Source organism: Schistocerca nitens, chromosome 5, assembly GCF_023898315.1.
Source record: "Schistocerca nitens isolate TAMUIC-IGC-003100 chromosome 5, iqSchNite1.1, whole genome shotgun sequence".
NCBI lineage: Eukaryota > Metazoa > Arthropoda > Insecta > Orthoptera > Acrididae > Schistocerca > Schistocerca nitens.
Genome location: NC_064618.1, coordinates 350,633,638 through 350,705,726, shown reverse-complemented (window position 1 = coordinate 350,705,726; position 72,089 = coordinate 350,633,638).

Genomic DNA, 72,089 nt, shown 5'->3' with positions numbered 1-72,089 from the left:
CCAACAATAAATACTGCAAAATGCATTGCAAGGCACATTAAGAAAAATGGCCTCTGCTCGTCTTTGAAATCATCGTTGAAACAAGAGGTCTGCATGCACTGGAACAGCTTGTACACTACGCTGGAATACTTACGCACTCAGTATAACGAAGTTGCTGCTTTGGTGACGGAAAAGGACTCCGCTTACAGATGGCAAGGAGACGATAACGAGCTTGCAGGAAAAACTGCGCATTTTTTGAGACCATTTAAAGAGTCCGCAGATGAATTAGAGGGCCAAAAAGAACCAACAATCCAGTTAGTTCTTCTTTGGTTTCTCAAACTGCAACAAATTTGCAGTGCCTATAGTACTGACTGTCAGTTGAGTAATTACTCCAGTTAAAAGCACTGTTTCATTATGATACGTGATAGATTTATAATTAACTAGCGCAATTGATGTGTACTAACAGATATTTTTTAACAGGAGGTACAAAGGATTAAAAATCGAGCCTTGACTTTCATTTGTGAGAAGACTGATCACTTACAGGCATAAAATTTCTATGTTTCTTTGGCCATCTTTCCATGATCTTAATATGCTTGAAATAAATGAAAAGCAGGGAGTTCTTAGCAATGTGCGACAAATGTGTGCTACTGACGCAGGTACAACATGCAATCATTAACATAATCGTTTTTGCGTAGTTAGTGGATAGTGTATTATAGAGAAACGGGAATGTTATAATTCATATAATATTCCATTAACGTAAAACACCTCGTTTTTACGGGAACGTTACGATGATTTCCACTTCAGTTCTATATTACTTGTCTCTTTTGTTTATTACCATAGATCCTTCAAGTACTGTGTCATCACCACCTAGAAAGAGAGATCGTTTCAAAGAGTGGAGGAGCAACAGATAATTCGCAGCAGGTGAAGTAGATCTCTACATTTTAATGCACCCCGGAGATGATGATGAAATCTTAAAGTGGTGGAGCAGACATGAAACAGATCTGCCAGGCCTGGCTGCAGTTGCAAGACGTATTTCATGTATCCCAGCAAAAAGCGCACCTAGTGAAAGAAGCTTTAGTAAAGGCGGCATGTTACTAACAAATCGCCGCAGCCAATTAAATCCGGAATGCGTTAGTGATTTACTGGTGATCAACAATAACTATAATTTTGTTTCCATTGCAAACAAGTGAAAAGTATGACATGTTACATCTGTAAATGTTTAATGTTCTTTGTATGCTTTCTTTATGAAGATGGTTGTCTTCTAGATTATAGGGACAGCACTTATTTAATGTTTCCTATTAATGAAAGGAAAAATATATCTTCTGTTTGGAAATGAGACTGGTCTTCTATCCGTGATTGTATTGAAATATCATTTTACTTTCCAAGTGCTTAAAGAATTTAGCTGTGTCACATACCCGTCCTTGGAAACGTTACTGTTGTATTAAAAGAGAGGGGGACAGAGAAAAATACATTATGTGTGTGTGTGTGTGTGTGTGTGTGTGTGTGTGTGTGTGAGAGAGAGAGAGAGAGAGAGAGAGAGAGAGAGAGAGAGGCGTTGGATTCATACAGTACAGTGCAGCGAGCCGGGGCGAAGCGAGGTGAGACGTCAGCGGTGAACGGTCATGCTCGGTTATCCGCGTGTCCAGAATCCGGACAACAGACATGGGGCGAGTACATGACCGAGCCAAATCAAGTGGGGCCAGACACGAGCGGCTCGGTCCCCCCCATCAACAGGCGAGCCATGACCTGTCAAACATTGGGCGTTGCAGCACTCTAGTGGATAGCAGCTTTTATTCTTTCTTCAGGTATCACTAAATTTGTGTTTTTTATGTGGGGCATATCTTTTCAGTATATCTTGTACTTCCACAATGCTACAAAGTCAAGTATTTACTGACCTCTTCCTCCAGAGTACTTCCACATCCCCTCTAATCTTCTGCCAAATTATTTATCCTCCCTTACTCTTTATCTCCCCTATAATATTTATTAATTACTGTTTACCAGGATTGTTCAATATACATTCTAGCTGTATTTGCCTTATACTTATTTTCATTTCTTTTAAAATAGTAATACTTTTTCTGAGCTACTAAAGAAACAATAATATAATAAATAAAAGAACTACTGCAAGTGGCTTAACTCAACAGAAATAGCTATTTCAGGGGCATGTTAAAAATCAATTGCAAAAGTAACACACAAAAAGTTTCAGTATTCAGTACATTGTTGACAATGATCCCACCGAGCGAGGCGGCGAGTGGTTAGCACACTGGACTCGCATTCGGGAGGACGACGGTTCAATCCCGTCTCCAGCCATCCTGATTTAGGTTTTCCGTGATTTCCCTAAATCGTTTCAGGCAAATGCCGGGATGGTTCCTTTGAAAGGGCGCGGCCGACTTCCTTCCCAATCCTTCCCTACCCCGAGCTTGCGCTCCGTCTCTAATGACCTCGTTGTCGACGGGACGTTAAACACTAACCACCCACCCCACCCACCACCAGTGATTCTCAAGGTATAAAAAGGCATAGGAAAGAGAGCTTCACCAGTTAGATGTTTTTCATAGATGTAATCAAAGCTGCTGCCAAAAACTAAGCCAGAAAATTGAAACATCAGCAAATTAAAAATTAGTCACATGCTTATTAAGTTAGACGTAGTAGGCAAACCGCAGCTATTTAACAGCTTTCCTCAAATTTCTGACTTCTCTGTTAATTTTGCTATGTTTATTTTAGCCACACAACACACATTGTAGAATTACCCTGTGAGAATAGGCTGTCACATTTGTATTAGCCAGCTGCAACCTCACAATAGGCTTCAATTTAATTATTCACTTTCAGTTTTTCACATTTCCCCTTTTTAATTTGTAGGTGAATTTTAGTTCAGTGTGCGATTTTCTGATTTCCACATTTAGAGTGTGGATGTATGAACATGAATGTTTTTACACTTCCTAAGGTGAGGCACATAATTGTCTTAATTCATGAATGTCAGTATGCATAAAACTCAGTCTAGCTAATGCAGGTGTTCTTGGCTACATCAGTAGCCTGAGCTACTCCTGAACCAATGACAATTATGTTTTCAGGACAGACAGGAACGATGTAACACACGAGGTTTTTTAAGGACATAGAAGATCAACTATTTACTTTTCAACTCTTCAGTGAGGACTAAATGTTCTACATTCAAAAGAAGGGAGTTGGCACACAAGCGGATGTACTATACCGTGTGTTGTTTAAGTACCATCAAGCTGTAGTGTGCTACTTTCACACACCAGTGGAGCACAGTTTTTTTTTGTGTGTGTGTGTGTGTGTGTGTGTGTGTGTGTGTGTGTGTGTTTCTACATTGCAACACAGTATAATACAGCTTTAATCCATTCACAATCAAAAATTTCTACCATGAGCAAGTCTCAAAACTGAGTTTGCTGCTTTTCTGCAGATAATGTCACTATAACAATAAGAGACCATCAACATGCATGTTCAGTGTATAGGAGTAAATATCCAGTAACACAGAGAGTTTTGGTCAGGACTCAAGGTATGCATGGATAGTCTGGGGGTAAGGTGACCCATAATGAAAAGCAGGAAATATAAGTAATGAGTCCTGTCCTCCCACAAATTTTCAGATGTCACTGTAGATGATTAATACATTGCTGTATTTTTTTAAAGAAAACTATTATCATTTCCTCAAGCTAAGTACAAATTTTATTCATTTATTGTTTTCCTGCCACCTTATATTTGTAACAAGCTTTCACATCTTCTCTTCAATGTGATATGAGGAGGAAGGTTAGAGGGAAGGGCATCAAACATCTTGTTGTTGTTGTGGTCTTTAGTCCTGAGACTGGTTTGATGCAGCTCTCCATGCTACTCTATCCTGTGCAAGCTTCTTCATCTCCCAGTACCTACTGCAACCTACATCCTTCTAAATCTGCTTAGTGTATTCATCTCTTGGTCTCCCTCTACGATTCTTACCCTCCACGCTGCCCTCCAATAGTAAATTGGTGATCCCTTGATGCCTCAGAACATGTCCTACCAACCGGTCCCTTCTTCTAGTTAAGTTGTGCCACAAACTTCTCTTCTCCCCAATCCTATTCAATACTTCCTCATTAGTTATGTGATTTACCCATCTAATCTTCAGCATTCTTCTGTAGCACCACATTTCAAAAGCTTCTACTCTCTTCTTGTCCAAACTATTTATCATCCATGTTTCACTTCCATACATGGCTACACTCCATACAAATACTTTCAGAAATAACTTCCTGACACTTAAATCTATACTCGATGTTAATAAATTTCTCTTCTTCAGAAACGCTTTCCTTGCCATTGCCAGTCTACATTTTATATCCTCTCTACTTTGACCATCATCACTTATCATCAGCAATTGGATATGGTCTTCAACATAAAAAGTAAACAGACAACAACAAAACAGAATCTATCACAGTGCTCCCGTGCAATATGACAAAGAATGAGATGACAAGAGTTTCATGTCTTTTTCTCCTAGCAAGCTGCTTCTTTGGTATCTAGAAACACACAGAAGCACCGAGTTACTAAAGCTGGGTATGGTTGTTACGAGCGTTATCACATTTGAGACACATTTGATGTAGAAGGCGAAATGATGCAAACAATGGGACACAATCAAATTTCATTTCAAAACAAATTTTAAAAATCAGAATAAAAAAAAAGATAACAGATCACTGATCGGAAATACTCAATAATTTTCATAACAAAAATTATTAGTGATACTAAGTTTTTCTTCTTTTAAGAAATACAGTCAGCTTGACTTCTTGTACATTAAATGTCTGTACACAAAAATGTTTCAAGTCATGCTGCACTATTATCAAGACCTATCACCAATAAGTGCACAGCAACTTGGATGTTATGACCTCAGATTATGAAACCACAGTGTCCAGAAAATCTTTTATACCACTAATGTAATGTGCTCCAGATTTTTAAAGTCTCACTTCCCTACCTCTCTAGTTCCTTGGATCTCTTATTTATGCTAACCATTTTTATTTTAATTCCCATCCCATTATATTACCTTTATTTGTCTATCAATCTACCATATTCCATAAATCATATTCTTAGATAAACTAAATGTGAACAGCACTTACAGCATTGCACATTCCTCTAGTGTCGTCAGCTCTCTAGTCCTCACAAAGTTATAGATGGAAGGCTTTTCTTTCCACTGCTTAAACCTTTGCACATTATACTACATATGGCACATTTGAGCTTTCAGCCACAAAGCCTTCTTCCAAAGTAGAGAAAATACATACATTCACACAAGCAAAACTCTCTCAAATGACCACTGTCTCTAGCTCCTGTCATTGGACTCAATGTACAGCATTCAGTACTTCCTGTGCATTTTTATATTTGGCTCTTTCTAAAGTGCGTTTCATGATACAAGGTATTCTGTAGGGTGTATCACCATTTTCACTTTACACCTGTCTGACCCTCATAAAGCACATACTGCACTATGTGTATTGTATATTTTGAACTGTTGATTTGTACTATGTAATCTTGACAATTCTTATACCACTGAGAGATGATTCTTTGATGAATGAATGAATGAATGAATGAAGATGATGATGATTCCTTCTAGTCCTTTGAACAGATCTCACGGTCACTGCCAATCCTAAAACTGTTGAAAATATGCCATTTTTGTGCACTGCACCAGTTTTAAGTTATATTTTGGTTACTGGAACAACAGGTTAGGTATAAGATACCACAGGCTTTTTTGTTTTGTTATTATCAAAGTGTCATTACACCACACATTGCTATCCTAAAATGAAATCGTCAATGGCACAAAAATCAATATCTTAAGCATTCTGAAACACTGCTAGAGAGCAACAGAAGTCTGGCTGTGGTGACAGGCAGAAATACGGAAGCATCCGATCCCTCCCGTCTGCTTTGACCCATGACGTCACAAATATGGCAGAAATGACCATAAACCACGATTCCAATATGGCACATATAAAGTCGTTACGTACACATTATGAGGATGAAAATACATCGAAAAACACACACACACTCTCCACAAAAAGCCTAATGACACTAACGGGACAAGCGCGGGAAATGGGGTGTTTTTTGGGTGGGGGTAAACTAAATATAAACAAATTTAGACACCCACCCCCCATACAAAAAAAACGACATCACAAAACTCCCCAAATACCACTAAACACAATATCATCTGGAATCGGACACTTCCCTTGACCTATATAGCTCAACAGCAGCTCCCAATCCCATAAACTAGGATCAAGCACTTCCCTTGGCCTATAAAGCTCAAAAACATCTCCCGATACCAATACCAACATACACAGCCACACATCGGGATCGAACACTGCCCTTGACTTGCGCACTGTTAATTTTATCCGTCATATCCATTCCTGAACAAAAACAACAACCGATTAATTTTACTAAAATTACCACACAACGTATAGCGAACAACACTACATTAACCTTCACACAAAATCGTTAACTCACTGAAACTAATTCAACTACAAACACAGCCGAGACTTGAACAATTCTGGATAATGAGCATAAGCAAACTGAGCCCATTACACCACACAAATGAAAACCCTGAACATACCACCAGAGAGCACAACAAACCACAACACGACGACATCTACAAACACGCCACACTCGCAAACCAAACTCCGTGCCGTCATGATGTCACACACAACACCCTTACATCACGGGTCAAAGCCGACAAGTGGGATTGGACGCTTCTGTCGACCCTGACATGATGATAAATAGCACAGCCTAAGGTTTCATTTAGGTTATGGAGTGTCAATTTGGTTGCATGTTGGAAAAGCCAATGAATGTGAATGCAATGTAAAGGTTCTGTCAACAGACTGCACTCCAGTGTGTACAGTCATGGCATTTTTAACATAATTCTCTATATAAAAATTAAGACCTCAAGGTCAATTCAGAAAAGATGCATTAGATAAAAGGCGAATCTCTGAGTATTCTGGTGCTTATTATGTACATATATCATACGAAATGTGAAGAATGCAAAAGGATGAGCAAGTAGGGAGGGGGAATGCGGAGTAACACTACATAACTGTTGCCAGGCGTATTATAATTCTGCCATCTAAGACCAATTTTATGTTACTGTTTAATGACTGTCAACTTCTTTACTGAGTTTTAATGTCAATATAACCCACGCTACATGTTCAAATCATCAGCACAACATACAGTACAAACAAGTTGGATAGGAGAGACTCAAACAATGGAAAATCCAGGATGGAATGTAACAACACGAGAGAAGGAAAGTTGCTACTCACCATATAGCGGAGATGCTGAGCCGCGATAGGCACAATAAAAAGATTCATACAATCATACCTTTCGGCCATTAAGGCCTTTGTCAGCAGTACACACACACACACACACACACACACACACACACACACACACACACACACACACAAAAGCGCAACTTGCACACATATCTGCAGTCTCGAGCTGAAGAGTTTCAGCTCTCTCAGCTCTGAGACTGCAGACGTTTGTGCAAGTTGCGCTGCACTTGCATGAGTGAGTGAGTGTGAGTGTGTGTGTGTGTGTGTGTGTGTGTGTGTGTGTGTGTGTGTGTGTGTGCTGCTGACAAAGGCCTTAATTGTGTGAATCTTTTTATTGTGTCTATCGCAGCTCAGCATCTCCGCTATATGGTGAGTAACAACTTTTCTTCTCTCATATTGTTGGATAGGACAGAGATATTTACACTAATAACAAATGTTACTTATGTGTACCAGCATTTTTTTTCTTTATTAGTACCTATGGATATGAACATGTTTCTCAGACTTCAATACACCACCTAAAGTCACAGAACAGAATGAAGAATAACGTCCTCTAAAAACAGAATAACCAAATTAGTTTACCTTCTTCCACTAGGTCTTTCAAGTACTCGCTACTATGCATACTTCTCTTCCTGCCATTTTGTATTTTTATTATCTATCAAAACATGAATGATCCTGTCCAGACACAACATTATGTGGAAAGAGACAGCTGTTTCCTTCATTAATGTGCCACTCCTGCCACCCAACTAACACACTTTGACCAAAAAAATTGCCGACATAGCAGAATAGTGATTTGAACATACAATGTAATATCGTCATAAATAACAGCTGACATCATTCATCTGTGTCTACAAATAACAATGGCAAGTAGGTCCAAATTTATATTTTTATAACAGCTATAAATTTAAAAATAGTTATCACCATTTGAAGTTTCACCAAGATGCAATTTTATTCACATGCAATATCTATCAATATCAGAAATTGACCACATATGTTATCAGTGCTGAAAACTTCTGTGGTACTCATGTTGTTATAATATGTGATTGCATACATCAACTATACAAATTACTGTTATTAAAACATAGGCTGGTCCATGCTTGGAAATTATATATTTTATATAAATGAGGGTATAAACAGATATATTTTTTCTGCTTTATAACCAGGCATTTCGTTTATTACAGCAACAACCAATACCCACGTGAAGAAAGTTAGTATTACATGTGGTGCAGAAAAAGACAGCAGCAATGTTGTGATTTTCTAGATCAGTACAAAACCACACTATCAACAAATTCCACATATGACGTCAATTTATGTGAAAACATAATTACACTACTGTTGTTCTATAAGGTATGCCACTGACGTCTCATGCTTTCATGGTATAATATGTGTACAAAAAATTACAAGTGAAACCAGATGCATATCCGAGACTGCATTAGGTGTCAAAAGAGCTGGCAAAATAACAGCATCAACGCCATGTCCCATGTGTTATAGAAATAGTAGTTTGACACAACAACGTGATTTAGGGATGAGTGACAAGTTATAAACTAGAGCTACACCGTTTTCGCAACAATTTCTTTATCGTCAACACAATGGTTAACAATCTTACATATCAGTCATGCATTTGTCACAAGTAGTGTGCTGCATACTACGGAGCATCTCGTGAACAGAAAGGTAACCCATCGTAAATAATAGTTGTACACAAGTCACCAACAAACAGCTTTTAGATTTGTTTGTGAAACTAAATAGCTGTCAACTTCTCTGCAAAATTTCTCCGTTTACGACTATATGTGGAATCAAGTACACGGTACCCACAAGAGGGTACTATGTTTAAGTTATGTACATAGCTTATCGCGTAAAATGGCAACACTTTGCTAGTAACCTTTCCTACCGCGAAATCTGGTGCGATTATCAAGCAATGATCTTTTGCATTCAAAAAATGTTGTTCGATAAGCAAAACATTCATCTGGTACCGTTCCATCGTAGGTTCTCAGGCATTCGCGTGGAGTTTTCTTGTGTATTTTCACACAGTCACTCTTCAGGAGGCACATTTTAAGATCTGCACGTATTCCAGCACAAGGAGACTTGTCAGCCAACTGCTCTCTATCGTCGGCGTATTCAATCATTATGAAAATTTTCTGCTAGTGACAATAACAAACACCACCATAACAATTTGTCGCCAAAGATATCACTCATAGACTTGCTTTGGGCATCATCCCAAGGTATTCAACCTCTACGGTGATATATCGAGGGTGATATCTACTACGATCAACACCGCGAATCTCGCTGAACTATGTGTGATGTAAGAACGCAAATATTTTGAAGATATTCATAAAAAAACCAAATGAAATTAGGATGTCAATACAAAAAAATAACACAAGCAACAGACATGCGACTGGCAAGCCATATGCCACATTAGCAAAGGTCCACACGAGTTACAAATATTTTGATGTCACATATTTCAACAAATTACTTAAAAATGCCCACACAGTGCCCCTGAAAAAATTTAAAAGTGTAATAAAAAATTACTAAAAAGTTAAGCTTTTTATACAGAGAAGTTGTTTGAAGAAAGTGTGATAGATAACTTGTAGTTCTGATGTGGGAGCATACAAAATTATAAAATGTGAAATTTTATAAAGTTGCCAGTGTGATGCATTAATTCATTGTCGCTTACTGAATTAGATTTGCAAACAATGATCAGTTTGTATAACGATGTGCTTTTTTTAGAGTAGTAGCTCACGAAAAAACCTTCTTGAACATAATTAGGCAAGGATGGACGAATGCTTATATACATAGTACTTATAGTAATGACGTAACTATACATGTGTATAAACTTTATATGAGAGACAAATTGCATGTAAACTTTTACAAAAGTGAATACATATTCTATTTTGGTCTATTATACATTAAATGAATTAAATTAAATATGGCAAACAATTTCCATCCGAATTTTCCTACCTTGTTTGCCAAATCGCTTTAAAAGTCTGACAGATAGTCAACTAACATTTAAAAACAAGTAAAAGAATTTCCGAATGACAACTCCTCTGGCTTAATATATGAATTTAGAGAGATGAAGTTGTAACTGTAAAAGAACTCATGTAAGGAGACCTTATGTTAAACTAAAAATCGTGTAAGGAAACCCTATGTTAAACTGACACATTGCACATCATTATAAAATGTCGTATTCATGATTTATGAAACAAGTATTAATGTAACGTGATGTTTATGGAGAGTTCTGTCTTCTGATGTGGAGATCTTCAATAAGTTTTTCTTTAATAGATGACAAGAAACTGAGAGTATCAATTGAATTCAAATTCCTCCTACAAATTGTGTGATTATCTGTTCACAATGACTGGATATTTTTGTTAACCACATGAAAAGTAGCAATCTGTTCTTGCTGCATACCTATCATCGTTTCTCTACAAGAAAATACATTATAGTCACATCGACATTAAAATTAGTAATAGCAAATAAAGAGAAATATTTGACTCAAATAAGAAAGCTTTAGCATTTTTCAAAGTAGCATCATCCCTGTTAATTTTGTTATGCTAAAGTAAGCTTGACTTAAGACTAACAGTTCATCACAGTTTAATAATGATCAGTCACTTATGCCAATTCTAATACATGCTTGACATGATTCATGTGCAGCGCTTCTCCTTCATTATTGGTTGTGTTTAGCTCTCAAACTGTCATACTACTGATGAAAAATCGAAAATATCTTCTGACAATATATGTGGCAAAATAAAAGGATGTGTTGCTCAGCAAGTGAATATAAGCTCAAGAAACTAAATACCATATATATTTACTGGACAGAAAATACTAATTGAATGGAAAATGGCATTGCAGTATCCTTAACAGCGATATTGAAAAGGTACTATTAGGAAAAATATGAAAAGTGTTCCAGCTAATTCAAAAGAACATGAAGTGTACTAGCAACAACTTATGGCATTACAGCAAAGAATAATAACAAAAACAATGATAGTAAGACACAATAACAATAACAGTACAACAACAAAACCATATGTAGATGCCATCTTATTGACAGAATAGAACTTCAAAATAAAACAGAACGCTATTTAATTTCCTTTGAAGACTTCCATTGAAATGTGTCATCACATGAAGCATAAGTTACATATTAAGAATTGAATTAATAGAGTATTCTTAAACAGCGCTTCCCCAAAGTAAATATAAAACAAAAACTTAAAATAATGGTGTGCCGTTTAAATTATTCTGCCTTTTTTTATTAAATAATATTGTGTGATATTCTATGCAGACTCGACGGGGAGAGAAATATGTGGAAGACATTCATGGTACAAAGGGACAGAATGCTAGGACATGTTTTAAGACATCGAAGTATAAGATATATATCGTACTTGAAGAAAGACTAAAACTAGTAGGGGAAGACAGAGATTGTAATACATCCAACACCTCGAAGACACTGCCAAGAAGATTGGGACAGGATGATAGTAGATATTTTAAGACATCAAGGATTAACTTCCATGGCACTTGATGGAACTGAAGGGGATGAAAACAGAAGATTAAGACAGAGTTTGGAATACATCCCACAAATAATTAAAGTCCGTTGCTGAATACATTTTCCTACTGTGCCTTTGAAATTACTCACAAATAGTTTGGAAAGTCAACTAAAGAGAAGAAAACACTGTCAATATGAGAGCAACTATTGTGAACTCTGGCCAGCTTAACAAATGACTCATCTACAGTATCTCAGTTCATGATATTACCATAGCATGGAGACATTTTAAGGAAACCTTTCTGATAGTCTTCTGAATATGAACTAGGTTGCTTTAGACATATAAATAAAGGACAGTCATTATATTAAACTTTTTGAAACACTAATTACATTATTGTCATTGGAATATTTTGGAAAACCATCGAAAAGCTATTCCTGCCATTTTAAGAGCAATTTTGATCAAGTGAAATCATATCATACAAAAATATTGTAAGTTAGTTCAAAATAAAACCAGGCACGATATGCTTGATGTGATATCACAGTTTATTTAGTAGATAAATAACGTTTTAAAACCAGGTATGTACTTCATCAAAGTGACCAACTAAGCCTCTGATCAGTATAGAAACCTAGAAATTTAACTGATATACTAATCTGATTTATAATACACCCATCAAAAAAAGTTTTTCATCACCTCGGTTAAGAGAGTTTGGGAACCTGTACAGAAAACTGGAACAGAGATCAACATAAACATCATTTCTACCCTTTTTATTGCTCATGAAAACCACACATTGCATGTTGCACCACCATACAGCAAGAACTTCAGAGGTTGTGGGCCAGATTGCTGTACACACCAGTACCTGTAATACACAGTAGGACATCCTCTTTCATTGATGCATACCTGTATTCATTGCAGCGTATTATCCACAAGTTCATCAAGGCTCTGTTGGTCCAGATTGTTCCATTCCTCAACGGCGATTCGGTGTAGATCCCTCAGAGAGGTTGGTGGGTCACAACGTCCATAAACAGCCCTTTTCAATCTATCCCAGGCTTGTTTGATAGGGTTCATGTCTGGGAAACATGCTGGCCACTCTAGTCGAGCGATGTCGTTAGCCTGAAAGAAGTCATTCAAAAGATGTGCATGATGTGGGTGCAAATTGTCATCCATGAAGATGAATGCCTTGCCAATACGCTGCCAATTTGTTGCACTATAGGTCAGAGGATGGCAATCACACATTGTACAGCCATTATGGCGCCTTCCATATCCATCAGTGGCGTACGGTGACTCCACATAATTCCACTCCAAAACAGCAGGGAACCTCCACCTAGCTGCACTCGCTGGACAGTGTGTCTAAGGCATTCAGCATGACTGGATTGCCTCCAAACACGTCTCTGACGATTTTCTGGTTGAAGGCATATGCGAAAGTCATCGGTGCAGAGAACATGATGCCAGTCCTGAGCGGTCCATTCGGCACGTTGTTAGGCCCATACTTACCATGCAGCATGGTTTCGTGGTTGCAAAGATGGAACTCGCCATGGACATTGGGAGTGAAGCTGCGCATCATGCAGCCTATTGCTCACAGTTTGAGTTGTAACACGTCATGTGGCTGCATGTAAAGCATTATTAAACAGAGTGGCGTTGCTGCCAGGGTTCCTCCAGGCCATAATCCGTAGGTAGCAGTCATCCACTACAGTAGTAGCCCTTGGGCAGTCTGAGCGAGGCATGTCATCGACAGTTCCTGTCTCTCCGTATCTCCTGCATGTCCGAAAAACATCGCTTTGTTTCACTCCGAGATGCCTGGACACTTCCCTTGTTGAGAGCCCTTCCTGACACAAAGTTACAATGTGGACGCGATCGAACCGCGGTACTGACAGTGTACGCATGGTTGAACTACAGACAACACGAGCCGTGTATCGCTTTCCTGGTGGAATAACTGGAACTGATCAGCTGTCAGACCCCTCCGTCTAATAGGTGCTGCTCATGCATTGTTATTTACATTTTTGGCGGGTTTAGTGACATTTCTGAACAGCCAAAGGGACTGTGTGTGTGATACAATATCCACAGTCGACGTCTATCTTCAGGAGTTCTGGGAACTGGGGTGATGCAGATCTGTTTTTGATGTGCGTATTTAAATTAAAAACAATTTATATTATAATGAGTTTAGTGTTTTTAAAACACCTTATGAACATCAGGTGGAAAGTATGTGTGGGTGACTGATATATGTCATTTTTCATCATTTTATTATTATTTTAAGTATATTTACTGTGGGGAAAATTAGATTCAAGAAAAGTAAAGTAAATTTAAACTTTCATATTTATTTTAAAATTCATCAATGTTCAATAAAACAGATAAAACATGCTATGTCTGTCTCAAAGCTGGTGCCTTATTTAATATTGTAAATTAATTTTAAAAAGTGTTACTCAGAGGTGTTTGAATTAATATAAAACGTGATTTTCTAAGAACAGGAAACAAAGAATAGGCAACGGGATGGGATACTGCATTAAAAAAAAACACACACACACAAAGATAGTTCAAGGGTACACAGAAAGGAACTGATCCATCACCATTCCATTCTATTTAGGCAAAGAAATTCCGCTCCTAGTGTAGTATTGTTCCCAATGGATAACCACAGACTAGTATTGGAAGTTAAGACAAAGATCATGTGGTTCAATATAATCACAATAAAATAGCGAAACTGCTCGCGATAGCAATTAATTACGTTTGAATACCCGAAATATTATGCAAAAGAGAAGCTGAGGGCTAGTTTTGTTACTACCCACATGTTCCATGTGCAGAAGTACATCAGAAAACTTCCGAACTGTGTTAATAACGCCATAGTATTGACCTGATGGCTCGTTAAACAATTTTTACAAGCACATGGTACTGTTACTACAAAGCACGCACTACATGGGTTGAACACAAAGAGAAATTATAAGTTTGAAGAATTTCAATGAAAGAAAACCTTACACTCACACGTACATTCATACTTTGGGCGATGATTTTAATTAGAATTACACCTCATGACTTAACGTGCTTCCACTTTCCTTATTGAAGTGGAAACAAAGCAACTACCGCAATAAACTCTGAAACCAACACTGAAATCGCACTGCATTTAAAATAATATAAAAACATTTTCGATGTAAGTCTGTAAGAAAAGTAATTAATATTTCAGTTAGGCTGAAAATTTCATTGTCCTTTGGACTCACCAACCACATGCTTACCCAACGTTACCACCTGAGAAACTGCCCGCAGACCGACTAGCGTGGGCCCCGTTGGAGGGTATTCCACAGATACAATAGGAAGTGACCTGAGAGGTAGCTTCCTTTACCAACTCGACAGGGGACGAACCACAGTCTAACATAACAGTCGCGACACTTCGCCTCGACTTTGTTGCCTTCAGCGCCAGCAGCGCTCCAAGCGGCCGGTAGGTTGAACTGTGAGTTCGGCGCGATCGTGAAAGCGAATAGTGATTGTTCATTTTGATTTATACAATGGTTTTTACCATCGGGAGCGTTTGTAGCGCAATAAATTGCAGCAGCAATAGGAAGAAGACACCACAGCTGGCTTTTTTAGGTTTCCTAAGGATCCTGAGAGGTATATACCATCATGTTACTAAACTGTATCGTCGGGATTCGCTTGCAAATGTATGTGTATAAGTGATGAATGTTTCGTTTTAGGAGCAAAAAAATGGCTAGTTAATAGCAGACGAGAAGACCTTTTGAAGAAAGACCCGGTTTGCCTGTATAATAATATTAGGTTTGTTCGCTACATTTCGAACAAAACCAGTTCATGAACGCAGACAATAAAAACTCGTGTGGAATGCAGTACCCACACTGTTTGACATTCCAAATAAGCCACCTCAACTGACGAAGACGAAACTGCCACAAAGATTCGACAGTCAATCTAAAGGTGTAAAACAGTCCTATGACACAGAAGCAGCCAGTTCAACTCTCCATGTATTAGTGCCAGATTCGTGAGAATCATCAACACAGACCTGCTTTGACGATGAAGTGGTTAGATTAAGTGCAGCTGTTCGTGTCTTACAAAAGCGTGTGAAGTGTCAGAACGTTCAGATTGCTAGACTTCGAGCGAAACTATTATGGGACAAGGAAAGTGCCTACAGGCAGATTGTTTGAAAATTATTCAAATATTTGGTTTTTCGTGAAATGTAACGTAATCAGCTCATTATAATGTTTTCAGCATATTTCTCCCACTATTTGTCAGTTGCTTGTCCTACTTAGAATAATATAAAGATGAAGGTCGTACTTGTGGCAACAGGCGACAGTGCCAAACACAGTAGGCCTACAGAACGATAAACGAGCTGTCCATCGCTTTTGCATGTAGAGGTACACGTCCATGCTTCTTACATGTGAATCTGTGTGTTTATATTCTTTTGATATCAACGTGGTAAGCTGCAATTCTGTCCAATGTCACAAGTGTTTCTTCACGAATGTGTTGTAGCTTGCCACTCTATTCATGGTTTTTGTCCATACTTGCGCTTATTTTAGAATCATTTTTAGAAACATATATGCTTTCTGATACTACACAAACTCTTGGAGGCAAGAAACTAACTCGAATAATTCGGAAATTACGTAGGAAATGGATGCAAACACACATTGTGCTTACGACGCGTCTGACGTTCACCTTACCTGCCGCTTGAAGCGCTAGTGTCGCTCCATCTGTCAAATGGCAACAACTTTTACAGCAGTGAGTGTCGCGACTGTTATGTTAGACTGTGGGACGAACAGAACCACACCAAGGAGACAAACCTCTTTGCCTTAGGAATTGTATCTACCTACTCAGACGCTGGTACTGTTGTTTTCTAGCAGACAGAACTTCTCTGCTACCACCAAGCATGCAACTACAAACACTCATACTCATTCATCCATTCACTCCAGAAGGGAAGGAGATGACAATGTCTTAAGACATCACATACACTACGTAAAGGAGGCAGATGTGGGTATCATAGGAAACTCTGTATGATAAGAATTCCATATAAAAATGTGTTTGAAAATGCTGTATGACAAGTTGTTCTTGTTTATATGTCAATATAACATATTCCACAGATCAGTCTCCTCCCAGATAAATTTAGAAATTAATTTAGAGGCGGAAATGTATGACGTAATCAATAAATCGAACAAAATAGCATGAAATGAATCTAACAGAGACCTTTCGTCACACCAACACACTGGGAAAAAACTGTGAGGGGAGTGTCCTAGCCATGCTAGGACATTCCCAAGCAGGCTTTTACTCACAATTCAAACCAATTATAAAGTGCAAAATGGTAAAAGGGCACCAGCTGTTTGATAAAAGACAATAATTTCATATCAAATATTTTCAGAATCTACTAATTTAAAGACAAATCTGTGACACCTATTTAAAGGATAATGTAGACCAACTCCAGTCAGCAATTAAAGATAATGGTCCCTGTGTCATTAATATTGAAAACGAGTTAATGATGGCTGTCACCTTTATGGGGATCACCAGTATCTGCTCAATGCAAGAGCCAATTGATCAAAGGCAAACCTAGGATTGATTATTGACATACAAATTAGTGAAAATAGCAAAGGTGTCACAGCAATTAATAAAAATAAAAAAACAAGAGTATTATACAATGGAAGATTAAAATGCACAACCATGTGGCAAATAGAAAAGAAAAATTGTTTTGCAAAGAAGTTAACTCAATAACAATGGTGCAATATTCTATAAATAAAATAGTTTGCAGATTTAATAAATTTGTGGCACTGATTTAATGAGTTTACTATAGATCAGTCAGTCAACAAAACAAATGGTCACTGTGTCGTTAAATAGAATCCAAAAATAATGAAGTGATTGTTACCCTTATGAATTTTACTTATCAAACATAAAATCAGCAATGCCGCAGCAATGAATTTACGAAAAACAATGTGTAGTGCTACTAACCTAGTACATTTACACAAAAAGAACACCAATAGATAAAAAGACATCCTACAATACAAGGATCAATAGCAATTCCCATTAAAACAACACTGAACCAAAAATCTAATAGTTTGCAGATTTAATAAATTTGTGGTACTGATTTAATGTGTACTGTCATTCAGTCAGTCAGCAAAACAAATGGTCAGTGTGTCAAATTTAATCCAAAAATAATTAAGTGATTGTTACCCTAATGGGGTTCATCAACATAAATACGCCCCATAGAAAGGCCAATCGACCACAGTCCAGTAAGAATGAATTTTAATTATCAAACTGATAAAATCAGCAATGCCACACCAATGAATTTACAAAGAACATTTTGCAGTGCTGACCTAATACATTACACAAAAACAACATCAATAAATGAAAACACATCCTAAAATTAAAGATAATAGCAATTCACATTAAAACATCATAGAACCATAAAAGCAGTAACTGAGCAGTCTTGACAAGATATTTTTAAGTAATTTAAATGAATAACATTGGAGCTTCACATTAAAGTTTTTCTTTCAAGTGTTCCTTGAAAGAATTTTAAAAGAAAACAATAGACGAATTTCCATGCAATAGCACAATAATATGAATTCTGACAATTTAAGAAGATACTCAGTCTTGCTGAAAGAAACACACATACAGGCGTTGAAATATTACACATGCAATAGTTCCACTGTAGCAAGGTAAAATATAAGGGGAGGGGCTCATTGCCACAACTGTTAGTAGGGAATGCTGTCCATATGTTATGCTCGATCTCGCCGCCATTTGTGCATCTCATGGAAGTTTCTCGAAGTAGCCTGTGTTACCTATATCTTGAAGTGGTTCATGTTTGTGTCTCTATTGCGATCTATTCGTCGTAGGTGTCTGTTGTACCAGTGGTCGCTTGGGTGTTCCTGCGCAAGGATGGCACTTTAAGTGTTCTTCTGTGTGGACTCCTTAGCAAGCAGAGAACATCCACCAATATTTATGGTAGCTTGACAGCAAGGATGTGGCCAGAGGTGAAGACATTCCTGCATCTCACTGAGTCGAGCGATTCCTCTTCGTGTTGTCAAATCCATGATGTTTCTTCATTGGACTCGCTGGTGTTGATCATTCCTGCACAAGGATGGCACTTAAAGGCTTTTCTGTGTGGCACCTTTAGCAAGCAGAGAACATCGGCCCAGGGTTTACTGCTGCTTGACACTAGGAATCCGGCAGAAAATGTTAATAGGCACCATTGATGTCAGTAAGTTCCATAAGACGATACCTGTCAAAGGGCTCCATGCCCCTTTATCACCAGTCTTCTGTCGTTTCACTGCTGTTGTGAGTGCTCTTTGACATTTAGCCTAGGCGTGCGCATGCACTTCCCGGTCGATTTCTCACTCATTATCGGTCTGTGATGGTACCAACCATTTGCTCACCTGCCGCATGGTGCATTGCCAGCATATGGATTCCTGAGTGGCTGACCACTCTGATGTAAGAAAATATTATTATTATTATTATTATTATTATTATTATTATTATTATTATTATTATTATTAAGCATCAGGCTGAGGAGGGGAAACAACATTTACTTGTGTGGCTCCCTTTCCCATTTAGAAAGAGCTGTGTACCATTGCGGTACAGTGAGGCTTTGTGCAAGTGATGTGTGGTTGGAGAAGTAAAGTTTCCTAAGAAATTCACGGACGTCACTCGCACTGAAAATGTACCTAAGGGCCAGTTTAAAACTGAGTTTGAGGAATATTACAAGGGGGGAATATAAGTAGTATGTTAACATCGGCCTCGACTGTTCTGTCCGCACAATGACACACTGGACACAGTTGGCTCTGTAAAAAAGTTGGCACATAGAAATTAAATGAGTAAGAAAACATGAATTTAGAGTAATTGACACTATAATTACGAACTAGAACTTAACATTTGTATAACATGTTACTACTTACATAAATAACAATGACATAGCTTGAGTGGTTTGAAAAGTTTAGAAATCATGTAGATATTTCCATTCATTAATCTCTCTCCTTTTTCACACGTGCTAATACCACATGCAACAAAATGACAGTATATATCTGTAGGGTTTAACAAATTACAAGTCTAATAATGAAGTCTATGTAATGGTGTGTCCATATTATACAGGACATAAAAAGAGAGTGATATCGTCCCGCAGTAGACGATACGTTGTGGGCTTGCTTGTATTTTTTTTTAATATTCAAATGACTTCAGAGTCTGTGTTTAATATAGCTGTTTTTACTTGCATGTTGAATTGGTCTATAGTTTCTTAAGCATGTCAGTGGAGCAGGATTCATTTCTCCTTGTAAATCGTCAAAATACATCATTACAATGCGTAGTTAAATATTATACATTGACAAATAAATGTCTCTTGGCCTCTTTCCTTACTCAAACCAGTGTTTTATGTTCAAGATGTGGCGGTGTGAAAATACAACATCTCATCACCTCCCGTGTGGAGAACGAGAAGTCCTACTGGTTTCTCGTGATCCACATGTAATTCCATTGATGTTGTAGTTGCGCACAGTTCATGCATTCATGTAAATTGTCAAAATCACACTCTTAATTTAATTAACATAACATAAACATCATAATATTTATCAAATAAGTGCATAGAAGTGTTTATGCCTTGAACTTGAGGTTCGCATTGTTTACGCACTGTTATCATTGTAGTTGGTGCCACGGTCATTTGTGTTTGTCTGTCAATAGACAGGTGGTGACCTTCGTTCTTTGAAAAATAATTGTACAACAGATTGATCTAGTTTTCATATTCTCAAATTTAATAAATTCAGTCATGTTGAAAAGAGAGAAATTTATAATCTAACATGAAAATCAAAGGTAGATGGCTTATACACTAATCATTGTCTGTACATGTGTACAAAGTTCTAGTTAGTTCAGGAGTTTTGTCTCTTTTGTATAGTTTTTTATGTGCGAATTGCACAGCATTTGCTTATCGCTTAAATTTACACTAATAAACTTTCATGTTGCACAGGAACACAAAACACTTTGACATTCTTCGCTGTGGACTGTCAATGGTAGTTTGTAGTCTTATCTCACCGCATCTCGACATGGTTTGGTGGGCAAGACAAGGATGTGGCGAAGCTGGAGTCTCATTATGTTTAATGTTCGTCCATGTAGATAAATGTCCGTGATGTGTGTTCGTCTCGGTGCATTTTTTTTTATCATGAAACAATAAAGAAAACCCGAGTTAGGTTCTGCTTAATACTAAGCTTACATCACTCATAGGGTAAGGGATAAGGATGTGAACATCATATTTACAAAACTAGCCTGAGTACTCCCTCACTTCATTTATACACTGTTCAGTAATATCTTATTTTCACTCTGAAATGATAATACCACTGTTCGTGTTTTGTGTACACTTGGTACTTGACATAAGTCCTTAATTTGGATGCATCTACTGTTATATGGGTCTCTATATTCGGGAAAATGTCCATGTAGATACTTTGAATTGCCACTGAGCATGCGGCCATTAAAGTCAATCAGCACTGTCAGAGGTGACGCATGCCACTGTTGCTGTAACTTGCCTAGACATTCGCACGCAGTGCAGGTTTGGCGGTTGTCGTTGGTACGCACAGGTTAGCTAAGCTGCTTTCGTAGTATTGTCTTTTCGTTGATAACTCATTACTTGACTGCATCGTGAGTGTGTTCGACGCATCTGCAAAGCTCACTACAGAGCGAACTTCACTTTGTGGTCCTTGGATCGCTGCTGTGGTTCGTCGTCTGCAAGCTGCAAGACTCGCCTGTAAGTAAGGACATTTAAAATGTTCAGCATGCGCGCTGGAGTGAAAATCGTAGCACTGGTTATAATTCTCACTGCCTAACGTGTCTTGTGATGTTTTGTGTTAATCGATGATTATATACTTGAACTTAAGTCACTTCCGATTCACATGAGTAAATCACAAGTTTTTAATTTTGTCACTCGTTGATTCACATGAACAGTGCACATGTCCATATTTTGTGCATTTCAATTTATGAAAAAAATTTGCCACTAGTTACAACGTTTGCTTAATCACTAGTATGTACAGTTTATTTACTAGTTAGTTCCTTTGGTGTCGGTATAGCCATTCGGTTTCGCTTTCAGAGTTATTTTAATTTTGAATTCTGTCTCAAAGATACTCTTTAAAATTAATAGGGTTTTTACAGATTTCTGTTACTTTCTTGTTTATGGTTTTTAAACCATTTACTTTCATTGACTGTGCATTAGAGAGAATTGTGTGCCAACAGATAAATTGCCTACTTGTAATAGCGAGAACGTGACTTTATCCAACTGGAACTGTCACGGCATGCGAATTGTCAATTTCATGTGTTCCAGTCGATAAAAATAATAAAGAAGACAAATGACCGATAATTGACTATTTGCGGTAAAATCCTATCATAAAATACGCGATCATGGGACGAAAGTTATCGAAAGTAATTTTGAAGATGCGCGGAGTCACGAAGTGTGAGAATCCTTTGCATCCACTGTGTGTTCGAAACATGTCCTCCATTCAACTACTGATGCACACTTTTACATACATAGTGAGACGAAAATGTTAAAGTTCCTTGAAATCTTGAAGACAAAAAAATTTCGGTGACACTTCTGCCTCATCAAAAGTATCAATGAAACAAAAATTCTTCTAGATTTACCTCTAATACTATTTTCTATCTATTTACTTTTTATTTACAATGTCTATATTAGGTTGCCTCCTCGTGGGTCGTGGTGTTTACATTAGGTTTTTAATAGTAGAACAGTACAGATTTAAATGCGAGAGACGTTCAACGCATTCGAAAGTAAAGTTCTATGTACTGACTTGGCAGAAAATCCTAAGAAATTTTGGTCTTATGTCAAAGCGGTAGGTGGATCAAAAGAAAATGTCAAGACATTCTGTGACCAAAATGGTACTGAAACAGAGGATGACAGACTAAAGGCCGAAAAACTAAATGTCCTTTTCCAAAGCTGTTTCACAGAGGAAGGCTGCACTGTAGTTCCTTCTCTAGATTGTCGCACAGTTGACAAAATGGTAGGTATCGAAATAGATGACAGAGGGATAGAAGAACAATTAAAATCGCTCAAAAAAGGAAATGCCGCTGGACCTGATGGGATACCAGTTCGATTTTACACAGAGTACGCGAAAGAACTTGCCCCCTTCTTGCAGCGGTGTACTGTAGGTCACTAGAAGAGCGTAGCGTTCCAAAAGATTGGAAGAGGGCACAGGTCATCCCCGTTTTCAAGAAGGGACGTCGAACAGATGTGCAGAACTATAGACCTATATCTCTAACGTCGATCAGTTGTAGAATTTTGGAACACGTATTATGTTCGAGTATAATGTCTTTTCGGAGAGTAGAAATCTACTCTGTAAGAATCAGCATGGGCTTCGAAAAAGACAATTGTGTGAAACCCAGCTCGCGTTATTCGTCCATGAGACTCAGAGGGCTATAGACACGGGTTCCCAGGTAGATGCCGTGTTTCTTGACTTCCGTAAGCAGTTTGATACGGTTCCCCACAGTCGTTTAATGAATGAAGTAAGAGCATATGGACTATCAGATCAATTGTGTGATTGGATTGAGGGGTTCTTAGATAACAGAACGCAGCATGTCGTTCTCAATGCAGAGAAGTCTTCCAAAGTAAGAGTGATTTCTGGTGTGCCACAGGTGAGTGTCATAAGACCGTTGCTATTCACAATATATATAAATGATCTTATGGATAACATCGGAAGTTCACTGAGGCTTTTTGCGGGTGATGCTGTAGTATATCAAGACGTTGTAACAATGGAAAATTGTACTGAAATACAGGAGGATCTGCAACGAATTGACGCATGATGCAGGGAATGGCAATTAAATCTCAATGTAGACAAATGTAATGTGATATGAATACTTAGAAAGAAAGATCCCTTATCATTTAGCTACAATATAGCAGGTCAGCAACTGGAAAGAGTTAATTCCATAAATTATCTGGGAGTAGGCATTAGGAGTGATTTAAAATGGAATGACCATATAAAATTGTCGTCGCTAAAGCAGATGCCAGACTGAGATTCATTGGAACAATCCTAAGGAAATGCAGTCCGAAAACAAAGAAAGTAGGTTACAATACACTTGTTCGCCCACTGATTGAATACTGCTCACCGGTGTGGGACCCGTACCAGATAGGGTTCATAGAAGAGATAGAGAAGATCCAACGGAGAGCAGCGCGTTTCGTTACAGGATCACTTAATAATCACGAAAGCGTTGAAGAGATGATAAATAAACTCCAGTGGAAGATTCTGCAAAGGAGACGCTCAGTAGCTCGGTATGGGCTTTTGTTGAAGTTTCGAGAACATACCTTCACCGAGGAGTCAAGCAGTACATTGCTCCCTCCTACGTATATCTCGCGAAGAGACCTTGATAATAAAATCAGTGAGATTGGAGCCCACACAGAAGAATACCGACAGTCTTTCTTTCCGCGAACAATACGTGACTGGAACAGAAGGGAGAACCGATAAAGGTACTCAAGGTACCCTCCGCCACACACCGTCAGGTTGCTTGCGGAGTATGGATGTAGATGAAGATGTAGATGTAGATGTCAATTCGTAGACTCATGTATCCCTCCTTTGTATTGGTTGCACACTTATTGATAAATAGGAAAAGATTTTGGTCTTCATTCTTGTAACGCTTCAATATTCTAGTAGCGTGATCATATCTTCAAATGTGAGAACTTTCACTTTGATTAGGCATGGTCACATTATCCCGTCTTCCTGCGCTGTGTAGTATTCGCTTTGCGTGGCGATCCGTAAATATTTAAGCTGGGCATGTCAAACTTGTACTTGGTCTTCCCATAAGTCTTCTGTTGGTTTAGTAACCTTTTCTCCGATTAATTCTTCATGTATATCTGAGATCTGATCATTGCGTATGAGATTTATTGATTCCGACATGAAGTCGCCCCCTGCGCATCCTGCAGCCAACTCACGCAGGCTTGGACTAGCTGCTTCTAGTTTTCCTCTTTCCTTTGGGCTGAGCTACTACCGTTTCACGTAGCGCTCGTGCTACTGTCTTCAGTTATCGTCACAGGAGAGCTTGGATACCATGTTCCCGTTGGTACGAATTCCGGTTGGTTGGTAAAATTAAAGTTCGGCGACAGACTGACTTGGGCGTAGAACATGGGCGGATTGTATGTTCCACGCGGCTTCTGATTTTGTTTAAACTACTGTTGATTATTTGCATTCGTTGCTCACTGTGGTGGCGCATTTCGTTGGTACTGCATGACTTGGTTCTGCTGCTGAAAGCTGTTACGATTTCGCTACCTATTTTGGTAGCCTCCATCGTTTTGTCCGCCATATTGGTTCCCACTGTAGTTGTTACGTTGGCATCTGTTGCCACATCTATTTCGTTTGTAGCCATTGCCATTGGTTTTCTGACTGTCGTTATAAATGTGGTTGTGTCTGTAATTATTGTTATGTCTGTTCCGCTGGTTTCCATTCCTATAGTTACCATTATTCTTTCCGTCGCTTGGCTTCCAGTTTGCGTTTCCCTGTTCGCTACCCTGACTGTTGCCGCTAGCGCTGCCGTTAATGTCGGTGGCCGGTGCGCTTGGCGTTTGATATCCGTTATTGTGGTTGTTCTGAACACTCGCGTCTTCATGGATGAGGTCTAAACTGTCCAACACGGATAAGAACATCTCCTGGTTGTCATCTGGAACGTTTACCAATTTTTCCCTTATCGATATAGACAATTTCAACTTGAGAATCATTATTACATCTTTAGTGGTGACTGGGATATCCCAATAGCGAATCTTCCTCGAGTACTTCTCGAAATACCTCCTTAGACTCCCAAATTTGGCATGAAAAGGTTCGGCATTGTACACTTCTTTCCAAAGTCTCTGCTGTACTCCTGAGCTCGAAAACTTACGCAAAAATAGATGTTCGAATTCGGCATAGGTATGACATCTATCGAGCATCTCTGTTCCCCATAACGCATTTTCTTCTTGAATGAATCCGATAACAAACTGTATGCGTTGGCGGTCTTACCAACTTTCTGGGAATATGCCAAAAAATCCTTTTAAAAATAAGACAGGGTGAATGTTTCTTTTCTCTGGTATGAATGTTTGAAAGACTCTATGCTTCAATATGCTCTCTTCTTTCAGTAGATTCGCGAGCGATTTGTTCCTGCTGTAGAGTTTGGTAGTCCTGCTTCGGTACTGATCGTGTAGAAGCTTGTTGCTGGCGGTCGAAATATTCCGGCGAGTTGTTTACAGTTGGTAATCCGCTCTGGAATTCGCCCTGTGCGTCATTGTTTTGGAGATAATTTAAGCGGTGTTGCATTGTCTCAATTTTACCATCAAGTTTGCGTTTCCACTTTGGTAAATCTTTCATGAAGATACGGCGAATCTGCCCAACACGCTACAGATTGTGTCTCCTGAAGTTCTGGGAGCAGCTAAGACTTCTAATGTGGCTGATTTTACTGTGTCTTTGAGATCGTTCGTTACCTTGTCGGAAATTTCTCTGTCTTTGGTCTCCACCCAAACTTCTTATCTCTTATTCAGTTCTGTGGTGTACGTGCCTAAGCCATGCTTTATTTTACTTTCAATATTCAACTTAGACATGTCATCTGACAATTCTGTCATTTTATCGCCCATTTTCTTGATATTATCTTCAAGCTTGTTGGCCTTTCTGGATCATGTCTTCGTACTTTTTCAGTCTGGCAAGTAGTTACTTGAAGCTGAAGTCGGTCGCCGATTCATTTCATGCCATTTTCCAACTTCACAATTTGGTCTGCTACCGTGGAAATGTTACTACCTATTTGCGCATGTAAGTCGGTTTTAACCGCATCTACTTCATGTTTGAGACCTTCTTTTAGTTCGTCCTTTACCAAAACTATCTTGCTTTCCACTGTACCAAATTTAGTTTTCATATTACCCTTTACTGAGTCGATTTCTGCCGTTAGTGTAACCATTTGTGATCCGAGTTTATTTTCAATATCCGCTTTTAATTCGTCCTTCAAATTATTATTCATTGAGTCAAGTTTAGTTTGTACATCTGCCTTTAAGTTGCTTGCCATAGAATCAAATTTAGTTTCCATGTCCGATTTTAAATTGGAGAATAACAAGGCTTGTTTCTCGTCCTGCTCCCTCTCCTCTTCGCGTTGCCTTTCCTTCTCATCACGTACGCATTTCTCTTTCTGTTTTTCCTTTTCCTGTACGCGTTTTTCTCTCTGTTTTTCCTCTTTCCATTCGCGTTTTCTCTCTGCCACATTTCAATATACATGTCAAGTTTATCCAATTGACTCATCTGCGCCGGCCGAAGTGGCCGTGCGGTTAAAGGCGCTGCAGCCTGGAACCGCAAGACCGCTACGGTCGCAGGTTCGAATCCTGCCTCGGGCATGGATGTTTGTGATGTCCTTAGGTTAGTTAGGTTTAACTAGTTCTAAGTTCTAGGGGACTAATGACCTCAGCAGTTGAGTCCCATAGTGCTCAGAGCCATTTTTGACTCATCTGCGATGTTTGTCCGAATTTTAGCTCATGATCCTCGTCCTCACTATTTCACATGCCTTGCCGGGACTCGGGGCGGTTAGAAATTAAACGAGAGCAAAGCTGGTATGTAACCACGTTTGTTTCGGAAAGTTCATCTGCGGAATTAAACATTCGCTTGTCTTCTGCCATGTTTGCAACCAAAGATTTCGCGATAGAACCACTGGTTGGTTCAAATGGCTCTGAGCACTATGGGACTCAATTGCTGTGGTCATCAGTCCCCTAGAACTTAGAACTACTTAAACCTAACTAACCTAAGGACATCACATACACCCATGCCCGAGGCAGGATTCGAACCTGCAACCATAGAACCACTGGTAATATTTTTAGATATACTACTGTACTGCTCACATGGGGTGTCTATCTCTGGTTACTAAAACAGTCTATTGTCACTGGCAGCAATGAAAATTGAATAGCACAACACGAAAGAGACAATATGGATTCCACTAAATGTAAACAACTGAAGACAATGCTGCTGTCTGTCAGCAGCGCCGTATTTCCACCATCTTGGATTTGAATGACAAGAATGACAACAAGAGAACATATACAGACAATTACAGGAAAACAATAAAAATTTAACACTTTAAAAAATTGACTTTAAAAATTGCAAAGTAACGTTTTTGATATAACTAATCTGAATAAATTTACGAAATGAAGCAGGGTTTGGCGGGAAAGCTGGATTTTAAATCAGCACAGCACTTGAATGTCAGAAAATGCACTACAATAGAGGGGTTTTCGCAAACACAAAGAATTCTACTCACTTTGCGTTGTCTTGAACCAGCGACTCACAACTGCAATTACGGCCTCCAATTGTATTTTATCGTTCTGTTAGTACTCACCAGAGTATGATCCACTTTTTTCTTTTACAGAAAATATCCGTCTCCAGTCCCATTTGAAATTAAAAACAAGAGGATTAGCTATGATTTTGATTCAAGTCCCTGTTCAGGCGCTACATCTGATGTAAGGAAATATTATTATTATTATTATTATTATTATTAAACATTACATTGAGGAGGGGAAGCAACATATACTTGCATGGCTCATTTTCCTGTTTAGAAAGAGCCGTGTACCATTGTGGAACAGTGAGGCTTTGTGCAAGCGATGTGCGGTTGGAGAAGTAAAGTTTACTAAGAAACTCCCGGACGTCACTTGCACTGAAAATGTACCTAAGGACCAGTTTAAAACTCAGTTTGAAGAATATTACAAGGGGGGAAACATGAGTAGCATCTTAACGTCGGCCTCGACTGTTCTGACTTCCTAAACGGGAAAGGGAGCCACGCAAGTATATGTTGCCTCCCCTCCTCAATCTGACACTTAATAATAATAATAATAATAATACCTTACATCAGACCACTCGCTGCCTCACGTCATCGGCTCCACATAGGGTCATATTTGTGTGGCGGTTCATTAGCTGTGGGTGTAAGGGAATTTGGTTCCCGGCACCCTTCTTTTGTTGTCTAGCATGCTCGAGAAGTGGCCTGGCTGGCAGCATGTCCTGCTGGGAAACCCGCATGTTTGCGTCTAATCCATCGTTAGGCTGCATCCCTGACTCGTAGGAATTTAGCTGGTTTGCTTCACCTTCTCAACTGCACTCACAGAAATTGTTCATCATAGTTATGTGATTACAAAATGTCATACATAATACCGCTTAATATTATTTGTCACAATTATATATACTGCAAGTAAAAGTTAAATGAACTGAACATATATACTTATCTAAAGCCACATCACTGATGTGCTGTGACTCAGAATTAAACACTTAAGTTCTATTTTAATAAAAGAAATAATTATGTATACACTAAAATAGGATTATGCCTTGTGCAAGGATGGGGCAGGACAGCATAGGGTTCTCATATTATTTACACACACACATGCACACATGTTGTCTATTCTGCTAACTATCCATAAACATGAATTACTCAACAATTTTACTTCAATCCACTACTAGTTAATCCAACAAGCTACTTCAACACAGTGTTTCAATTTTTTTATACCACTGCTACATTGTCCTTAATTTGGCCTCTTCTTGAGTCTCGTGCCACATGATAAATTTGGAGAAACTTCCCTTAAACACACACAGTAAAAAGGACAATGGTTATTTACACATAAAAAACATTTATACCAGTTGACACACCTGAGAAGCTTTCCTTAAACACACACAGTAAAAAGGACAATGGTTATTTACATGAAAAAAAAACATTTATACCAGTTGACAAACCTGGTAAGAGACTCACAATTATATATTTACCATATGCATATGTTTATAGACAAAACAATAAAACAATTTCAACCAAAATTACATTATCACAACAATTAATCACACAGATGACTCTGAGAAAGTTAGAAATATTTTCGTTATACAGGTTATGCTACCTTTTATTACCAGTTTTGCTTCCACTTCATTTGACGCCTTTAAGTTACCATTCGATTAAAGATCAGTTATTACAGCTGTGATGGTTATGTTGGATTCATTTCTCATTAATGGCAGAATTGTGGTCTCCTCTATTCTGTAAAACAGTTTCATCTTAACATCCTATTGATCTGAGACAAAAGATCTGAATCGTCCTATAGTTTGAATGACAAATGTTTTGCTTCACCCTTAATACATTAAACCAAGCTTTCCTTCGTTCCCAAACTCAAAATTATTTAATCCTTCATTGACCTTCTTCTTCTGTGTGGATACACACGTATTGCCCAAACTCTTACGGGACTCGGTAAGATTGTCTGCCACGAGTAACGAGTATAATGGGCAGGGGCACTACGAATGTAGAGTGTGGATATTAAGATGGGAATGTGGGTCTCAGGGGGAGTGTGCAAGGGATAAGACCTTGCAGTCGCACTATCCTCTGTGCCTATGGTTGCTCAGATGGATAGAGCGTCTGCCATGTAAGCAGCAGATGCCAGGTTCAAGTCCCGGTTGGGGCACACATTTTCAACTGTCCCCATTGATGAATGTCAATGCCAGTCGGCTGTGTAGGATCTTGATTTAATTATCATTTCATTCTAGAGTCCTGCATGGTCACCGATGGTATCTGTTCTTTTGGACATGTCTGAATTAACAGATACTATCTTCATATAATGATTTTAAAAATTCTCATGGAATGTGTTTTCTATCCCTCCTGCCTTACTTGATCTTCAGTCTTATTGTTGCTGTTGTTGTTGTGGTCTTCAGTCCTGAGACTGGTTTGATGCAGCTCTCCATGCTACTCTATCCTGTGCAAGCTTCTTCATCTCCCAGTACCTACTGCAACCTACATCCTTCTGAATCTGCTTGGTGTATTCATCTCTTGGTCTCCCTCTACGATTTTTACCCTCCACGCTGCCCTCCAATACTAAATTTGTGATCCCTTAATGCCTCAGAACTTGTCCTACCAACCGATCCCTTCTTCTAGTCGAGTTGTGATGTCTTATTATTATAGATTAATGTATATATTATGAATTATTATATATTAATGTATATATTATAGATTAATGTAATCCTGAGGCTGTCCATCCAGCGTTGGTCATAATTGGTCATAACAAATGGTTGTTTCTGAAATTGTCGACGTAAGTAAAATATGGGAAGCGGAAACCGAGATTTTTGTGTGAGAACAAATTGAGTCTTTGATCTGCATGTATGTTTACGTGGTCAAGGCATAAAATTTTTTACAAAATTTCGAATATTATTTACTGTACAGCAACGTAAATTTTATATAAATCTGAAAAACAAGAACAAAATACTGACAAAGTTTTATTTATCACAGAAGGCTTACATACGGTACTCATTGGCGACACACAGTTCACGGAGGATATGTATACCAACGAACTTTACGGTAGTTTTGATAACGACTTCAGCATCGTGTGTTTATTATTAATCGTTTAAGAAACCGAGTAGAACGTAACCTTTTGTAACTGTTTTTGCTTCGAAAATGAGAAAAACAAAAATACCCCAGACACACAAATATATAACACCATGGGAATTACTACATAAAAGTGCTTCTGATTACATCGTTTCAAAGTGAGTAAAGAAATGTACTATAACTGCAGACAATGTGATCAACACGAAGAAATTTCTACTATTAAAAAAATTTATCTAAAACCAAGTTTAATACCAGTTCTGAGCGTTTCAGATGTGCGCTACATGTAGTTCACACGCATATGGGAACCAATAATGGGGATTTACTGCTGGAAAATCCCCAAGGAATTTAATGGCCTACATTATTAGTATATGTACATCGCTTTAATTACTAGGCCCCGGCTATGTTGTTTTAATGCCTTTCAATCGGGTTGAGACAATTTTTTATTCATCATTTCAGGGGAATGGATTGCCTGAATCATATATGAGGAAAATATTCAATTCTATTGAGACGAAAATTAGTTATGTAACATGTATTCCATCCTCCATCAACAAATGTTGCTTGAATTTACAAACTAAAGCAACATTTGTAATTTCATTACAATGTAGGATGGAATGAAGTTTTAGCATAGCAATTTGTAGCATATTTTCTATTGTTAGAAGCCATGAGGATCCTGGTGCATTCACTATTACTGACCTGTGCAGTGAATGAATTGTTAGCTTAGAGTAGCTACTTGTTTGAGGACTAGACTGAGTCAGGCATTATGACGAGAGCACATCTCCAAATGATATGCATATATAAAGTGTATGTAATGCATTGTTGTGTCTGTTCGCGAGCGTGTTTAGACAGCAAGCCTCTACTTATGTTCTTTCGTGGTTATTTGATCATGTTCAAATTACTATGCAATTAGAGCTATTAAACTGCCGATCATACTGTCTTAAATATGAATGTTTTGGTAAGCCCCGGTAGTGGGATTTTTCCGTGTTGCGTATCCAGATTTTTATTTCAACTTTAGGATAGCCATATCCCGTAAGTTTTTTTACGATCGATTGGGGTGGAATTGCATGCGTTTCTTGCTTACGGTGTTTAATTTTGGTGTTATCGATTGCTTACTGGCATACATTCCACGGCCGGGTTCAAATGGCTCTGAGCACTATGGGACTTAACTGCTGTGGTCATCAGTCCCCTAGAACTTAGAACTACTTAAACCTAATTAACCTAAGGACATCACACACATCCATGCCCGAGGTAGGATTCGAACCTGCGGTCGTAGCGGTCACGCGGTTCCAGACTGTAGCGCCTAGAACCGCACGGCCACTCCGGTCGGCTCCACGGCCGGGAAATAACCCTATTCGCTTCGTTACATCGAAAATACCGAAAGATCACAAAAATACTTTGGTAACTGAAAAACACGAATCCTTCTGGCTCTAATGATAATTCAATCAAGATACTAAAACCATACCTGCTACAAAGATAATAGCGTTTCTCCTCTCCTTGAGTTAACGTCCGTAATTAGTCAATGAGTTCAGAGATGCATTTTCTAAAATACTGAAATACACATTATAGCATACATTTATAAAAGTGAATGCAACCAACTATAAAGTGACCTCGAATAACAGACTTTTCTCCCACCTAGTTTATTACAAAATACCAAACCAGCTTTCCGTTAAGAAACTTCTCACACCTTTACTTGGATTGTGTAGGCTAAAGAGAAAGCAATGCTTGACGTCACAAATTCAATTCTGGCGAATCTTAACAAAGAAAGGCATCATCTCTCTCTCTCTCTCTCTCTCTCTCTCTCTCTCTCTCTCTCTCTCTCTCCCCCTCTCCCTCTCCCTCCCTCCCTCCCCACTTCGCCACCCTCAATCACTTTTGAGGCCACCCTCAATCTTTTTTGAGGAAGTAATTGGCAACACTGGGCCTTGCCATTATGCAATACTACTTTACTTTCTATGCCACTAGTCCAAATCGTGGTCACCTCAGGCAATTCATCCAGCTTGGCTGGTTCAGGTTTGACACATCTGGTGTTGCAAAGTGGGGACCAGTAAATGCAATCAATCCTCTATACATCTGCATGCCATCTATATGCTCTGGACATGGTTCATGAGACCACCATGAGGTGGTGGAACAGTGATGAGGCTGACCCAAACAAGTGGGGCTCTGTGTAGATGCACCCTTAGTTCTCTAGCTGCTAGTGGGACTTACCTGGAGCATACAAATTTTGACAACCACACTCCCAGTGAAATGAATGGACTGCTGGCAAGCACTTCAACATGTCCAACAAGAGCTTGTGAATGTAGCCCCTCTGAGCATGCTCTCTCAAAAATAAGGAACAGTTCTTTTATGGTTGTTTAAAAGGAGGCAGAAATCTTAGGTAAGGTGTCCCTATTCTTCATACAAATAGGTCTAGACGGCAGTACAAGCAACTTGAAATTAGTTAAGGGGCTCCAAAATGGCACTCCTTGATTGAAACTGCCACTTCAAGACCAGTGACAAAGAATCTGGAATCTAACTAGCATGACAAGTTTTCCATTGTAGCCGCACTGCGCAAAAGCCAACATTGTAGCTGTGAGTTGGTAACAGGTGAGCAATTTAAAAATAAGTATCTTTTTGAGCTACAAAAAGAACTGAATGGACAGAGATATCAACATACAGGACATAATGATGAGTGGGAATGACTGCATTCATTTCATCAGTTCTAACCTGTGACATGAAGGCTAATTTCTTACACTAAAGTAGGCCTATCTGTTCATTGTGACTCGTCAAAGATTTGGACACATAACATTTGAATGTATTGGTCTTGTTGCTTGTGGGAATCATGTCCAACTAGCTCAAGAACCATGTGCAGGATGCACATTTTGAACAGTCAGTGTTAACTGCTATGGCAGATTTACACTTTGGCTCAGAGAGTGTTCACCCTACACAGAAGTGAAGGAAATACAATAAATGAAGGCTACAAAACTGCATATGCTGAACTTCCTCATATTGCTGCATATGCTAAGCTGGTCAGCATACACCTGCCAGAGAATAGTTAATAAGATTTCAGAGGCCAAGAGTGTTTGCCAGTATCCCCAAGAGTGAAGACCTCACCTGCTACAGTTGACACATTCACTCTAAGACTTTCCATTATTTCTTCCCAAAAATTAAATGTTCCTGCAAAGAACAAATCGGTGGGCAATAAAATAGAGACTAAAGCATCAGAGATGAAATCAACAATCACGCTGGATGCTGACGATTTGGAAATGGAAACAGCCAGTGTAAAAGAACTGGAAAGTTACTGTAGCTCATCTCCAGTAGCCTTAGATTCCTCAACAAGTCCTGAAGAGAGAGAGAGACAGAGGTACTACATTTTAATCAAAATGGCTTCAAAAACTCTTGGAAGAACTAAAACTCCCAGCACTAGCTAGACCTGTGCCAATATTTCTTCTAGAGACAGATGTTAAGGCTTTTGATACACATGTGGTTCAGGGTTACGGATTGTCAATCCTCTGGCCTCGGGTTCGATTCCCGGCTGGGTCGGGGAATTTTCTCTGCCCAGGGACTGAGTGTTGTGTTGTTCTCATCATCATCCTCTCCTCTTCATTGACTGCAGGTCGCCGAAGTGGCGTCAAATTAAAAGACCGGCACCTGATGAACGGTCTGCCCGACTGGGGACCCTAGCCATACGATTAAATAAAATTAAATAAAAAATCCCCTACAAAGAAAATATGATATACATAATGAGAGGGCCAGGGAGTAATGGCAAAATTTGTCACTGACACACGTTATTTCTCATCTGTTACCTTAACTACCACATTACAAGCTGTCAGTGCCACAGTACATGGCTGTGTCATTCAATAATGACTTCCATTTATCTCGTGGCAATGGAATCAATAGATAGTGAGATGCCCTTTGTAGCTGCTCAAGTAGTCCCCCACCAATCCTCCCCTTGAAATATTTAAATTTACATAGTGCTAGATAGGGCTATAACTCCGTGTGTCCCAACAGTCAAGACATTGGCAGTCTCTTGAAATTAGACCAGTCCGAGCTGCCAGAAATGGGGGTCGTGTGTGTGTGTGTGTGTGTGTGTGTGTGTGTGTGTGTGTGTGTGTGTGTGTGTGTGTGTGTGTGTGTGTGTGTGAGCTGTGCTTACTTGTGTGAATGAATGTTTGCATTGATATTTTGTCTACCAAGTTAAATAAATTTATACTATGTATCATGTTCATTTGGAAAGTGTCTTAATCTATATCATCATGTAACTATACAGTAATATATTGCCCAATACAAACTGTATTTGAACAGTTGCAACACAACATAATCTATGTAATTATGGATGGTGCTTTCATCACTATTCACTATTTCACCAACAGTGTGATATTTTAATTTAATTAAAAACAAAAAGCTTCAGTCTATTAAGAGCATGTGTGTATACAACAATTCTGAATGACATATCTAAATTTACACTGAGTATCATATTTAATTGAAAAGTGTCCTTATCTGTATCAATATGTAACTATATACAATAATATAGTGTCTGATACACTGCATATCTAATGGATGATACCTTATATGGCCTGAAAGCTGCTTCAAGGCTAGTAAATAAATAAAAGATAAGATAAGTAGAATTATTAGCATCTTTGTGCCTGTGCTATCTGCATGGAAAAGAATAATCTGGAATGAATATGAAATGTAGAAGAGTTTATTTATTTACCAGGCAGAGGCAGATTGATCCATACCTATTGAAGATGTTTTAATTATTAAATTTTGGAATCTAGGATCCCGTTAATTGGTAAAAAGGGAGGAGAGTTGGAGGATATGCGATTTTAAACAGATCAGCCAAGACAATCGCACATGATTATGAGTCAAAATAGGAACAGTAGCACATAAAAACATGAAATCTTCCTCCCCCTTTCACCTCCATTCTCCAAATGTCTTACACTGAGGTGACGAAAGTCATGGGATAGTGATATACACATGTACCAATGGCGGTAGTATTGCGTATATAAGATATAAAAAGGCAGTGCATTGGCAGAGTCATTTGTACTAAGGTGATTCATGTGAAATGGTTTCAGGCATGATTATGGCCACATAACATGAATAACACACTTTGAACATGGAATGGTAACTGGAGCTAGACACATAAAACATTCCACTTTGCAAATATTTAGGGAATTCAATATTTCAAATACACAGTGTCAAGAGTGTGCTGAGAATACCACATTTGAGGCATTACATCTCACCATGGACAATGCAGGGACCGCTGGCACTCATGTAACGACCAAGAGCAGTGGAGTTTACATAGAGTTGCCAGTGGTAAGAAACAAGCAGCACTGTGTGAAAGAACTGCAGAAATTTGTGTGGGATGTACGACAGACATATCCACTATGAGAGTGCAGCGAAATTTGGCATTGATGGGCTATGGCAACAGACGACTGATGCTACTACCTCTGCTAACACCACGACACAAGTGCAGTGCCTCTCCTGGATTCATAACCGTATTGATTGGACTCTCGACAACTGGAAAACTGTGACTTGGTCAGATGTGTCCTTATTTCAGTTGGTAAGAGCTGATGGCAGGGTCTGAGTATGTGAAGACCCCATGATGCCATGGATCCCAGTTGTCAGCTAGGCACTGTGCAAACTAGTGGTGGCTCCATAATGGTGTCAGCTGTGTTTACATAGAATGGTCCATCTGAATTATTCACTGACTGGAAATGGTTATGTTTGACTACTTGGAGATAATTTTCAGTCATTAATGAACTTCATGTTCCAAAACAATGATGAAATCGTCCCCAAGCCACAATGGTTCGCAACTGATTTTAAGAACATTCTGGACAGTTAGACTGAATGATTTTACTACCCAGGCTGCATTACATGAATCCCATGAACATTATTGGACATAATTGAGAGATCAGTTGGTGCGCAAAATCATTTACCAGCAACACTTCGCAATTATGGATGGCTGTAGAAGGAGCATGGTACAGTATTTCTGCAAGGAGCTTCCAATGACTTCTTGAGATCATGCCACATCAAGTTGCTGCTCTAAGCCAGGCAAAAGGAGGTCCGACATGGTATTAGGAGTATCTCATGACTTTTGTCATCTCAGTGAATAAGCAAGTTTAAAAACTATATCCACAGTAACTCAGCTTTTTTGGAGGCACTTTATAGCATTATGTACTGAACAAATTACAGAGTACTATATTTAGTTTTTAATATAAACTGCTAGCCCTTAAAATTTCAGCACAAGGAATTATAGCAAATGACAAAATTTTAACTACTGTTTACAGGGTGTTTCAAAAATGACCGGCATATTTGAAACGGCAATAAAAACTAAACGAGCAGCGATAGAAATACAGTGTTTGTTGCAATATGCTTGGGACAACAGTACATTTTCAGGTGGACAAACTTTCGAAATTACAGTAGTTACAATTTTCAACAACAGATGGCGCTGCAAGTGATGTGAAAGATATAGATGACAACGCAGTCTGTGGGTGCGCCATTCTGTACGTCGTCTTTCTGCTGTAAGCGTGTGCTGTTCACAACGTGCAAGTGTGCTGTAGACAACATGGTTTATTCCTTAGAACAGAGGATTTTTCTGGTGTTGGAATTCCACCGCCTAGAACACAGTGTTGTTGCAACAAGACGAAGTTTTCAACGGAGGTTTAATGTAACCAAAGGACCGAAAAGTGATACAATAAAGGATCTGTTTGAAAAATTTCAACGGACTGGGAACGTGACGGATGAACGTGCTGGAAAGGTAGGGCGACCGCGTACGGCAACCACAGAGGGCAACGCGCAGCTAGTGCAGCAGGTGATCCAACAGCGGCCTCGGGTTTCCGTTCGCCGTGTTGCAGCTGCGGTCCAAATGACGCCAACGTCCACATATCGTCTCATGCGCCAGAGTTTACACCTCTATCCATACAAAATTCAAACGCGGCAACCCCTCAGTGCCGCTACCATTGCTGCACGAGAGACATTCGCTAACCATATAGTACACAGGATTGATGACGGCGATATGCATGTGGGCAGCATTTGGTTTACTGACGAAGCTTATTTTTACCTGGACGGCTTCGTCAGTAAACAGAACTGGCGCATATGGGGAACCGAAATGCCCCATGTTGCAGTCCCATCGTCCCTGCATCCTCAAAAAGTACTGGTCTGGGCCGCCATTTCTTCCAAAGGAATCATTGGCCCATTTGTCAGATCCGAAACGATTACTGCATCACCCTATCTGGACATTCTTTGTGAATTTGTGGCGGTACAAACTGCCTTAGACGACACTGTGAACACCTCGTGGTTTATGCAAGATGGTGCCCGGCCACATCGCACGGCCGACGTCTTTAATTTCCTGAATGAATATTTCGATGATCGTGTGATTGCTTTGGGCTATCCGAAACATACAGGAGGCGGCGTGGATTGGCCTCCCTATTCGCCAGACATGAACCCCTGTGACTTCTTTCTGTGGGGACACTTGAAAGACCAGGTGTACCGCCAGAATCCAGAAACAATTGAACAGCTGAAGCAGTACATCTCATCTGCATGTGAAGCCATTCCGCCAGACACGTTGTCAAAGGTTTCGGTTAATTTCATTCAGAGACTACGCCATATTATTGCTACGCATGGTGGATATGTGGAAAATATCGTACTATAGAGTTTCCCAGACCGCAGCGCCATCTGTTGTTGAAAATTGTAACTACTGTAATTTCGAAAGTTTGTCCGCCTGCAAATGTACTGTTGTCCCAAGCATATTGCAACAAACGGTGTATTTCTATCGCTGCTCGTTTAGTTTTTATTGCCGTTTCAAATATACCGGTCATTTTTGAAACACCCTGTATATATGTAACAGAAGAATACATGATTAAATTATTAGGTGATTTGTGGGTGAAATTTAGCACCCAGAGTTGATCTCTAATCTGGCTGGGCACAAAGCCTAACTGAGGTTGGATGACAGATACCAGTACCCAATTCCATGCTGCTTTATCGCTGTGCCAGAGTTCATTAACAGTAGTGGCTGGTGAGTGGTGGCCTGCCATTCTCTAAGCAACCCATGATTTCACTGGGTGAGATGGGGAAAATGTACTAACCAGGGTAGCAATCAAACACCCTCTGTATTGAAGGTAGGTCAGGATAGCACAGGCAACATGTAGTCTTGTGCTATCTTGTTAAAGATATATCATGGAGACCTCAAATATAGGGCACACGGGTGTTAACACATCAGAAATGTAATGGCCACTGTACAAATTACCAGGTATCAAAACCAGAGGTGATCTTGCTGTGCCCCCTTACTATTATGCCAGGTGCTGACAATTATGACAATGACAAAAACAACCCAGCAACATTCATTGTTTTTTGAGGCCCCACCCATGGATAAATCCATTGTGATGCTCTGTACATAACAAGGACTCATCTAAAAAGACAACATGTGCCAACTCCTCTGTTGAGTATTGTTGCTGGCTGCACCACTGTTAGCACACTTCTCTCTGCTGCCATGTCAAGGAAAGCTCACACGACTGCCAATGACAGCATCCCTAGCTGGAACCAGTTCCAGTCCAAGATTCTGGAGTCGGTGATCGTGCATGCATGAGGTGTGCTTGCTTTTGTGTGTGTGTGTGTGTGTGTGTGTGTGTGTGTGTGTGTGTGTGTTTGTGTTTGTGTGTCTGTATTTCTTTACTGACAAAGGCTGTGGCTGAAAGATACATGCGAGTATCTTTTAATCATGCCTGTCTGCAACTTGATGCATCTTCTTTATGGTAAGTAGCAGTCTGTCTTTACCTAAATTGATGATATTAGGTCAGTAATATATGGTCTTTTCTTTGCCTTATAAAGTGTTGTAATAATGTGTAAAGGCCATAAATCTATAGACAATTTATTGAATAAGATAGCTGCAGCAATCAAAATGTTTCAAAGTTCTTTAAGAGTAAAATTTGTAGTTGTTTACATGACATGTACATCAAGAATAAAATACAATTTTCTTTCAGACAAACAGATAAATGGCCGATGAAGGCTCCCTTGATTGATAGTGCTCCTGCTACTACACTTTTATCTTTTATTCATGCTTCGTGTGATGCTCAAAGTGTTAGTGAAGATCCACGTCATGATTTGAAGGAGCAAGCAGCAGATTTGCAGAAGTTTTTGGGTGAAATTATTAACAACAGTGAGCAGCTGAAGAAGTATGTATTAATTAACTCAAAGCTTTTTCTGCACTATTCTTGTACCCAATTACAAACTGAAGCAACAGAAGGCACAGGATTCTTTTTGTTTTAAATGACAGTATATTTATTGTTGTAAAATCAAACCTTCATTCAATTATTTAATTTTTTTGCTTTTGTTATATTTTGGCAGACCAAAATGGTATTTAATTTTAACACTTTATACAAAAGATTTCTTGAGCTGCACAACTACTGACTATGACACTTATGCTGCTAGTTTTGATAGTGTGGGTAAATTTCTAAGCAGAAGAATTCTCATCTGTTGGGCAGGTCTCATACTTGCAAATTCAATACAAAGTAGTGAAAAGAAGCAGTGATAGCTATTAATATTTCATATATCATCTTCTATAGGAGTAAATACTGAAACAAAATAAATTCTCAAACTATGTGACTCTTAAAGAATTGAAATAGCTTTAAATCTGTAATAGCTCTCCGTGATCAAGGATTTACAGGCTTTTGGGGGTGAGGATGATGTAGTTTGCTGACTCTGTAGTGTTTTGAAAAACCTGCATGTACCCCATATGCCATTCTAAATAGTGCCTTCTTCAGGAGGTTCAGCCAGTTCTGGTGGGTACAGTTTTGGCAAAGCCAGGGTTCCTGAGCTATGGCTAGTCAGTGCCATAAGCCCTCTTGTACACTAAATTATGAGCATGGACATCCATCAAATGTTGTGTCTCCCAGACAGTAGAGTTCTTGGCCCAGTACAGAGGGGCATGTAATTAGCACTGTGCTCTCCAGGCCACTGATGTTAACTTTTCCAAACTGGAGTCACTTCTTCTCCTTCAAGTAATTCCTCGCTTACCACAATACGTCTGATCACCTTCCATGCCAGCACCTCAACAAACAAAAAATCTTGGGGGGAGGGGGCACCAGATATTAAATCTGTGTCCTTAGCATTGCAGTCATATTGCTGACTATTCAGATATGGAGATGGGCAAATGTCATGGAAATCTCTAAAAAAAATTCAGTAACATCAACCCCAATATGAGCAACATGTAAACGGAGTGGATGGCTGTTGAAGTGGAACATGTGTTAATGAGAAATCTGTGGGGCACCTGCAATACTCCATTTATATTATGAAAGCAAGATATATGTGGCTCTAGCGTGGTAGGCCATCATTGTCACACCCATAACCTATTGTAAAATGCTGAAAGAACCTACAACTAAATATACTGGAAAAAATAAGTGAAATAAATATAATTAAGAAAACTCCCTATCCACTCTGGTGGGGCACTGGTATGTAAAAGTGCCTGACCAAACAATACATTTCAGGGGATTAGTCCTCCTGAGAAAAGCAGTGAAAACAAAAATCATGACATGATGCTGATCACTAATCAGAAATTGAAGGTGATTTTTGAGAAAACATCCCCTTTTACATATTTGAAGGTCTGCAATTGCTGCCAGGAACATTAAAATTGACTAAGCAACTCAGGAGGGGAGCGTTCTCATGGAAACAGTCACTTATGTCCCAGCTAAGAATCTGTTGAAAAGTGAAAAATTGAGAATGTCTAAGTAACACAGAGATATGTATTGCTCTGAAATTCAGGAACTGTGAATATACCTGCAAAGGCATGAGAGACATTCCAGTATCAGAAGTACTAGATGAATGGGAAACAGAAGGATTCTTTAATGTCTGTAATGTGATGAGAAGGGTAAATCATAAACTGCCAGATTTATACTCATTTTTAACTTTCCTGTTCTTTGATACATGAAGCTTGGTTCTGTTTGTATAAAAGTCAGGGTACAAACACCAGCTGTAATAAACTGCTTGTAGTGCTACAAATGTGCATATATAGACTTAGAATGCAGTGGACAGGCAACATTTGGAATATATGGTAGCAAAGCCCCCATGCCCAGCATGACATATTCAGTTTCAGAAGTAAATGCAAATTGCTCAGACAGTCATTTTGCCTGGATTTCAGATCAGCCAGATTTCTTAAAAAAAAAAAAGAAAAAAGAAGGGAATTCTGGAACAAAGAGTAATAAAGAGCAAGGAAGAATTACAGACTGCAGTGTTTTCTACATTATTTGTTGTAGCCTAAGGAAATTGAAAGAAAACACTAATGTAGCAATGTAAACTTAGGTAGTCTCTAGCAGCACAGATACATGTTCTTATAAGTGTAAAGAAATGAATATGAATAGGTGAAGTCTATGTACATAATGTGCATGATTATTTGTAATTACATACACAACTAACTTACTTCCTGGAAGATCTATGCGTTGGCCCAACTTATACAGTCACTACTCCAACAACAGGAAGACTATAATAGAACAATCACTTGCATGAGTCTAAGTGAGAATATATGTAGTAAAAAAGAAAGTTTCTCAATACTCATCTTCCACAGTATCCTCAAATTCAAAGTGGGTTGAATAAAAAAGTGCAATACTGATCTAAATGATAATATAGTATTACAAAGTGGGTTTTTTAACATTTGGGTTCTTTGCTGTGGTAATAAGCATCTAAGTTGTTTGTAAGTAATTATGTATATTAGTATGCCAATCTGCCCCCAACATCACAAAAAGACTTTGCACAGGCAAGCAGTGTTTGTCTTCTTCCTTGTAAGTGTTGGGCCTCTTGCCCTGTTAAGGTCTTATGAAGAATCTCTCCTACCATCTTTTCATTGGTCTTATGTAGTGGTCTTGCACCACTGAGGTGGTGACATAGCACAGTTTTTGGGATCCTTTTTAGACTCATTTGTTGCAGATGTTTTCTCCTTTTCTGTATATAATGTGTAACGGATTCCATTTGAAGTTCCTTCAACACATCTTCATTCCTTTTGTGATCACATTTGGTGTAATCAGCTTTTGTGTCAAGAATTTAATTTCAAAATGGTTTCTAGTCTGTTCGCGTCTTTTGCCTGTGTTGTCCAGGCTTCATCACTATAGCACAGCACAGGTTTTGCTAATGTCTCATAGTGTTGTATTCTTGTGTATATCAGATTATGACTCTCATTGTTTTATATTCCCAATGGCTTTTTCATAACATAAATGGACAGATAAAAAATCTACTCACCAAGCAGTGGCAGGGGAACACACACACAAAAGGCTCCATCTTCTAATTCAGAAAAGTCACCCTGAACCCTGAATCAGGGGAGACTTACCAGATGGGATGAGAAGGAAAGACTGATTGTTGGGGATATGCACCAGACAAGATTTGAAAATCTGAGAGCTTAAAGATGGACAACAGGGTAATATGCAAGACAGAGATAACTACTAAAACATAATGTATGAGTTAATAAGAGTGAAAGCTAAGTGCATCATACATAGTAGAGGTGGGATGGAGGACGACAAAAAATAGACAAGTCAGAAAATGAAAAATGTAGGAAACCAGAATGGAGTGAAGAAAGGAGTAGTTACTGTGGACAAATGCTGAGACAGAAGGAATTAATGTAAATTGAGGCCAGGTGGATTGCGAGAACCAAGGACATGTTGTAGTGCTAGTTCACACCTGTGGAGTTCTGAGAAACTGGTGTCTGGGGGAAGAAACCAGATAGCGCATATTGTGGAATAGGCACCAAGGTAGACAATGTTTTAGTAGTACTCTCTGTCTTGCATGTTACCCTGTCTTCCCCCTTTAAGCTCTCAGGTTTTCAAATCTTGTCTGGTACACACCCCAACAATCAGTCTTTCCTTCTCATCCCATTTGGTAAGTCTCCCCAGGGGTTCTGGGTGACTTTTCTGAACTGTACCCCTTTCCCTAAACCTCTCCAGTCCTTTTCCTTGACCCCTTTTTCTTTCTCCTTCAACTCTTCTGCCAGAAGAAGGAGCCACTGGCTGTGAAAGCTTGCAAAAATTTAAATGCTTTTGTGTGTGTGTTCCCCTACTGCCTTTTGGTGTGTTGATTTATATTATATTATAAATAATTGCTTATTTTCATTGTTCTGATGGCTTTTTCAGCTAGGTCTGTTTTTTCTAAGAAAGAATATCTATAGTCTACGTATGTGAACATGTTCACTCTTTCCAGAATTTTATTTTTCAAACAGATCTTCCTTTGTACTGGGTATTTTACACAGAAGGCCAAAGTTTTTCTTTTTTCATTGTTGATACCCATGCTGTATTTCTCAGGTATAATTCTGTAAATTGCATACAGAATGCTGAAGGTCATTTTCTGAAAATGCCACAAGAGCTAAAGCATCTGCAAAAAAGCAAAGAACTTGGTTCTATGTTTCTGATGATTTGAATGAAGCTGTGTGTATTTGTCCCCACTCTTGGATGGTTTTATTCACATAAATAATAAATAAGAGGGTTGAAAAGCTGTATCCCTGTCATACTCCAGCATGGAATCTACATTATGAAAATGGTATAAAATACATCAATAACAGTAAATGAAGCAGGCAAAAAGCAATACAAACGTCTCAAAAATGTGACTGAGAGGAAATACAAACTGGCTAAGCAGGGATGGCTAGAAGACAGATGTAAGGATGTAGAAGCATATATCACTAGAAGTAAGGAAGATACTGCCTACAGGAAAATTAGAGAGACATTTGGAGAAAAGAGAACCACCTAAATGAATGTCAAAAGCTGAGATGGAAAACCAATCCGAAGCAGAAAAGAGAAAGCAGAAAGGTGGAAGGGGTATATAGAGGGTCCTATACAAGGGCGATGTAATTTAGGGCAATATTATGGAAATGGAAGAGGATGCAGATGAAGATGAAATGGGAGATATGATACTGCATGAAGAATTCAGCAGAGCACTGAAAGAAAAGACCTAAGTTGAAACAAGGCTCCAGAAGTAGACAACATTGCTTTAGAACTTCTGGCAGCCTTGGGAGAGCCAGCCATGACAGAACTCATCGATTGGTGAGCAAGATGTATGAGACAAGAGAAATAAATATCTTCAGACTTCAAGAAGAATATAATAATTCCAATTCCAAAGAAAGCAGGTGTTGACAGGTGGTTGCAAAATACTAACACAAATTCTTTACAAATTAATGGAAAAACTGGTAGAAGCTGACCTCAGGGAAGATCAGTTTGCATTCTGTAGAAATGTTGGAACACACAAGGTAATACTGACCCTAAGACGTATCTTAGAAGCTAGGTTAAGGAAAGGCAAACCTACATTTCTAGCATTTGTAGACTTAGAGAAAGATTTGACATTGTTGAATGGAATACTCTCTTTCAAATTCTGAAGATGGCAGGGGTAAAATACGGGGAGCGAAAAACTATTTACAAATTGTACAGAAACCAGATGGCAGATATAAGAGACAAAGAGCAGGAAAGGGAAGCAGTGGTTGACAAAGGAGTGAGACAGGGTTGTAGCCTAGCCCTGATGTTTTTCAATCTATGTATTGAACAAGCAGAAAAGGAAACAAAAGAAAAGATTTGGAGTGGGAATTAAAATTCAGGGATAAGAAATAAAAACTTTGAAGTTTGCCGACGACATTGTAATTCTGTCGGAGACAGCAAAGGATCTGGAAGAGCAGCTGAACGGAATGGACAGTGTCTTGAAAGGATATAAGATGAACACCAACAAAAGCAAAATGAGGATAATTGAATGTAGTCAGATTAAATCAGGTGATGCTGAGGGAATTAGATTAGGAAATGAGACACTTAAAGTAGTAAATGAGTTTTGCTATTTGGGGAGCAAAGTAACTGATGATAGCAAAGTAACTGATGATGGGCAAATAGAGAGGATATAAAATGTAGACTAGCTATGGCAAGGAAAGTATTTCTGAAGAAGAGAAGTTTATTAACATCGATTGTAGATTTAAGTGTTAGGAAGTCTTTTGTGAAAGTATTTGTATGGAATGTAGCTATGTATGGGAATGAAACTTTGTAATTTATTTTCATGAAACATGTAATTACATGCATAGAAATTGGTAGTACAATACAGCAGTATACAATCTAAATTTACTTTATAATAAGAACTGAAGCTTGTAGTCCAAATTATTTGACATAATAATACTTTAGAATTTTGTTTCTACAGTAGGCTATAGAAGCACTGCTCAGTGAGCCATGATTTTAGATGTTTTTTGAATGTCTCTCCAGTTATTACCTTCAATTCATTTGCAGTGCATTGAAGCATTTTGCTCCATTAATATATGGACTGATTGCTGTTTTTTCACTCTTTTGTTTATCATATGGTAATTCTGTACTTGTCTAGTATTGTGATCAGGAATTTCTGCATTACAATATGTATATTTCTTATCTGCACGTCCGCCCCCGGTAGCTGAGTGGTCAGCGCGACGGGATGTCAAACATAAGAGCCCGGGTTCGATTCCCGGCTGGGTTGGAGATTTTCTCCATTCAGGGACAGGGTCTTGTGTTGTCCTAATCATCATCATTTCATCCCCATTGACTCGCAAGTCGCCGAAGTGGCGTCAAATCGAAAGACTTGCACCAGGCGAATGGTCTGCCCTAGTCACACGACATTTTTTTCTTATCTTCACAGTTAATACTGTTGTTTCAAACATCTACATAGAATAGATAGTCATAATTTTATAATCTATAAACAATCCCTTACATGATGTTCTATCATCTTTTTTGCCTAATATTCTCAAGACTCTTTTCTGGAGTTTAAATACTACGGTCTGCATAAGTTTCAGAAGCCTCGCCCCACAATGAAAAACCATATGCTAGAAATTGATGTATTAAACCAGAATACAATATCCTTATTGTTTGGGTGTTGATGTATGGAGCTATTCTTCCTAAAACACATAGGCTAGATGATAGCCTTGCACATACATTATCAATTTGTTGTGTCCATAGTAGTTTGCTATCTATGCATATACCTAGGAATTTACACTCACTGCAGATTTTCCCTAAAATATTACTGTCTTGAGAATCAATACAAGTTTGCAAATCACCAACATTGAAGGATATTATATTTGTTTTTTGTAAGTTGACTTTTAGATTGTCATTCAAACATTTCCTTTGCAATATCTATAATTTTTTTTTACTTCTATGCCGAGATTAAGTATATCATTTCTCCAACAAAGGCCTGAAGTGTCATCTGCATACATTGTAATGAAAGTGCCATTTTTCACTATCTTTTGGAAGTCATTAGCGTAACATATAAAAAGGAAGGGACCAATTATCGATCCCTGAGGCACACCAAATTTAATATTCCTGACCCTTGATGCATAACTTTTTAATGTTTCTCCATTATTGTGTGAGATTGAGGTACACTGTCTTCTGTTTTTTTAAATATGATGTGATGAGGTGCAATAGTTTTCCACTTATGCCATCTCTGGCCAGTTTTGACTGAAGTACCTTATGATCAACCCTATCAAAAGCCTTTGATAAGTCTAGAAAAACTCCAACTACTTGCATGCCTTCATTAATTTTGTCAAGAGCTTTCAGCATAAATTGAAGTGTTGCGGTCATGGTGTGACGACCACTTCTGAAACCATGCTGAGAATCTCCCAGGATGTTGTGCTTATTATAATGCTCTACCATATATTTCAGAATTATTTTTTCAATTAACTTGCTAAAAACAGAAGTTAAAGCAAGTGGTCTGTAATTTTCTACTAGTTGTTTATCACCTATTTTTTTGAGAGGTTTAACAATGGCTAATTTTAGTATGTCAAGGAATACTCCTTCTTTTAATACATTTATTAGATGCACCAAAGGATATGCTAGATTATTTTCGCACTGTTTAAGTAAAAATGGAGAAGTTTCATCCCAGCCAGCGAATTTTTTGTTTTTACATTCTCTGATGAGCTGCAGAGTATCCTTGATTTCAAATTCATGGAGTTGAGTAGGTTCAGAACTGTCCTCAGCAAGACTTCCAACAGGTACTTTATCTGTGGTACAAAAGATTTAATGATATCTACGAAATAGTCATTAAAAATATTACCGATCTCCTGAGGAATGGTGGCATCAATATTGTTCTTAGATATCTGTATTTTGATGTTACCTTTAGTTTTGTTTTATTGTCTATTATTTCATTTACTATTGACCAGCAGGTCTTGGAGATACTATCTGAGTTTTGTATTTTCGAGTTAATCTTTTCAGCCTTCAATATTTTGACTTTGCTTGCGAAACTGGTACTTATATTGTTTGTATTTATCCTTGTGCTCACTTTTTTTGGTTTCTATTTATATCATATACATTTTTTCCATTTTTTCTTTCAGTTCTTTGGTAGAATTATCAAATTCTATGTGTCTTGACTGTCTTGCCTTATTCTGATTAATATTTATCTTTCTGATGGGAATAGTATTATTTAGATGAAGAGATAATGTACCTAGGAAGGCATCCCATTTATTATTCACTCTTTCAACTTGAAATACTAGATGCCCAGACTCATGACCAAGGCCCTCTCACAGTTTGACAATGTTGATAACAGAGAGATATCTTTTGTATTCATAAATTTTCTTTGGTTTTAGATAAGGATCTCCCTTTAGCACTAATAGTTGGCCTAGATGGTCAGAGATGTGACCATTTACAACAGCAGCTTTGGCAATATTTTCACAATTAGTGATAACATGGTCTATAGAGCTTACACTAGTTGGAGTGATTCTAGTGGGTATGTCTCCCAACAGATCTTTCGTGCCATAGGAATAGATACAGTCTTTGAAGCGTTTGCTTTCTGGGGAATCTTGTAACATGTTGACATTATTATTCCCTAATAATATAACATTTATATGTTCCTCTTGGACATTAATTTACATAATACTGTATCAAAGGAATTTTGAAATAATTCAAAATTTCCAATTGGTGATCTATACAATGCTAAGACAAGAATTTCAACTTAATTGCTACAATTTCACAGAGCAAATAAGAGGAGTACTCTTTTACCCAAGCGATATCTTCGTAAGATTGCAATAAGTTATTTGTTCTCAGGTAGGTAGCCACTCCTCCACCTTTATGGTTAGAACGACAGTAAAAATTAGTAATTAAATAATTTTGGATTTTAAACAAGTGTATGTTATCTGCAGATTTTTGGTGTTCACTGACAACTAGTATGTGGGGTGTAATATCTGTAAGATAGTGGTTGAAAACATCAATCTTATTACCTAATCCCTTTACATTATAATGTAGGAAAGAAGTATTGCTTTCTTCAGGTACATTTTGTACATGATCATCCCCTCTTCTCCTTATTAGTTTCCCTTATTATTTATAAAGTTGCAAATATCAGTAATCATCTTACTGAAGGTCTTGGAGCCTAACCTGTTTAAGTGAGTACCATATTTCCACAGACATTTGTTGCCTAAAAACTTATTTGGATTGATAAATATTGCTCCTAGATTATTACAGATCTCAAGAATATTACAATTTATCCACTCTATATAAGTATCACTCACAGACCTTCTGTAGATTATTCTGCTAATTACAATTCTTGAAGACCTGTATAAGTTTCTTGCTGATCGGATTACGTTTCTAGTTTCACTGACAATTTCTTCCTTGGTGGTGCTATAGTGAATTTGTTCCTACATGAATGTAAACACCTCTGTAGATTCTTGTGGCTTCGTCAGAAGATCCCTGATTTGAATTTCGAATATTGATTAAGTGATTATTTAATTGATGGATCCTGATATCAGGATGAACGAAGAGTCTCGAGTTTGGCACATCAACATTTTTTGATGGATCCTGATATCAGGACGAACGAAGAGTCTCGAGTTTGGCACATCAACATTTTTTAGTAGTGAGTCACCTACAATGAGAAAGTCTTCTTGATTTGCTTTTTCAGTACTGTGATGACTAATTCTTTTTTTTTTTTTTTTTCTTATGTGACATTGTTACAGTGATATTTGTTTCTTGAATATATGTTTTCACTTTGCATTTCTTCATAAACAGTGGATATTAAAGGTTCAGAAAAATGGGTGTCATCACTTCACGAGTTCTCACTTTTAAGGTTGCTTTCAACACCTTTCCTGCTTTTGATAGAAGATATTTCAGTTTCAATATGAACATCACAAACCATGGAACTTAATGATTCAGTAAACTGGATATCATCACTTTGCAAGTTTTCATCGTTAAGTTTGCTTACTACACTATTTCTGCATTGGAAGGAGGTTTTTTGAGTTTCACTTTCATCTTCTACACATAAAACACAGCTAGAAGATTCCGTAAACTGGGTGTAGCGTATTTGCGAGTTTCCACTGTTAGGTTTGTTCACAAATCTGATACCACTTTTGAGATGGTGTTTTTCATTTTCACATTTTTCACAATTACTTTTTTCATGTCTCATCAGCTCACTATTTACAGTATAGACAAGAAGAGATAGAAGCTTTCAAAATCTGATGCTACAGAAGAATGCTGAAGATTAGATAAGTAGATTGTATAATTAATGAGGAGGTACTGAATAGAATTGGGGAGAAGATTAATTTGTGGCCAGAGGAAGGGATTGATTGGTAGGATATGTTCTGAGACATCAAGGGATCTCCAAATTGGTATTGGAGGTAAGTGTGGAGGGTAAAAATCGCAGAGGGAGACCAAGAGATGAATACACCCAGCAGATTCAGAAGGATGTAGGTTGCTGTAGTTATTCAGAGATTAAGAGGCTTGCCCAAGATAGAGTATATATATGTATGTTCCATCACATCTCATCAACCACTGGGACTGTTCTAATCAAACTGGTATACATATTACTTACTGTCAGGAATGAATTTCTGTGGTGGTGAGAACCACCTACCTATCAAAGAGATGGGAGCATGGGTGAAAAAGAAGTGTAGCCCACAACACACAGATACCTAGAGTTTATTCATCAGGTATTTGAGAGTGAGAGCATTTAATGATTAGAAACAAACTTAACACATAATTTCAGATCATTATGAAACTTTTCCTTGCTGATATTTCCCACAAAATGATGAAAGCAAAAAAGTTTATTGCTTACTATATTTTTCCTTTCTATCCAGTAAAGCTGCCACATCAGGCATGATATTAAAATTTATTACTTCTTTACTAACTGTACACTTGATACACTTTACAGACAATATTCACATATGCTGCTGAATAGAACTCCATTGTATGACACATGTTGTTGTGGTCTTCAGCCTGAAAACTGGTTTAATGCAGCTCTCCATGCTACGCTATCCTGTGCAAGCCTCTTCATCTCTGAGTAACTACTGCAATGTACATCCTTCTGAGTCTACATATTGTTTTCATCTCTTGATCTCCCTCTATGATTTGTACCCCCCCCCCCCCCTCCCCCCATCCCATGCTTCCATCCAGTGCCAAATTGATGATCCCTTGATGTCTCATAATATGTCCAATCAACTAATCCATTCTTCTAGTCAGGTTGTACCACAAATCTCTTTTCTTCCCAATTCTGTTCAATACCTCCAGTTAGTTATGTGATCTACCCAGCTAACATTCAGTATTCTTCTGCAGCACCACACTTCAAAAAATTCTATTCACTTCTTGTCTAAACTGTTTATCTCCTTGTGTCACTTCCATACATGTCTACACCCCTTACAAGCACTTTCAGAAAAGAGTTCATGACACTTATATCTACACTCAGTGCCAACAAAATTTTCTTCTTCAGAAACAACTTTCTTGTAATTTCAGGTCTACATTTTATATCCTCTCTTCTTTGACCATCGTCAGTTATTTTGCTGCCCAAGTAGCAAAACTCATCTACTACTTTAAGAGTCACATTTCCAAATCTAATTCGATCAGCATAATCTGATTTAATTTGACTACATTCCATTATCCCATTTTGCTTTTGTTGATGTTCATCTTATATCCTTCTTCAAAGATGCTGTCCATTCCATTCACTGCACTTCCAAGTCCTCTGCCCTCTCTGATACAATTACAATGTCATTGGCAAACTTGAAAGTTTTTATTTCTTCTCCCTGTACTTTAATTCCTACTCCAGATATTTCTTTGGTTTTCTTTACTGCTTGTTCAATGTACATATTGAATAACATCGGGGATAGACTACAGTCCTTCTCAACCTCTGCTTCCCTTTCATGCCCCTTGACTCTTATAACTGCTGTCTAGATCCTGTATAAATTGTAAATAACCGTTTGCTCCCTGTATTTCACTCGTGTCATCTTCAGAATTTGAAGGAGAGTATTCCAGTCAATGTTGCCAACAGTTTTCTCTAAGTCAACAGTTGCTGCAGATGTAGGTTTACCTTTCCGTAACCTATCTTCTGTGAGAAGTTGTAGGGCAAGTATGAGTTCCTACATTTCTCCGGAATCTAAACTGATCTTCCTGTCAGCTTCTGCCAGTTTTTCCATTCTTCTGTACAGAATTCATGTTAGTATTATGCAACTGTGACTTATTAAACTGATAGTTCAGTAATTTTCATACCCGTCAGCATCTGCTTTCTTTGAAATTGGAATTATTATATCTTTCTTGAAGTCTGAGGGTATTTCACCTGCCTCATATGTACAACACATAGATCAGGAGATGTGATGTCATAAACACTGAGATACATGAGAAACTGCCACATCAAGCATGATGTTTCAATTTATTACTTTTTTGCTACTAACTCTGTTCACAACACATTTTGCGGACAGTATCCACATAATCTTCGTTGACCCACTATGGACCATGGCACAATGGCTGGCATGTATTTCTTGATGCAATAACTTACTAACAGCCATATGCATCGTAGAAATTTATTTTATGAACTTCTTATGTGCTACCAGTTTTGGCATTACATTGATGCCATCTTCAGGCCCCACACATCATAGTCATAAAAACGCTATACACGGAAGGAGCCATATAACTGGATCCATGAATCAAATCGTTATGCAGCAGCTCTTGGTGGCCAGGCCTTGTGTGAGATGTCATAGGTGAGGCATATCCACTTACTGTGAATCACACTTTTTCCTGCTGGAAGAAAAGAATTAAAGGGTCTTTTGGTTGCTATATGATAGTATGTAGCCTCACGCCTCTCCCTTGTTGTTGAACTTCAAAGCTTACTCTTATCATTGGGGCCACATGAAAGCACAGAGCACATGAAAATTTCACACTGCCTATGACGTCAATTTTAAAATGACTGACAGGTGCCCAGTTGAAATATTATGCGAAGTATTGAATGACGACCGGCTGCAAGCCCGAAACTTGTTTGGACTGCCTATGACATCATCTGAATGCAGGTGAAAGCATTTGAATAAGTACTGCAGAACCTATTGTGGCATATGCAAAGAAACTTTGAGGACCTTCATTACCAGTTAAAGACCTCCTCTATGCCATATGGCAGTAAAAAGTGTTGTGTTGGATCCTGCATGATATGAATAAAATGGCCACTAGCATGTAAACCATTCATTTCTCGACATACAGCATGCTCACTACATTTTGTTCGTCCCAAATCTTCTTGAGGGTTGCATCACACAGTTTGGCCTAATTTTTCAAAATAACTCTATACATCAATATACTATGTGCATTTAACTTCTTCTTTGACCTTGACAGATCTATTATTGGAAGTGAAAAGTTAATAACTCTAAGTGAAAATGAACGTGAAAGATTGAAACGAAAGTTATCTGCATTTGATCCAACGAGAAGATATCATGGTATTGAAGAGACCCAAGCTGCTGTTGACCAACTGGATTCTGTTGCACAATCAATGGAAAAGCAGTTGCAGTCTTTGTCCATCTATGAGGAATTCCTAAAAAAGGTCTGAGTGTTTCCATTATGTTAGTTCTACTTTTTGATATTTGTCAAATATTATCTATTAACTTGAACTTAGCTTCATATTTTTCAAGGTTATATTGAACTAAACTTAACTTCATTTGATCCCTTAGAATTACATTGTGTACAACAGGTTTACCTCGAAACGTAACTGGCTTGTTAGGATAGACACATTATGAAATACCTGATACCAGATTCATGTAGGAGTAAGCATTTCACTTTTCAAGTATATGACATTTTTATTACATTAACCTAAATTTGCTGTTTTGTCTCTTACTGGCACATTATCATTGTCCATTGTTAGAGATTATTTAAAGTAATTTAATGATCTGAAGATGGCTAAGTTCATCATCCAATTTCGTTTACTGAACTTCAGAATTATACAGATCTAAATTTTGCATGTATGTATTTCAGTTAAGTTAATTTTGTAGTTTCAAATCCAAGAAAACACAAATCAGTTTATGTAAGACAATTTTTGAATAAAACACACAGATTTATACTATATAAATATCTAGAAAATAGGATAAAAAACTTAGATATTTGTTCAAAAAGTAAACATTTTGAACTTTCACAATATTTGATGAAATTTTGAAGACTGTTGGTGCATACTAGAGTCCTCCAGGCATGTGTCCCATAAAAATGGTCTACACAAGAAGTACTCTAAAATCTTTTCAGAACAGTTCATACAAACGGTTCTATCCCTGATGCTGTGTCAAATAAAAGCACTTCACACCTTAATGCGTTATAGTTGACTGATATCACCTTGCCTAATGACACAGGCAAGTGAGCACTGACAGCCGAGTATGTGCTGTCTGTGGCTATGTGTATGTCACATGGTTGCACTCATTTGCACGTGGCTGCAAATTTGCAGTATGCACATGCCCTTCCCTTAGCACTGCAGTGTAGTATAGTGGAGTCACTAAACCTTGCACTTTATTCTTCCCAGTCAGTGCACTTGATATTATGAACTGTAATGAGTCCTTCTAGTTCCTTTGTTTGATTTACACACAAAGGCTTACCGTGTAGTTGGACTGAGTCTTTTCTTTCTTTTTTTAATTATAAAATAAGTTAACAGTTAGTAATCAGTTGTCATTCTCCCCCTCCCCCCTCCCCCCTCCCCCCCCCAAGTAAATCTATTTCATTTGTTCTGTCAAAGTATGTCTTATTATCAGTGCAATTTTAACTGCAGATTGATTGTGAGCATTATTTCATCAACTATTCATTCACTCAAATTTACAGTTCCACAGATAAATCAGTGAGCTTCAATACATCCGGTATTGTGATTATCATTTTAATTTTCATTATACATAGTCATATGCAGTCACTGTAATAATACAAGTTTCAGGTATACAGCTTACACATTCTCCATACAAAACATGGAAACTCCACAGCTAAAAGAAATTCTGATTTTCAATGGATTCCAGTTGTTAACAGACCCATTATTGCTTTTGAGTTGTGATGAAGCTTAAGGCCCATTTCAAGCATGAAAAATGTGTTTACACTGAATGATGTGATAACAATCTTTCCAAAACTTATATTTTAGAAAACTGCTAATCTTCAGACTCAGATGCAATTAAAAAGTAATACATCATTATGTTCCTCATATTATGTGTTGAAATTCCTCCATGTACTCCATTTACTTGTTCAGGATGCATCACTATGTTCCTCACATTATGTATTGAAATTCCTCCATGTTCTCTCCAAGTGCTGCGTGCACTTGTTTAGGCCAGGTTATTGATAATATATTTTCACTTGCATAGCTATCTCTGTCAAGCACAGAGTTATGCAAAAGACACAGGCTTTCACAGTATCAACAGAAAATGAATGAATCCATTTTATTCTGTTTTACCTTCTTCTTTTTGTACAACATTAAACTAAAACATATTCTAGCAATTGTCCATGTTCCATTTCACTGAGACTGAGCTGAGAGACTGGGAAGGAATAAAATGAAGGGAGCTTCTAAGTCATGCACAGCAGCAGTGATAAATGGGAAACTGCTTCAGTGGCATGCTGTGTATACAATGCAGTTTAGATTGCTTTTGGACAAGAGTAAAATGGGCCTACAGCAGGACACCCACAAAAATAATGCAGCAAGTGATGTCACGTGTGATTTGGCATAAGGCTTGTATCCAGCTTCAAATGTCAGGTGGAACAAACACAGTCTAATGGGGTATCAGCTACCACATTTATGTGATGTAAGGGTGCTGTATGGTATGCCAAATTAATGCAGTGTGTTCCACTTTTGCCATGTGTCACATCTGTACCATAAACTGACAGTTTCTGCTTTAGTTGTAGAATTATCTCATAACCATGGAGAACAAAAAACAATCCTGAGTTCCACATTCATTCTTTTGTCTTGAGGAGGAATATCCATATATTTATAATCACAGAAGTGCTAAATGGAGCAACAAGAATGCTGAAGATAAAGAGTGGGAAATGATTACGAGCGAAATACCAGAGACAGGTGCAGTAATTGAAATCAGTTTTTTTTTTCCGTTTTGTGAATTTGTGGAAAAGAAAGAAGTTATACAACTGAATAAAAACAAATAATGTCATTTTGTATGAAACAACATCCAGAACCAGACCCACTTCCCTTTGGTAATCTGTAAATAAATATGGGCCTTTCATCAGTTAATTGACTATGAGGATGTTACCTCATAATTCATTTTGTTAGTGTAAAAGCTTCATCCACTGCAAAATATTAAAAAAAAAATCACAGTCCTTTTGCAGTAAAGGTGTAAGTCACCTCCAAACACCAGTCTGTGTGATTTATTTAATTTAAAAACACGAATGTGTTTCAGGAAGATACGATCCCATTATGACATGGCTTAGTACTGTTTAAGAACTTGATAATGGAACTATGTCTTACTGAAACATGTTGTATTTTTAAGTTAAATGAAGGATACATCTGCACAACTGGTGCATCATATTTGCCTTACAGACATCATGATGTAGCTGTACTATGGTTTCACAGCAGAGTTCTTTTAACACTCTTGCATGACTGTTGTGGCCAAACTCTCCAAGAGCAGTTTATAAAAGTAATACATCTGTATCTGAAACACCTAACAAACCAAGGGAAGGAAAACCTTTGTAATTATGAAATGGTAATCCAGATTTAGAAAAAGCTGTAAGTCTGATGTGCTTTCCATTTAATCTACCAATGCAGTTTGGTAGATTCAATAGATCCCAGTAGTGATCAGCCATTTTCTTCCAGAAAAATGAGTTGGTGTTGCTAAATATTCTGGATTAAAATACTCTACACAAAATCTGTGTATTGCTCACTAGCACATCCAGACAAGAAGACATCCACAGACAGAGAGAAATAAAACCAAATCATATAAAACAAGCATGGGAAGCAGATTATAACTTTTTTGATGAAGATAAATTAGACAAGCTAAAATTAGATATATTTACTTCAAAATAGTGATGGAAACTACATTTGTTTTGTTTGCTGTGTCCAGAAATAGTGTTTTAATTTGTTCACTGACTACTTGTATTATATGATTTAATGTTTCATCATCACCAGCAGATTTCCTGATCTTTAGTTTCTGGGTTGTTTTCCTCAGTTCATTGTTTATGACTGGTCTCAAGAACATGATGCTCCATGATTTTTTAATACCTTAGAGCCTCCTTGTTTGGACCCTTTCTGCTCAGTTTTAAGTGCTCAGCCACATTTTTGTTATTATCATTGAGTATGTTTGCTATTTCTCTGTCAGTTGCAACCATTGTATTGTCTATTTTCATTAATCTGATCTCTGTTTCTTTGCTCGATCAATCTTTTTACTTTCTTTCAGCATTAATTATATTCCAAACTGTGTTTTTTTAGTTCAGTGTGATGGTGTTAATTGCTCTTACCTTTGTCTCTCTTTATTATTTTCCTATACTTCATTTGTCATACTTTCTGATTTTTAGCTTTGTATATCTATCTCAGTCCTGCAGCTTTTGTGTTATTTTAACTTTTCACTGGTCTTCAACTGTGTACATCCTGTAGCTTTTGTTGTCTCTTTACTTTGGGGAATGGTGCATCAAAATGATATTTAACTGTAGTAATAAATGTATCATACTTTTTGTTTTATCCTTCCATGACATACCAACCATAGTGTAATATAAGATTCATTAGAATAACATTTTCCACTCTTGCCCGCTTAGGCTGATGAAAGATATTTGTGAGAGCTGAAAATGCAGTTTAGGTAGTTGTTAAGGGTAAAATGTCTCACTGTGCTCGCCCTCATTTTATGTCTGTGTAAATAAAGTATAAGTAACATCAGCTCCAGACATCAGTGAGGTACGACAGTGAATAAACCTCTCCACTTGCTGTGGCGGAGCACATCTTCTTTGCTCTTGGTGCCACATTGGAGGTCAAGAAACTGAGAGACTTGCTCAGGTATGTAAATGAGCAGGAACAAATGAAAAATTTAAAAACTGTCATGGTTTCATTCAGTGGCTAATGTCCAAGCAAGACACATGTATGATATAATGGGTTATCATAAGCTACGAGACCTGTTCACCCGTCATTGTAATCGAAGATATGTATCAAAAACAGTGGGTGTAAAATACAGAAGAGTTACCAGTAAGCTCTTTACTTCATGTAACATGGACAGATTAAAGCTCTCTTCCAACATGCACACATCACGTCAGAAAGAGATAAATGAGATTAATTGACCATAGCAACCTGGTCAATGACAAGAAATATTTACACATTGTAATAACCATCAATACATTAGTCAAAAAACATGATGTTGAGGAAATGTAACATATTGGCATGCTGATTCCAAGGCTTTGCAACAGCCGATCAATGCAATGGCAGGGTGGCTTCATTTCACAGAGCAGTGGCCAGTCAGCACAACTATGTGATAACTGCACACCAGCTGATCCAGCATTACTTCACCCAAGTGCAATGTATTGGCAGCATGCAGAGTGTCCAATTAGGTGAGCTGCAAATAGTTCCAAGACAGAGAATGGTGAATGTACCAGTGCAATGACAAATTCTTTGGACGATATTGTAGGACACTAGAAGGAGTTTATAAAGTTCAAACCAGATGGTTATACACACACAGTGGAAATTTTGAAGCAATTTTATGAAATATTACCAAAAGATTGGGCAGATACAACTAAAATTAATTTTATTCTTATTCATTTACAACTGGAAGAGATAGTTCCAAATACCAGTATAAATTTAAGGGTTTGTGTCACTTCAAAATAGCATTTGCAAGAGAATTTTTGTATGTTAGTGTATGTCCTAAAATTTATGATGAGAGAAAACCAATCTTTGAAAAATATTTAAGACAGAAAGAATGTGATACTGATGACTTGAACTTTGATAATATCATATCTGAAGAGCATATAAGTACTTGTAGCTCATAATATTAACATGTATTTGTGTTTTAAGACTGGTGATAATAAGCATGTGAAATTTAAGGATTACTTGAGAGAAACTTTACGTTAGAAGTATGCAGTAAAAAGCTGTCTTCTTGTTTGCCATTGATTAAAAAAGGGAAGTTTATTAGTAGTGAGCCATGTGCTGCATCAGGCATCCTATGTTATGTAGATGCATTGTCTTACTAAGAAGAATCTTACTAATTAACACAAAGATGGATGGGAAAGATTTATGATGCATTTTCTCTCCACATCCAGGAGGAGGTTAGAATAGTTAATTAGGAGGGCACCAAAATATCATTACAGATGCAGTATGCCTTATGTTTCAGTCGTGGAGCTGGAAGGCCAAAATTTATTTATTTAGGAGTTATTTACAAAAATTATGCAATTATATTTATTTCAATTACTTACCTGAGACAAAATGAGCCTTAATTTCCTTTTTCCTTATTTATTGGTTTATAAATGAATTGATTGGAAGAGGGTAATTTATTTATGTTCATAATTAATGTTGTAAGATATTCATCTGTTCTCTTCTGCTGCAACAGAAAGGCAAATGCTAAATATAATCACTGGTTCAGCAACAGGGCATAATCTTAATGTTCAGTATATTCCACAAAGATGTTAAGGCATTATTACATGTAAAACATGATAATTACTTAATTTAAACTGAGTATTAAATGAAAATTATAGTAAGCTGAAAGTATTTTAGCGATACATAAGATTATCTAAGCTTTGTGACCTTGCAATATATCTAATAGACCCAGAAGAAGACTCTCAAGAAAAGGTACTGTACAAAACTGATATGTTGAAGAAATGCAAACCAGCAGGGGAATCTGCCACCTTTGCAGATTAGGCTGAGTGACAACTGCCAGTTTCTGAATGAGCTGCTACAATTTCATATTTAATTTTCCCTAGAGTAGTTTCTTCTACTTTCTTCTACTCTCACTATCCTATGATCTTCCACTTGACTGTGTCTCACTGTCCTAGACTCATTTCAGTCATAGAACAACATTAAAATTAGCATTGACCTATTACAGAGTATTTGACATAATTTTCTAATGAATGAAAGAAATGAAAATATTGGTATAATAAAATACTATTACAATTATATTACGTGACATTGTAGAATGAACATCATATATAACTTGCATGTAATGAGAATTTTATATTTTTTCTATATTATGACGCATTATGGTTGGGTTTCTACAACCTCTGGCAATAAAGTTCAGTGAATGAAGTCAGAACAGTTGATTGGGCAACACTGGCGACTCCCAACAGTGCATCTGTATAGTGGCTGGTGTGGACAACCTGCCCCCACCATAGTTCAGTTGAGCATCGTGTGTGTTCTGTGTTAGACGCTGTTGGACAAAGTGCTTGTTTAGTGCATTGGTTCTGAACAGAGAAGAGGACAATGAACAAGCAAAGAATCAATTTAAAGTTTTGTTTCAAGCTTTGCACAACAACAAAAGAAACATATGCAACACTGGTACATGTTTATGGGGATCAAGCACTGTCCATGAAGTGTGTGTACAAGTGGTTTGCCTGTTTTCAAGGAGGCCGGGAAAGTGTTTTTGACAATCCCCATAGCGGACAACAGGCAACCACCGTCAATGATGAAAACATTGAGAAAGTGAGGACATTAATCATGAACAACCGTTGATTAACTGTATGTATGATAGTGGATGGTCTGCAGATGAACCATGAATCCATGCAACAAATCCTTACCTAGGAGTTTGTCACCTTGTGTCACATCACTTGACTGACGATCAGAAGCAGGCACATTTAGAGGCTTCACAGGATTTTGTCAAAATGATGGATGCGACACCCAATTTCTTGAACTGTGTTGTCACTGAGGATGAAACCTGGTGTTCTCTGGTACAAACCTGAAATGAAATGACTAAACATGGAATGATGTTCTCTGAGATCACCTCATCAGGAAAAGGTCAGAGCCAAAAAATCATGCATCAAAATGATGATCATCACCGTTTTTGATAGTCAAGGCATTATCCACAAGGAATTTCTACCTGAGGGCACAATGTTGAACGCTGCATGGTACGTTGAAATTTTGATCCGTTTCATGCAAGGTCTATGCAGGGTATGACCCCAGAACGCGCAACAAGGTTCCTGGTTTTTTGTTCACGGAAATGCTTGCCCACACACAGCCAATATTGTCAAATAGTTCCTGGCAAAGAAGGGGGTGGTGCAACTTGAATATCCACTATACTCACCAGATCTCAGTCATCCAGATTTCTTCCTATTTCCTCAACACAAACTTGCTTCGAAAGGAAAGAGATTTGATGATATTCCTGACATCCAACGAAACGTGACATGGCTTTTGAACACCATCCCAAAGGAAGACTTCGTGTAAAGTTTCCAGAACATTTATCACAGAGCTGAGCAGTCCATAGTTATGGGAGGTGACTATTTCAAAGGACAGTAAGGTAACTGTAGTTCATAGTTCATCTATGTTAATGTTGCTGGACTGTTCACCAAACTTTATTGTCTGAGGTTGCATAAATTTCAGATGTGTAGTTACTCAGTAATATCATACTTACAATAGTGACACGTTAGGATCAATTTTTTGAGGCCTGTATGGGTGAGATCAAGAACAGTCTGTTCTGTAGGCATGTCATTGAAGAGCGAATTCTGTCCTTGGGGCTTCTGTCTAAGAATTTTTCTTTCTCTTACTTCTCTGACTGTAGCGCCTGTTCTGTTGCCCCTCTTTCCACATTCATGTGTTTGTATTGCAGAAGCCCTTCTTTTCTGCAGACCACATTGTGGTACTTACCACCAACATAGCATAGCATGGGGCAATAACACCTGTATAGCGACAAGAAACACATGCAATACTGCAGTGCCTGTGTTATTCTCAATTATGATGCAGTGTCAGAAGGAATACTGCATTGTAATTCAGAATAACACAAGCACTGCAATATTTTATTTATCCGAGGACACTGGGCAAGCGACTTTCAAGTATAATGTCTAACCCTTTAAGGAAATATAGATAATGGATGTACAAGTACTGATTTTAGACACATGGTTGACAATATTTGGAAGTTTGGATCTGACTGTGAGTCATGTTCAGGTAGCCAAATGGTGAGGCAACCACCTGTGATAAGTGGGAAGTCCGGGTTTGAGTTCTGGTGCGGCAAAAATTTTCATTGTTGTCATTCCATTATACAGTTGCTTGCTATCCATATTTGTAAATGTGAATACATTTCACAAGAAACACAAACATTTAACTGACAGAAGTAATACATACACCAACCATGTCACAAAAAATATGGGGAAGAATGGGAATAGAAATTATTTCCTAAGTGAAGGTATGTGTGGACTAATACGTAAAGGTAAAGCATTGGTCCAGAGAGAAAATCATCTGGCAGCTGTATTTGAGCATGCTATTATCTCTAGAGAATCACAGGAATGTTATTGAAAACAAAGTGACAAACATAGGAAGAATACCATGAGAGCAGCCCTTTTATTAGGTAGTTTCATATATGTAAGGTACTTTCATATACGTAATTTACAACATTGTAGGTACTTTCATATACGTAATGTACAACATTGCAGGGAAAAGTAGGTCACAGTTATAAAATAAGGAGTTAGGAAAGACATATGTGGAATAAACTGGTAGAGTTGGTATACTACAGAGAAACTTTGTCATTAGAATGTAGAAGGTTAAGGGGTTAGAGGCTTTGCATAGTGCTAAGTATTTACGATGGGGTGTGCCCAATTTTGGGTTGGTATTGGAGATTAAAGGATAGGCTGTCCCATGGAAGGGATGGGCTACACCTAGGTCAGGTGAATCCATGGGTGGAATGACTTGAAATCTTTCTTTTATGTAGAGTGGTGACAGGAGGGACACTCACACCAAAGAGCATTTAAACAGTATTTGCCTATAGAATAATATGTCAGTGCAGCTGGGGACAGAAATATGAAGCTGTACAGTGACAGTTAGTGATGCTGTTAAAGTGTTCTCCAAAATAGTTGAAGTACAATATATGTACATGAGCATTTCTATTTACATTGCTGCAAACATTAACTTACAACAAATCTGAGATTGAAAGTTGTAAAGAGGGCTGTAGTTTTAAATGTCAGCATGAAACTCTTTAAGGTGAAGAAGAACCTGATCCTTTTTATCTCAATAAATTTGAGAAGCTTATGCTTTTATGATTAATGATGTAAAGAGCAAAAGGACAGTTACATCCGATGAACGAGTATATAATCTGGGTAAGGAGTCCTACTATTTTTCATATTCTTTGCTACAAAAAGTGGAATAATGTACATAGAAATCCCATACAAAGAAAGCAAAAATAGTCAAAGGGTAGAAATTATTTGCTAGAAAAGATGTGATGAACGAAAAATGTACACCAATATTCCCATTGAAGTACATTAGGTAAGACTTGATCCTTTGTTGAATCAGACTGGATTAATTGATAGAGGTTCACTTTCAGAACAAGAAAAAAAATGGATTTTGCTTTAAGAGGCTATGAGTATTGAAAATCATGACAACAGAAATGAAAATAAACCTATTATTATTTACAGAATGTTCTGTTGTCATGCAATGCTGTAATTAGTTAAGTGTGTTGAGTAGCAAAACATCTATCAGCTAAGTGGGACAATCTGTAGTATAATACAAGATTCTTTGGAATAACATGTTCCAATGTATGTAGTTGTTAAGGGCAAAACATCCCACTCTGCACACTCTTATTTTATCTGTATGTCTGTGTAGATAAAGTGAAAGTAATATCAGCTCCAGACATCAGCAAGGCACAACAGTGAGCAATCCTCTTCACATGCTGTGACAGAGCACTTGTTCTTTGCCTGTTGTGGTTTTTGGCAGTGCCTTGGAGGTCAAGGAACAGAGAGATGCATTCAAATATGTAACAGGCAGAAACAAAAAACTGTTTTAAGAAGTGTCATGGTATCTTTCAATGCCTACTGTCCAAGCAAGATGCATATATGTTATAATAGGTTACCATAAGCTATAAGATCTGTTCACCCATCATTGTAATTGAAGCTGTATACCAAAAACAATGGGCATAAAATACAGTAGAGTTACCACTAAGTTGTTCACATCATTTAGTAGTTTGGACAGATTAAAGTTCTCTTTAGACATGGACACATCACAAAAAGGAAAAGAAGTCCATCAGCATGGCACCGTGGTACTGCATAGTAGGACCATAAAAGTATTAACTTTGAGAATGGTGACCATAAATTATTTATGAGGTAAAATTGACATATACATCAGAGTGACAGATCATACATGGAGTGTAGCCACCCATCCAATGCACAATGAAGAAACACTTCACAGTGTAAGAAGACATGGGGCCAGGAGTAGCGGAGCAGCAAACTGTCACCATCAATTATCTGCACAAGAACAAATAATTAACCCATGCCAGTAGTCAATAAACGTATCTTTACTTAACTTGAGTGAGTCCTGAAGTAGAATCAAAAATCAGAGTCCAAGGTTCACAGCAAAATGCATCAACACAAAACACACAGTCTGCAAGGCAGGACACTGTGTAGTCTGATCCCCAGCCCACGACTAACTGAAGTGGACCTTAGTTACCACAGGGCTATCCTTTACTCAGTCCACAGAGGTCGCTTGTGTCAGTCCCAATAGAGGCCGAATTCTGGGAGTTTGGCCACAGTGTTGTCTTGCCTGACTGCTGTCAGCATCTACTGAAATCTTGCAATGTTTTACCAGCTATCACTGGATGCTGACTCCATGGTATATATTACAGTGACACCACACTTCTCAGTTACATTCTGTGCCTGTAGGATTTCATTCCAGAGTTACTGAGTTAACATTGTTCTGAAGATGTTCATATATGGCTCATTGATGATCCTGACTTCTTTGGTCTCTTGTTTTGATTCTGATATTATCTCATTACTTCTGCAAAAACAAATCAGCTGTCTACAATGATCAGATATTTCTGTTTGAGTTATACTTGACTCATAGACACTTCTGCTAATATTAGTAATGACATTATCAATAATTGTCTAACTGTGAGAAGACACTCTTGTAACTGTAGATATTGTTGCTTCCATATTGTAATGTATTACCAATTCTTCAAATTGTGTCTTGGTTTGGATTTCTTCCCCATGTCAATATTGTAATCTCCACATATACTGAAACAATATTTCTCTCCATATTTGTTTACAGTAAGTTAGCAATATGCTGTAGGTGCATTCGTACTATGTAAACAATGCATACATGGATACTGTACAGCAAAAATTGACTTTATTAGCACAGCTGATACTAAAGCACCTGTCAATCATCGGCAAATACCATACAGAAATAAGAATCAAAGAATGCAATTTTATAAAGATGCGCTGCACTCGGTGCAATGTTGTTATATTGATTGTGTCACTCCCACACAGCCATCTCCCCCCCCCCCCCCCCCAAGTCACATTTGAGCATGTGAGGACAATGGGGAAGTGTTGGAAATGGAAATGTCAGAAGCACCCAAGCATGCTCCATAGAAACCTTGGTTGGTTTTCCCTGGAAAAGAATGTCAGTCGTGTTTGTATCATGTAAAACAGGGTAAGGGCTGGTGTATGGAGGCTATGGAAGGTAGTGTACAATGTTTGTGAAGACATGATTTGGAATAATTTTTGACATTTGTTCACCAAAAATAGATGTGTACCACACTCCAGTGCTGGAATAGCATCAAGTTTTGGAACATGCATCTGGAGCTGTCACCCCAGGTTGGTTAATTGCACATCATCAGAAAGTGGAACAGTTGTTAGAAATTCCTCTGGGACATGTAGTGTTTATGTGTATACCAATTCTGCCTACAAGCAACCAATGTCAGTCTTCAGCATAGTACATAGATGTAGCATCACCAGTGGCAATGCAGGCATCCAGGAATCTTCTTGGCCCATCAGTGCAGCCTTTAAGTTGCAGTGCCATCTTTCCATTATGCCATTGCTTGCCGGATGGTAGCTTGTGGTTTGACTGTGCTGAAAGCCACATACTTTCAACAATTCCTGGAAAAATGATGATTCAAATTTGCATGACTGGTTGTTTGTTATGGAAATGGGGCACTCAAAGTGTGCCACCCAAGTTTCAAAGTCTCTGTGGAGATGTTTTTGATCAGAACAGTCTCTGCCCACTGAGTGCAATGGACCACCACTATAAATAAGTACGTATAGCCCTCAGAGGGGGGAACGGGACCAGCTAAATCAACGTGGACAAGCCCAAATCGCCACTTTAGATGTCAGGAGCATGCATGTGATGTCCCTCTTTGCAGCGTTGGTACTGGATACAATTATGGACACAAGCCTTTGAACCTTTCTTGATTGAAGGCCACTTGAAATAATCTGTCACCAGATCCACTATGGTATTGGTTCTAGGATGTGGTAGGTTGTGGATGCAGTTGTAAACTGCTTGCCAGAACTTGGGTGTAATGTATGGTCGAGGTGTAGTAGTAGAGATGTCACATCATTATATTGGCTGTGCCACACGGTGCCTCTAATAGCTGTAAATGCAGGCTGGTGGATGAGTCAGTCCCTCTTCAGTTGCAGGTCAGAAACCTGGTCACTGGCAAGTTCTGTATAGTCCAACACTGGGGCTCATCCACTAATGTGTGAGAAATATTCTGCCATGATATTATCAGCTCCGTGGATGTGATGCTGTAATGCATGTCCATAGTAAACTTGCATATGTACCCTAATTGACGAAACTGACAAGGAAACCACTTGTCACTGACTTTCTGGAAAGCCGGCATGGTGGGTTTAGGCTCGATGAAAATAGTGGTAGGTCTGGCCGCTATGAAGAGGTGGAAGTGTTTGATACAATCATGCATTTTGAGGAATTCCATGTTGTAAGCACTCCAAAGAGTTTGGGTGGCTGGAACTTCTGTGAGAACAAACTCAATGGCTGCCAGTGTCAACTCACATTTTAATGACATGCTGTGCTGATAATGAACTGGCTGGCATCCACTATTAAGGTCAATGTGCTCCAAGGGCAAGTTGTATGAGAGTCACCATGTCAGCTAGGCTATTTTTGCAGCTCCTTAAAGGCAGAATTCATCTCCAGTGTCTACAGAAGGGGGCATTTGCTGCTTTTGTTGTGTCCACCTTACGTATTGAGTAGTGGTATCTGAATAGCAATAGTTCTGGGAAGATGTTGGTGATAAAAGTTTACCAAGCTGAGAAATCTACTGAGGTCTTTATAGTTCTGAGATCAATGAAGAGAACATAACACCTCCAGCATTTCTGGTAGAGGGGCGATGCCTTGGGCCGACATTCTGTAACTAAAGGAAGTTACCCCTGCTTCATTGAACATGCACTAAACTTCATTTAGTTTGACTCCGTACATACTTAGCCTGGTTCACACATCATTCAAATGTTTCTCATGGTCCAGGGCATTTCTAGAAAATACAAAAATGTCATCAAGAGAAGTGAAGCAAGAAAGTATTCCCCCCAGTACAAAATACAGAAAAATTCTGACAAGTCTGTGCAGCATTTGTAAGCCCAAATTCAGATAGCCCAAATGGGGTAGTCAGTGTGTCTTTGGTATGTCCAGCTTTGCTGTTATATGTTTCTGATTTACAGCTTTATGACAATCTAACACACTGAAAACTTCTACCCCAGACAATGAATTTGTAAAATCTGGATGCGTAGCATGGGGTATCTGTCCAGAATAGCTCTGACATTCAATGCCTTATAGTCACCATGACCCGTTTTTACGGAGGAGAGGATCACGGGCTCTCAGATGGGTGTCTTGTAACATCTCATCAAAGGCGCCTTTGCAGATTATCAGGCACTATCTGGTGAACTTGCAAGGGAACTGGCGGATCTAGTGGTTTCCGGATGTGGTGTACCATTTTGTGTATGATCACCCTCCTATCTGTCATGGGTCTCAGTGAGTCAGAAGGTGTAATTGAATGTGAAGAATGATTCCTTGTTGTTGTGCTGTGATCCATTCTGTCATTTTTAAGCAGCCATAAGGTCAGAAACCATTTTCAAAATAACAATCTTCAGAACTTTGTAATTTGTTTGCTTCACAACTATTTGCTTCAGTCTCCTCCTTCTAATTACAGATAGCCAATTCCAGGTTGCTGTGATAGTGTTCCATCAGCTACTGTCATACTGCAAGTTTAGGCATGCTGAGGTTGTCCACCCTGCAGTAGATGCAAGATTTCAGTTGTCCCTTGACTCTGGGAATAATGCAGCTGTCAATAGTATGAACAAGGTGTGCATTATGCAAGTCTATGATCAAAGAAGCTGCATTCGTGCATTTGGCATTGGGGAAGGCACTAACAGGCAGTGTGCTGACATTCGTCCCAGTGTCAACTAAAAACATCAGCCCTGTAAAGCAATCAGAAATGAATGGCTTTGTGATGCCATGTGTCTGACTACTGTTTGATCCATGGAGAAGTGTCACAGAGATACTGAAGGAACTGAAATGAAGACTCTTGAAGATAGATATAAACTATTTTGAGAAAGTCTGTTAACAACGTTACAAGAACAATCTTTAAATGATGTCTCTGAGATTATACTACACTTCCGTACATATTGCTCACATAGGGATTGTGAGGACAAGATTAGAACAATTACTCCATGCACAGAGGCATTCGAACAATAATTCTTCCAGTGCTACATGAATGGAACAGGAAGAAACCCTAATAAATGGCACAGTGGGATGGTACCCTGTGCCAAGCGCCTGACGGTGGTTTACAGAGTATAGAAGTAGAATTGGAAGTAGAAGATTGTTGGGAGAGTTGACTCACATATTGTAACATCATTCTTAGTTGTTTGTGGCTCCTGCCTCCCAACAGAAGCTTGTGCTCTCGTACTACATACACAATGTTTACACTGATACTGTACTGCAAAAATTGACTTTATTAACACAACTAATAAGAATAAGAATCTTTATTAGCCGTTCAGTATTTTTTTATACAATGGGCTTCGTCAGTAAGTTCAATTACAGTATAAAGATGGTTATATTCTCATAACAATGTATATATAAATCATATGAATGTTAGTGTAGTACAATAGCACACATTTGGAATTTTATATATTGTTAATTTTACAATAAAAAAGAAAACATTATACAAATTTATATTAAGCGGGGAGTATTCATGTTGATGACATTATGTCATTATCATACACATGTTGATAACACTATGTCATTATCCTAAGATATGGATACAAATATAGAGCACTCAAAATAGGTCTATTATGCCTATATGTCAGATATTGTTTTTCCAAATTTAGGTCCTACTGCAAGCAGAGGTACCTTTCTCTATGTTAAAACAGCAAATCTGTCATATTACAATATTTATATTCATCAACTGAGTAAAATGCTTTACCTTTGAGCCATTGACCCAATGTTGTCTTAAATTTATTTTTAGATACTGTTTGTACAATTCTAGGGAGCATATTAAACAGTTCAAGGCCTACATATTTTATAACTATTATGTATCTTGGACAATCTAGAGTATGCCAGATCAATTGTGTGGTTTCGTCTTGTATTATGGGTGTGGACAGATGACCTAAGGGGATATTGAGCAATGTTTTCTTTTACGTGTAATAAGCAATAATATATGTACAAACAAGGAACTGTCTTGATGTTAAGTTTTTTGAAATGTTCCCTGCATGTATCCCTAGGAGATAAACCCACTATACATCGAAGAACTTTTTTTGCCATCTGAAAATTGATATGGAATTGGGAGAATTTCCCCAGAGCAGAATACCATATGAAAGATGGGGGTGGATATAAGCAAAATATGAATGCAGCAGTAAGTTTTGGCTGACATTATTCCTAAGCTTATAAATTAGGAACATAGCACGTGCAAGTTTAGAACAGACGTATGAGATATGTTTATCCCAGCTAAGTTTCTGGTCAATCATTATTTCTAACAGTTTAACAGACTTATTTTCTTTGTTTGATACCTTCAAATTAAAGAATATTTCCTCAGGGTTTTTTTTTTTCATTTATGTATAGGGAGTTGGCACTAAACCAATGAAGCGATTTTTCAAATATTATATTATTCTTTTCTCATACAGACTCAAGAGTCTGTCGTGAATTGATAAAAGTTGTATCGTCTGCATAGAGGACTGTTTTACAGGGTAAATACTGTGGCATATCATTAACATACACTACAAACAGGAAGGGCCCAAGTATGGAACCCTGTGGCACACCTCTTTTTATTGTTTGTGGGTTTGACAGCTGCCCATTTACACTAACAAATTGTACTCTGTTGCTTAAGTAGGATTCTAATAATTTCAGGGTGTCCTCTTCCATGCCGTAGTGTCTTAATTTCATGATCAAAGTTCTATGAGATACAGTGTCAAATGCTTTACTCAGGTCTAGGAGAGTAGCACAAGAGATTAATTTATTTTCAAAGCCATCATATATATCACTAACAATATTTTCAACTGCTTTAACTGTGGATAGTTTAGACCTGAATCCATACTCTAAGTTACTTAAAAAGTTCTTCCTCTAAAAATAGTGATTCATTTGTTGGTGAACACAGTCTTCGATTATTTTAGATATTATTGGAATTAATGAGATAGGGTGATATTTACTTGGATTTGATTTATCTCCTTTCTTAAATATGGGAATAGTTACTGCTATTTTCAAACAGTCGGGGAATATCCCTTGCTGTAATACACGGTTAATGAGAGTGGTTAGAGGGGACAGAAGATCACTTGATATCTTCTTTATGACAACGTTTGACAGACCATAGAAGTCCTCTGTCCTGGAACTACTTAGTTTGCCTATTGCATTGCTAATATCATTTTCAGTTACTGTTGCCCAGCAGAATTTATGAACTACATTCTTATCTGAACCTAAAAGAGTTTTAGCATCAAGCATGGCGTTGGGGGGAGACAACTCTTGTTGTAAACTGAAGTTAACAAAGTGTGAGTTTAAGATATCTGGGGCTATGGGTATAGCTACCTGAGTTGTTGGTCTATTTATTTCACTTTTAATTACTTCCCAGGCAGCTTTACAGCTGTTTCTGGATTTAAGAATATAGTTATCATTCGCCCTACGTTCTATTTCAGATATATAAATTTTTCTTGTTCTAATGTACATCTCTTTGTACTCGCTGCTGTTATGAGATCTGTCCTTAAACATAAGAAGCATAATCCTGATGCTGTTGAGGTATGGTGTAAACCAATTATTTAGTCTCTGTGGTTTATGAGCTTGGTTATTATTCTGTCTTTTTACCAGTCTGGGACATCAAATATTCTTACACTTTCCTCTATAAATAATTTTCTTGTGTTATTCACACACATATCTTTATATTAGATGTAATTCCAGATAACTGACCTTAATCTAGTTCTAAACTCTCTTATGTTGCATTCATTCATAGGTCTAACAGTTTGTGTTGTTCATCTGGAATGCTGACTGGAACTGTAATCCATAGGCCATCATGGTCAGCTAGGCCTAACTTGACTACTCCAATTTCAACATTATGTTCATGGATATTACTTATTATATTGTCTAAGCATGCATTATATCTTGTAGGATTATCATGTAGACAATAGCAATCAAAAGCTCTTAGGCTATCCAAGAATTCCAATATGATAATGACGCTGTACCCTGATATCCATATTAATATCACCAAAAATTAAGAGTCTTTGGTATTTATATTTAGGCTTAGTTAGTAAGATTAACAGTTTTTTTTTTTAAATTTACTATAAATTCATATTCACTAGAAGATGGTGTGCGATATACAGATGCAACAATAATATTATGTTTAGGAATATGTACAACTGCAGCCTCAAATGTGGTGTCTGTGACATCAATAGTAAAGTATTGTAGATTTAGTCAATTCTTAATATATATTGCAACACCCCCAAGTACAATTGTTGATCAGCAGTAACTACTAGCTAAGGAGTAACCAAATGGAATATTGAGGTCAATTTCTGATGAATATAGCCAGTGCTCATTTACACTAAGTATACCACAGTTGGAAGTTTCTAACCAGTACTGCAATTCTCCCAACTTCTTTCTTAAAGACTGTATATTAATATGTAAGAACAGAAGACTATTTTTGCTA